At 41.4% G+C, this 51,359-nt stretch overlaps 2 protein-coding genes across 3 annotated transcripts; one reads left to right on the plus strand and one right to left on the minus strand.

The window, feature by feature from the left end:
- Nucleotides 1-2,947: 2,947 nt before the first annotated feature.
- LOC103277778 (interleukin-23 subunit alpha) lies at nucleotides 2,948-11,960 on the plus strand. The gene is made up of 4 exons (XM_062969382.1): nucleotides 2,948-3,121; nucleotides 9,183-9,269; nucleotides 10,283-10,411; nucleotides 11,293-11,960. The coding sequence occupies exons 1-4, from the start codon at nucleotides 2,948-2,950 to the stop codon at nucleotides 11,491-11,493; spliced, it is 591 nt and encodes a 196-aa protein (XP_062825452.1). The 3' UTR covers nucleotides 11,494-11,960.
- Nucleotides 11,961-13,659: 1,699 nt separating this feature from the next.
- stat2 (signal transducer and activator of transcription 2) lies at nucleotides 13,660-50,466 on the minus strand. Of its 2 annotated transcripts, XM_008103992.3 has the most exons (24): nucleotides 50,320-50,466; nucleotides 45,777-45,949; nucleotides 41,833-41,992; nucleotides 39,293-39,391; nucleotides 36,414-36,506; nucleotides 35,180-35,258; nucleotides 33,325-33,413; nucleotides 33,010-33,158; nucleotides 29,089-29,247; nucleotides 28,908-29,000; nucleotides 28,370-28,429; nucleotides 28,198-28,218; nucleotides 27,626-27,719; nucleotides 26,222-26,284; nucleotides 25,875-25,958; nucleotides 24,325-24,423; nucleotides 21,395-21,530; nucleotides 20,494-20,543; nucleotides 20,271-20,359; nucleotides 18,542-18,681; nucleotides 17,998-18,186; nucleotides 17,740-17,797; nucleotides 15,046-15,269; nucleotides 13,660-14,851 (listed from the first exon to the last, which is right to left on the minus strand). In XM_008103992.3, exons 2-24 carry the CDS (start codon nucleotides 45,905-45,907, stop codon nucleotides 14,733-14,735), a joined length of 2,478 nt encoding a protein of 825 aa, XP_008102199.1. In that variant the 5' UTR covers nucleotides 45,908-45,949; nucleotides 50,320-50,466; the 3' UTR covers nucleotides 13,660-14,732. The 2 variants fall into 2 exon arrangements, with proteins under 2 accessions (XP_008102199.1, XP_062827007.1); XM_062970937.1 differs by lacking the exon at nucleotides 39,293-39,391.
- Between the last annotated feature and the right edge of the window lie 893 nt (nucleotides 50,467-51,359).

Genomic DNA, 51,359 nt, shown 5'->3' on the forward strand with positions numbered 1-51,359 from the left:
AAAGTTGTGGTAAAAAGCAAAGCCCAGCGGTTTTCCAAGCACAGGATAGCCTTAGCTTCTCTTTTACTTCCTCTTAGGCCAGCACCATAAGAGAATGTAAAACTTAAAAGATCGAATTTAGCACAGCTCCTTTCTCATAGCAGTTTGTTTCTTAATCAATTCATCTAATGCCCTTTCCATGTCAGCAAACCACTGCCCTATCCTTTCATAGTGACTTTCTGTTCAGTGTATTGTGTAGTGCATGAAAGTTTGTTTTTGTCACCACCCGCTGAGTAATTTTTCATAGAATTTAAGATTTCTCAGCGGGTGGTAACAAAAACAAAGAAAGAAAAATGGCAATTTAGGCACTTTCAAAATCATATATACAGTTCTATCAACATGATCCTTTATCTATAGCAGTGGTTCTCAACCTGTGGGTCCTCAGGTTTTTTCACTTACAACTCCCAGAAATCCCAGCCAGTTTACCAGCTCTTAGGCTTTCTGGGAGTTGAAGGCCAAAATATCTGGGGACCCACAGGTTGAGAACCACTGATCTATAGACATATTTATTTATTATTTATTTATTTATTTACAGTATTTATATTCCGCCCTTCTCACCCCGAAGGGGACTCAGGGCGGATTACAATGAACACATATATGGCAAACATTCAATGCCAATAGACAAACAACATTCAGTTTTAGACAGACACAGAGGCATTTTTTTTAACATCTTTCCAGCTTCACGATTTCCGGCCACAGGGGGAGCTGTTGCTTCACCGTCCATTGGTGGCTGTTCTTCCTCTTCTTTTCCTCGTGAGCAGTTTTATGGTGTTGTAGATTAGTTAAATTAGCCTCCCGCATAAAGCGTCCCTAATTTTCCCTACTTGACAGATGCAAATGTCTTTCGGGGCTGCTAGGTCAACAGCAAGCCGGGGCTATTTTTTTTTTTTTATGGTCGGAGGCTTAACCCGACCCGGGCTTCGAACTCATGACCTCTCGGTCAGTAGTGATTTATAGCAGCTGGTTACTAGCCAGCTGCGCCACAGCCCGGCCCCATATATTTCCAGGTTGTCAACATGTGCTTCTAACAGCCTGTGTTCAGAATTCCTGAAGAAGCATTTGTTTCTGCCAATGAATGACTTTCTATTCCAGTGCTATCTCCTTTTCAAGAAGTTTTCATTAATATTTGGTAAAAATTAGAAGTTGCGTTCCTTGACAGTGAAATTCCATCTGGAACAGATAGCCAAGTGTGTTGACCCACTGTTAAAATGCAATGTGATAATTGTGCCTTGTGGCTACTGGGCTAATGTTTGGTGTCCCATCTCTTGCCACAATGCCTTTGGTATCTGCTAGAGCTTGGTTCCAGGACACCCTTCCCTGTGGATGCTCAAGTCCCATTATATACCATAGTTAAAGGTAAAGGCTTTCCCCTGACATTTAGTCGTGTCTGGGGGCTGGTGCTCTTCTCCACTTCTAAGCTGACGAGCCATCTGTAGAAGCCTCCAAGGTCAAGTGGCTGGCATGACTGCAGTACCTATTAATCTACTCACATTTGCATGTTTTCGAACTGCTAGGTTGGCAGAAGCTGGGGCTAACAGCAGGAGCTCACCCCGCTCTTCAAATTCAAACCGCCAACTTTTTGGTCAGCAAGTTCAGTAGCTCAGTGGTTTAACCTGCTCTGCCACCGGAGGCCCTGAATTATATATCATAGTGTAGTAAAATGGTGTTTCTTATATAAAATGGCAAAATAAAGGTTTGCTTTTCAGATTTTGAAAAAATATTTTAAACTGTGGCTGGTTGGAGCTACGGATACAGAATTATTGGATATGAAGACTGACTGTAGTTTAATAATGCAAACCTGTACATGACTGCTGAGAATGAAGCCTCAATTAGTTCACTAGGTCTTACTCATGGGTAGGTAAGTGCACATAGGATCCTAGCTAAAGCTATTGAAATGCAAGAGGCAATTAAGATATGAATTGAGAATAAAGGGTTGGTAAAGGTTTTCCCCTGACGTTAAGTCCAGTCATGTCTGACTCTGGGGGTTGGTGCTCATCTTCATGAGCCGGCGTTGTCCGTAGACACCTCCAAGGTCATGTGGCCGGCATGACTGCATGGAGCGCCCTTACCTTCCCGCCGGAGCAGTACCTATTGATCTACTCACATTGGCATATTTTCGAACTGCTAGGTTGGCAGAAGCTGGAGCTTAACAGCAGGCGCTCACTCCGCTCCCTGGAATTGAACCTGGGACCTTTCGGTCTGCAAGTTCAGCAGCTCAGTGCTTTAACACACTTCGCCACCAGGGTTCCGAATTGAGAATAGGAGAGGATAATTGTTGAGGGATCTCAATAGGTTGGAATAGGTTGGAATCGGAACAGTCAATTGGAGTTTGGGAAAGTTACTTTTTGTACCACCACTCCCGAAATGGAAATGGTATTCCAACCAATCATGTTTCTGAATTTTGGATTCAGAAAAGGGGGCAGGGGAGGTCAACTTCCGGGCTACCAATTGCTTGATTGTCTTCTGACCTGAGTTTGACATGAAGCATGAAACATCACTTTGGGATTTTACAGGTAGGGAAAGGAAAGGGAGATTTGTGACTTATCCAACACCCTTTTGGGAGCTGCCGGTTTTCTCTTGGGAAACCATTAGGCAAATGAGCTTGACTCTGAGGTTACCCTCAACAATTACCTTGGAGAGCCCAAGAATGTGTGTCATTTCTGCTTTTCCAAAGGAAAAGTGGAGAGACTGGGGACCTGCTGGCTGCACTTAGAGCTAACCCCCTGACATCACTGCCACCCAGTACCACCCCCACCTGTCAGCCCAGGGGGGAAATCCCCACTCTTCCCCTTAGTCACCTGTAGCAGCAGCAATAGCACAATAAATAGGGCTCTGGTTCCTCAATCTCCCAGTCTCAAACTAAGTTCTCTTCCAACACCATTGGCTCAGTCCGAATCCCTTAGACATAATGAACAACCTGAGGAGCACCATCATAGGCTGCCTCCTGTGCCTCCTGCTGCTCTCTGAAGCTTCAACAGGGATGAGGTTGCCCAGAGAAACCAAAGCTGTTTGGCAGCGTGGCAAAGATGCTTCATACGAGATCCTCAGGCAGTTAGAGAAGCTGGATATCAAGAAGCCAGCGGTGAGTAGAAACAGAATCTGGCAACTTCTTCACTGAATGAAAGTGGCCCAAAGTGGCCAGCAGCATGGGTCATCTCGGAGTAGGGAGAACAAGGGGAAGCCTGGGGTTCTCTGTCTCCAGAAATGAATCTCCACTAGCAATTCAATGCTGCTTGAGTTGCTCCATCCTATGGAGTGCTGGAATTTGTAGTTTGTTGTTGAGGTACTTAAAATTCTCTGCTGGAGATAGGCTTTGGATTGTATGTGTGTGTGTGTCAGGAGCAACTTGAGAAATTGCAAGTCGCTTCTGGTGTGAGAGAATTGGCTGTCTGTAAGGACGTTGCCCAAGAGACGGCCTGATGTTTGATGTTTTACCATCCTGTGAGAGGCTTCTCTCATGCCCCCACATGGGGAGCTAGAGCTGACAGATGGGAGCTCACCGCGATCCCCAGATTTGAACCACTGACCTTTTGGTCAACAGTCCTGCCGGCACAAGGGTTTAACCCATTGTGCCACCGGGGGCGCCTATAGGCTTTGGATCAACCTTGATCTTAAATGACTGCATTTGCTGGTATTGTACCTAATGGCCGAGCATCCCTCACAGCAAGATGAGTTGGAAGGAAAGGGCTACAGTAGTTCAAGGTTAGAGTGCATTGATTTCAATGTAGCCAAACTCAGACTTGATGTTTGTCATCTTCCAATCCCTGGAGAGCCACTGCTATTCAGGCAGCATAGACAATACAGAGGTCTACATTAGGACAGACAGTAGTCAACGCAATTAATAAATACAGAAATGCCTATTTTAAAAGTAATGCATGTTCATCAGACGTGTCCATATTTGCATCACCAAATTGGGATTGCAAGTCAGAAGGAATAATGGGTTAAGAGACCACTGCTGCACACTTCAAGGTCCCCACTCAGATCAGGAGGGGGTCACAATGCAATTTTTAAAGTGCTACTGTGTTCCTATTTTGTTAGGTTTGCTTTGTGCTAATGATTTGTTTTGAAGACCAAATGGTAATTTGGCTAATGAAATCTGCCGTATGGCAAGTAAGTTGGTAAATGAAACAAGAAAGACAGGGTAAGTATTGAATCAAGTTCTTTTTTTAAAAAAACAATGATTTTATTAATTATTTGACACAAACAAACTAATATGCAATAAGTAAATGTATATTCAAATCTGGGGAGCAGGGTAAGCTCCCGCTGTTAGCCCCAGCTTCTGCCAACCTAGCAGTTCAAAAACATGCTAATATTAATAGATCAATTGGTACCGCTCCAGCAGGAAGGTAATGGCACTCCATGCAGTCACGCTGGCCACATGACCTTGGAGGTGTCTGCAGACAATGCCGGCTCCTCAAAATGGGGAAAACCTATACCTATAAATGTGTATTCAAAATAATGAAACGTGTCTCTGGAGTTCAATTTCATTGCTTATAGATCTATTATTAATAATAACAATAACAACAATAACAATAACAACAACAACAACAACACTTTATTTATATTCTGTCCTATCTCCCCGTAGGGACTCAGGGCAGATTCCAAACATAATAGGCAAACATTCAAAGCCCGAACACAACAACAATGCACCCATAATAATGAAAATTGGCAACCCAACATATAAAAACAAATTATGACTTAACAACTAAAATTAAATTAAAAATGCAACCTGTTACATCAAACATTAAAAAAAATCAACATCGAACAGAAGCATTTCCTATTCCTTGGGGGCAAATAGATTGATCATTGCTCAAGATGTCTATTGAGCTAGTGGAGCGAACAGGGAATGGGAATGGATACGGATGATAGCTACTAATCAGAAGAATAATGGTAGTATTATCATTAATATTCAAATGGCAACTTGTGCAAAATAAGCATAACATATTTTACCATTCACCCAATTCAAGACATTCTCAGAGCAGAATCTGTGTGAATTATTCTTAACTAGAATTATTGGTTGCTATGTTTTAGGAAAAACTGTTTCAATCCGAATAATAGCAATGGTACCACCAGTGGCTCCCCATTATTATTTATTTATTTATCCATTTATTCATTTCCATTCCACTTTTCTTTCGTTGGTGGGATTCAAAGCAGTGTACAACATATACAATTCATACAAATACACCCAGCCACAATGCATACGGTAATCAGTTAAAACATCATATCTCGATATATAACATCATAAAACATCATATCCCAAAATCCATATCATATGCAAAAATCCTAATGTACATTTTTAAAGAGACTCCTTGCAAGCTAGGAAAGGTATCTTCCAAGAGAAATTCAAAATATGTCTACACACAGCATAATTTCACATTAATAAAAATAACCCCATAAGAATGGGAACAAGCATGACATTAAAGCATTTTCTTGTAATTTGAGCTTTTTGACTGTTTTACATACACATGTATGGATAACTAAAAAAAATCAATTTGCATAAATCGAAATATGCTTAAAGTCATAACCAAAAGTTTCATTAATTTAAAGAATCAACCATTTAACGTATCAAGTTCTTTATACCACCCAGTTAGTCCTTAACCATATGGATTAATGGTTTAACCACAGCTAAAACATTACTTTTTAAAAGGAATGCTTTTCTATTATAACGCATTGATAGTGTAATAAAATAGTTAATTTTTTGACATTAGTTATTATAATGGGAATAAGCACAGTGCAGTGGTTTGAGCATTAAGTTATGACACTGGGAAACCGGGATTCAAATCCTTGCTTCTGCATGGAAACCCACTGAATTATCAATCATGGGCAAGTCTCTGAAGAACGCAAAGGCAAACTGAACAAATGGGTTAGCCTTGGGGTTGACAGAAGTCAGAGTATGTAATTTCCTTTTTTTTCATATTGGAAAGGAATGCTCCTTCTTAGAGTGACTCTCCTTAGTGTCTCACCAACGAGGTCAAAACACCATGAAAGGACACAGGAAAGAGCAATTGCTCCCCTTTTCCGCCATGTCATCGCTTTGGAGGCCCAGAGAGCACTCACTTTGAATGGACTATTATTCCCTGAAGGCTTCTGTAGCCCAATGATCTTAACTTTCCTTAGCCTGCATTGAACTCCCCAATTTGTTTGATATAGTTTGTCTATTTAATTTGTTTTCATCTATTTATTTTATTTCAAATATTTCTATCCCGCCCTTCTCACCCTTCTCACTACTTGTGTTGGAGCCCCCGGTGGTGCAATGGGTTAAACCCTTGTGCCGGCAGGACTGCTGGCCGAAAGGTTGGCAGTTCGAATCCGGGGAGCGGGTGAGCTACCGTCTGTCAGCTCCAGCTTCCCATGTGGGGACATGAGAGAAGCCTCCCACAGAATGTTAAAACATCAAACATCAGGGCGTTCCCTGGGCAACATCCTTGCAGATGGCCCATTCTCTCACACCAGAAGTGACTTGCAATTTCTCAAGTCGCTCCTGACATGGAAAAAAAAAATCTATTTGTGTTCATATTACTTGTGGAATGCCCTGAAATTTCATGATACAGAGCAGGAATAATAATAATAATAATAATAATAATAATAATAATAATAATAATAATAATAATAATAATATTGAACTTCAAAGACTCTGGCAGAAACCAGTGCAGGTGGTCCCGGTGGTCATCAGCACACTGGGTGCCGTGCCAAAAGATCTCAGTCGGCATTTGGAAACAATAGATATTGACAAAATTACGATCTGCCAACTGCAAAAGGCCACCCTACTGGGATCTGCGCACATCACCCGAAAATACATCACACAGTCCTAGACACTTGGGAAGTGTTCGACTTGTGATTTTGTGATACGAAATCCAGCATGTCTATCTTGTTTGCTGTGTCATACAATAATAATAATAATAATAATAATAATAATAATAATAATAATAATAATAATAATAATAATAATTCCAGCAGGTGCTGGTTGATGATAGAAGGGACTTGAGAAAAGCTAGGCCTATGAAAAGATGAAGGGAGTGACAGATAATGGGTCGTAATACCGCATATGCAAAATCCCATTCTTAAATTTTATGGGTTCATCCAGACAAAGGTAGTTGCCCATAAATCTCCTTGAAATCTCTGGGACACACTAGTTTTGGTGACTGAAGTCCTACCCAGCCTTCCTTCCGCAGCTCCAGGAAGAGCCCTGCAGAACTCAATACAACTTTCTTCTGAGTAAACATGTTCCACATCACAATCCTATTCTGGATCCATTCCCACATTACTTGCTCTGGATTTATAGCCATCCCCTGTATAAGAAGTCACAGTTTTCTGTTTAGATCCGAATTCTCAGTCCACACGTGATGAGGAAGAAGAAAAATACAAGCACGTGAAATTTTAATAACAACCCTTCCAATATTTTTCTAAGATTTCTTTTCCAGATTTTTTTTCCTCATACAATTCCCATCTTCAAATGTTACTAAATTTTTCAGATTATACTCATCACTGGTATGGATCAAAATCCACCCATTTTTGCCTTAAAGGCAGTTCTACTCCCCTCCCCCCACACATGTTACGTTCTTTAAAGCGTAATAGTAAATCTTGTTTCTCTTTGACGTATAAACATGTGACTTGATCTGATGCAATTTCTGATTTTTCCCCACTGTTTAATATTCTAATGTTGCAGCATCATTGGCCCTTATCCTCACATGATGGAGAAGGGAAGAAAAATCCCATCCTTTTACCACACTGACATAACATAGTCCGAGAGTGCCAAGAAGTAATGCATTCAAATTAAGCTCCTTTCTTAACTGTGTGATATCACAATTGCTAAGGTGAAGGTGCCACCTCAGAAATGGTGAACACATGGCATGTTCACAGCGAGTTAAACCGCCTGCTATAGAAGATCCTGCCGACCAGAAGGTTGGCAGTTCAAGCCCGGATCAAGGTGAGCTTCTGCCATCAGCCCAGCTTCTGTTCAGCTAGCAGTTCGAAAACAACAATGTAAGTAGATAAATAGGTACCACTTTGGCAGTGAGGTAAAAGACACCCTGAAAACCATGCCAGCGAAAATCCGACCAGGAATGACAAGCTCCTTGGTGTGGAAAATGAAACAACAACACCTCCCCATGGCCAAGTTGAGCACAGCCGGATATGAAAAGAGGGAAGCCTTGCCTCTGTTTATGTTCTGTCTGTCTCTGCCAATTGTATATTGGCACTGAATGTTTGCCATATATGCACCTGCCCTGTAATCCGCTCTGAGTTCCCTCAGGGAGATAGAGCGGAATATAAATGAAGTATATATTTTATTTATTTTTACATCTCCCATCATCCCTCATTTATGTCTTGCCTTTGTCCCAGTCGGGGACACTTGGGAGATCAGGGTTCGAATTACTGCTCAGCCACAGATCTTGCAATTTACTGAAGTATAGGACCTCTCTGAATCTCAATAAAATAGTCAAGAGTAGAAACATCCCACTGGCAACGAAGATCCACATAGTTAAAGCAATGGTATTTCCCGTAGTAACCAATGGATGTGAGAACTGGACAGTAAGGAAGGCTGAACAAAGGAAGATAGACGCTTTTGAATTGTGGTGTTGGAGGAAAATCCTGAGAGTGCCTTGGACCGCAAGAAGATCCAACCAATACATCCTCCAGGAAATAATGCCCGGTTGCTCACTGGAGGGAAGGATATTAGAGGCAAAGCTGAAGTACTTTGGCCACATAATGAAAAGGCAGGAAAGCTTGGAAAAGATCATGATGCTGGGGGAAAAGGAAGAAGGGCCGACCAAGGGCAAGATGGATGGATGGTATCCTTGAAGTGACTGGCTTGACGTTGAAGGAGCTGGGGGTGGTCACAGCTGACAGGAAGCTCTGACTTGGGCTGGTTCATGAGGTCACGAAGAGTCGGAAGTGGCTGAACAAATAAGCAACAATAAAGGACCTTTTTGTCTGAGATCCTCTGAGGATGCCAGCCACAGATACAGATGAAATGTCAGGAGAAAATGTTGCTAGAACACAGCCATACAGCCTAGAAACCCCAGTGATTATGACCATGAAAGCCTTCAACAATACATTGAAATTGTTATCTATTATATTGTCATATTGCTTTCCAAGCAGGCCAGAAGTACGCCTTTCCATTCATTGTATCTGTTCTTCCCTAGGCATTTGAAACAACTGTTCAGTTTCCTCAACCAATTGAATGCAGCGACTCCTGTGATCCAGATTCCTTGGCCACCACAAATAAACTGGTAACTATTTTTGAAAGTCAACATCAAGCAACCATATTGGTTCATGATAGCACCACCTCGTAAAACTCAGTAACATGACGCTGAATAGCTCTGCTGATTGGTCACAGTGAAAACAATGACCAAGACTTCTATGGCATAATGAAGTGAACACATTTACTATGGCATATATTTTAATCTTAAAAATGCCACAGAATGTTCTGCTGGATGTGTATCTAATGTGTACCTGTGGAATATCCCTTATCTGAAATTCTTGGGACCAAAATGTATTGGATTTCTTTGGATTTTGGAATGCTTGTATTTGCATATGTGTACATCACTGGTGTCCTACCTTTGGTCCTCCAGGTGTTTTGGACCTCAGCTCCCAGAATTCATGAACATTGGACAAGCTGGCCATGACTTCTGGGAGTAGGAGCCCCAAATACCTGGGTGACCAAACATTGGACACCATTCATGTACATAATGAGATGCCTATAGATGATAGATAATGAGATATTGTTGGGATGGGACCCATATCTGAACAAAACACTCATTTATTTTTTCTTATACAGCTTACACACATGTTGCCTGAAAGTAATTTTAGACAAAATATTTTATTAATGTTATGCATGGAACAAAGTTTGTGTATGTTCAATCACCAGAAAGCAAAACTGTCATTATCTCTGCCATCCATGTGGATAGTATTTCATCTACACTGCCATATAACACAGCTACATAATGCAGTATACCGTAAATGCGTTGAACTGTATTATATGGCAGTGTAGACCCATATAATGTAGTTTAATGCAATTAAACTGCATTATGAAACTACATTATATTGCAATGTAGATGTGGTTTTGCAAATGTTAGTAGTTCTTCTTTTTTTGTTTATCTCCTGTTCACCCATGAAACTACATAGTCAAAATTTCACTTTCAGCACTTCACTTTCCCCTTATGATGTTTTCATTTTCTAGCTTCTGTGCCTGGCATTTAAAATAAAATGAAATGACTCTTTTGTTTTCTTCTCTGTTTCTTAGCCGTGCCTGACAAAAATCAGCAATGGACTCCGCCATTATCATGACCTGCTGGCCATGTTTTCTGATCCAACGGTACCAACTGAGCTCCAGAACGCCCTGGATATCTTGCTAGAGCTGCCACTTCTAAATGTGAGTCTGTGGAACTGAAGGGGTTTGGCTGGTGGGAAGGCAAGGCAGTGTACATAACTGAAACAAACAAGACATAGGGTGGATTTAAGCCATCAGAAAAAAGCCACCATGCTTTAGCCATAAATGCTGCAAATCAGTCAATCAATGCCAAACAGTAAAGGTAAAGGTAAAGGTTTCCCCTGATGTTAAGTCCAGTTATGTCTGACTCTGGAGGTTGGTGCTCATCCCCATTTCTAAGCCGGAGAGTCGGCGTTGTCTGTAGACACCTCCAAGGTCATGTGGCCGGCATGACTGCATGGAGCGCCCTCACCTTCCCGCCGGAGCAGTACCTATTGATCTACTCACATTGGCATGTTTTCGTACTGCTAGGTTGGCAGAAGCTGGAGCTAACAACAGCCGCCCACGCCACTCCCAGGGTTTGAACCTGGGACCTTTCGGTCTGCAAGTTCAGCAGCTCAGCGCTTTAACACACTTTGCCACTGGGGTTCCTTCATGCCAAATAGTACCTTAAAGCAAATTTAGTTGGGCTGGCCCTGAAAGAAATTCCAAAGTCCATATTAGTAAAATAGTCTCTTATTGGGCTACAATAAGGACTAACACAAAATGTGTAATACCCTGAAATTGATCATTAAGCAAGTAGTTTCAAAACCCAATTTTGAAGATTGTGAGGGACATGAACCCAAAATTAATTTTACATAGTATTATTGATACAACATTTTCTTATGTAATGAACTTTTAGTTACTAATTCCTCTGCCCCAATGAACCCCCTCTCTCAAAACACCTGAGCTGCACAGGTTTGTGCCACCCACTAAGCACTAAAGCTGTGATAACTATTTGTGAGAGAGGAGGCACTGTTTCAGAATCTGTAACAAAGGGCTAGGAATCAGAGCCGGGAGCATATTTAACCCAAATCATTCATCTCCTGCAGAATGAAAGCGGCAATGAAGGACGCAGCCCGGTCAGCAGGTCCGCCGTGCCAGGGTGGCAGATGGCCCCGCTGCAGAATTTGACCCTGTGGCGCCTGCAGTCCTTTGGGGTGGTGGCGGCAAGAGTCTTCTCCCACTGCACTGCTTTAGCTTAGAGAGATCAAGACGCATCAACTAGAGTCAATGCGGATTGATGAGAAACATCAAGACAAGAAGTTCTAAGGAGAGAAGCCAATCATCATCATCATCATCATCATACTTTATTTATATTCTGCCTCATCTCCCTGAGAGGGCTTCAATTGATGAAGTCTTTTCCCCCCCAGTTGTATACTTCCATGAATTTTAACTTATTTAATCTATATTATTTAACTTATATATTTATATATTTATGTATTTATTATTTATTTGGCTGGAATTCAGCTGGGCCATCGAGGCATCATAGTTGGCCCATAATGTATGGAGAATGTTAGTGCCAGCGATTAAATATTATTAAGAAAGGGGTACGATTTGTTCCAAAACCTGGCTCCTTTTGTTTCCATATTGTGTCCCTGTTTTTAAGGGATTACATGTGATTTATAAAATTATGTGGATGTATTTCATGAAATAAAGTATTTTATTACACTGTAAGTAGAAATGGGTTCTAGTCTCATTTGTGAACTGAAGAGGAAGGGGATTTTGGGAGAACCAGAGGGAATGGTCTTCCCTGAAGCTCAGGCATTGTATGCTGCCACTTACAAGAATCACAGAATCACAGAACTGGGAGAGATCCCAAGGGCCATCTAGTCCAACTTCATTCTGCCACACAGGGACACAGAATCAGAGTACTCCTGACAGATGGTCATCCAGCCTCTGCTGAAAAACCTCCAGAGGAGACACCAAGACAGCTGCATATTCCATTGGCAAACAGCTCTTACCGCCGGAAAATCCTTCCAAATGCCCAAGGCCTGTTTTCTTGATTTCGCTGGAAGGACTTTCTCCCCTTCCAAATTTTATTGTTTTTCTTTGAGTATGTGTGTCAGGAGCGACTTAAGAAACCGCAAGTTGCTTCTGATGTGAGAGAATTGGCTGTCTGCAAGGATGTTGCCCAGGGGATGCCAGATGTTTTGATGTTTTTACCATCCTTGTGGGAGGCTTCTCTCATGTCCCTGCATAGGGAGTTGGAGCTGACAGAGGGAGCTCATCCATGCTTTCCCTGGGTTGGATTCAAACTAGCAACCTTCAGGTCAGCGACCTAACCTTCATGTCAGCAGTCCTGCCGGCACAAGGGTTTAACCCACTGTCCCACGGGGGAAGGGAAAAGTATGCCATTGCTTCCCAGCATTTCTGGAACAACTGTAAGCGGCATTGAATTATTGTTATGTTGTTAAGCCGCCCTGAGTCCCCTCTGTGGTGAGAAGGGCAGGGTAAAAGTATAGTAAGTAAATAAATAAATAAATAATGGGGGTGGAGTTTAATTACTCGTTCTCGCCTTATTTTTAATTACACTTTGCCCTCTTCATTTGTAAGTTCCATTTTTGTAGATTTGATAATTCCCAGATTTGATTTATATGCTCCCTTGAGGAATCTGCAGGTCCTTCCAGTGTTGACTCCATGGTCAACTCCTGCCCGAACAAAGGCTGGATCTACATGGTTATGTAACCCAGTTTTAGAATCCATATTAACTTCTTTGAACTGTATTACATGAATTTACACTGCCATATAATCCAGTTCAAAGTATTAATTTGAACTCAGAGACTGGACTATATGGCAGTGTAGATAGGGACAGAGTTGCACTGGAGGACCCAGAGAATAGAGGGAATACTTCAGAGGTGTGCTGGGGGACCTACAGTTTCCTAAAGATAGGTTTATTCAGGTAAAGCATTGTGGGGGGCGTTTCACTGGGACCCCAGCCCCTAATCCCAGTGAATGAGGAAGGCATACTTTTGTCTTCTTATTCTTCCCTTCTTCCCAAAGAGTGAAATAGAGGAATCTTTCCATTGAAAAGGAAAATAGAAACAAAAACAAGATAACCAAACTTCCAGATTGCACAAGGTGGTGCTGCAACCGTATTTTATCCCCCCCCCCCCCCCCAAACACACACCACTGGAAATACTGGATTCCAACAATTTGACTGTGACATCACTGAGATGTGATGAGAGTAAACTAAAGGAAAGAAATCCCACAAAATAATTCTCAAAAAAAGAAAATCTAGACACAAAACTAATGGAGTAGTAATCTTCTGTCTATGATAAAGGTTAGTTTGGTTTGTTTCTCTCTGTGAGGGGAAATTCCAGAATGGTTCAAGAATGCAGCTTTCCCATTAACAATTCTGGAGATATACATGGTGTTTTGTATTCTGTTTATTTACATCTGTACAAATGCAAACCACAATCCCACAAAAAGTCAATAGTCACCAACACAGCCATTTCTTAAATTCTGACACGTAGCCCAAGCAAGAAGCAATGACAACAGGTTTTGTTTTTTAAGAAAATCAGAGATAAATCTATATATACACTCCACTTGCTTCACTGCTGACATAACTTTGAAGATGCCAGCCACAGATGAAGGCGAAACATCAGGAAAGAATGCTACTGGAACATGGCCATACAGCCGAAAAAACTTACAGCAACCCAGAGATAAATCTGATTCTCTTTTCAATTTAGTTGGTAAAACCAGTTGCCAGATTGAGTCATTTACTCATCTTTCCTCCAACTAATCTTTTCCATTCAATTTTAAAAACAAAGAAATAAAAGAAAGTCATTAAACAGGAGGAAAATATTCTCTGTTCAAGGAAAACTTGTTAGGGCTAGCTCACAAAACATGGCTGGCCAAGACAAAGGGAGCAGGATTTCTTTTCTAAATAGTGAAGGACTGAGAATACAGATGGCTGAAAAAAAGGCAACGGCCCTGTAACTACCTCTCTTTTCAACACTTTTACTTGCTAAGAGAAGTTACTGTTGTCCAGTTACCAAGACACTGTGTGTAAATCCCCTTCTTTTCTCTTTTCTATAATTGCCCTTACCTTATATACCAGGTATGGGGAAACTTCGGCCGGGAAGCTATTAGGAATTGAGGGAGCTGAAGTCCAAAACACCTGGAAGGCCAAAGTTTGCCCATGTCCATAATATACTGTATATTCACCCAACTCTCCTGATCAACATTCACTTCAGTGGTTTCACCACTCTTCCAGTTTCGAATAACTATAGACAATCTCTTTCCCTAACATTGTTTTTGAGTTGGTTAATGAGAATACTCAGCTTTGCATTGGGGCACAATGGCAGCCACCACTAAGTGAAATGGCTGTAAACTTACGATGTTCAGCTTGGCAGAAATTCCCATGGATGTTCTCTGCATTGTTCTTTATTTCTAAGATTATGACCACTTTTGAAGCCAAGGGGGAAAAAGAAGAAGTTGTCTAAAAGTTGAGGTCTTCATCATCCAGTTTCAGCTCTTGTAATTCCTCAGATGGCATGAACAGCTCAGATGTCACCTGCCCCAGGTACTGCTCGTCCTCTAGCTGCAGGAGATAAGGATCTGAGAAAGAAAGAGGGAGTTAGAGAGCATCAGTAGGAGAGTGAAGGAGAAAACTAAAGAAACCCCGCATGTTGGGAGCCCAAGAGAAAACCAGAAACTTTGCAACAATAGTCCCAGGGAGCAATTCAGTGTTTCATGATGGGTAGGATTTAATGGAGATTTCACCCTTAAGGGGCTACAGATCCAATACTCACCTTGGCTGTTACACAGAAGGCCTCCTTGTTCTGGTTCCTCCAACTCACTGGGCAACGCAATGCCATTTTCAAAGACCACACCATTCACCATTGGGACACTGGCCTCTGGAATGTGATGGTCTGGGGCTTTCAGCTCAAGATCTTGGAAATCTGAGGCATTGGAGTCTGCAACCAGGAAGTCTAGGGCTTGGACCTCTTCTGGTTGCCTAGATGGATTTGTTATGCTAGTGTGAGGAAGAAAGATAGAGGTTGGCCCATTACTGTTCAGAAATCTAAAAGGGTCACCTATGATGCTGAGTTCTGCATTACAAACTGTTCTGGGAAATATTACTATTTTTTTGGAGAAATGTTGGCAATAGTGGCCTGCGTCACCTGTGGGCTACGGCTCTATGGTGAAGGTCAAGTCCTGGTTCCTGAGCACGAACGGATTCAGCTATGTGTTGTCAAAGGTTTTAATGGCCAGAATCACTGGGTTGCTGTGAGTTTTCCAGGCTGTATGGCCATGTTCAGAAGCATTCTTTTCTGACGTTTCGCCTGCATCTATGGCACGCATCTTCAGAGGTTGTGAGGTTTGTTGGAAACTAGTCAAGTGGGGTTTATATGTGTGGAAAGCCCAGGGTGGGAGGAAGAACTCTTGTCTGTTTGAGGCAGGTGTGAATGTTGCAATTGGTCACCTTGATTAGCACTGAATGGCCTTGCAGCTTCAAAGCTTGACAGTTTCCTGCGAACCTCACCTCCTCCAAGGGGAACTGAACCACTTAAATTGGGCTCTACAGACCAATGGATACTCCACCACAGACATCAGAAGAGCTGCAAGACCATGAACAAGCCATGAGAGAAAAGAAAAAGATCCACCCAGAGGAAAAGTATTCCTACCATATATCAAGGGAACCATTGACCACATAGGGAAGGTGATGAAGAAACACACCCCACAAACTATCTACAGACCCACTAAGAAAATCCAACAAATGCTACGTTCAACGAAGGACAAGAGGGATCCTCTCACCTCTGCAGGAATCTACCGTATCCCATGCAGCTGCGAACAAGTCTACACAGGGACCACCCAAATGCAGCAGCATTGCCCGAACACAAATCAAGGCACATGAAAGGCACTGCAGACTCACTCAACCAGAGAAGTCAGCCATAGCAGAGCACTTGAACCTGGACACTGCATGTTATTTGAGAACACAGAAATGCTGGACCACTCTAACAACCACCATGTCAGACTACACAGAGAAGCCACTGAAATCCACAAGCATGTGGACAATTTCAACAGAAAAGAGGAAACCATGCAAATGAACTAAATCTGGCTACCAGTATTAAAAAAAACCTCTAAAATCAGGACAGTACATAAAGAACAACACTCTGAAAACAGGAGAATTCCAGACAAGAAATTATCAGGGCCAGCTAATTACCTCCCAACAAAGGATTCCCCCAGGCAGGAAGCAGCCAGGCTTTGAAACTGCAATGCTATTAAATACTAATCAAAGTGGCCAGTTGCAGCATTCACACTTGTTTCAATCAGACAAGAGTTCTTTCTCCCACTCTGGACCTTCCACAGATATATAAACCCCACTTGCCTAGTTTCCAACACCTCACAAACTCTAAAGATGCCTGCCATAGATATGGGCAAAATGTCAGGAGAGAAGGCTTCTGGAACATGGCCATACAGCCTGGAACACTCACAGCAACTCTGGTTCAGCTGTATTTGTGAAAAAAGGAGGCACTCTCTTCCCTCAGTGGTACCTGTCTAACATAGCGGTAGAGCTTTATCCTGGCACCTTTGGCTATGGCTGGCTAATTGAATCTACAGGAAGCTTGGGGTATAAAAAGATAGCCCCCAGTTTTCCTTTGTCTCTCTTTGTATTGCCATTGGTTGATTCTGATGGTGAGTTTTAGAACAGACACTTTCTTGGTTTTGTCTGGTGCACCTTTTCAAACTGTTTGTTCTTTTTTTAGCATTATAAATCTCTCTCCTTTAAAATGCTGCATGTGCTGGCTATTCTGTAAAACCTTAATCTAAACCTGACACACTGTTGGTCTTTGGGTTCATTAATAGGAATTTCAAAGTAGCTTAATACCTATCTTGCAATCAGAAGAGGGAAACTTTATGCGAGTGTGTGCCCATAATATCAATATTTAGTAAAATACAGACAGTTATGAACAAGATAGGTTCTGTAGGTTTTTTCTTAAGCTGAATCTATTTGTAAGTCAGAACGGAAGATTTCACCTCATTTTCTGTCCCTGTGATAATTGGACTTTGAGCAACGTGGCTTGTTGGGGAAACAAGGATTGTTGAGAAAGCTTCAGTAGAGACACCTTTCCCCCATGATAACTCTTTCGGGAATCATTTCCCTCCCAAGGGGTAGATGTATATCACTTCCCGTCGTCTCACTCCTGTTCTTAACTATGAGTCATTTGTAAGTCAGATGTTTATAACTTGGGGACTGCCTGTACATTAATTTGATTAAGGTCCACAGACACAATACAGATTTGATTAAGGATCCACAGATTCAACTTTCCTACCCTAATACCTTTGGGTCTCCAGGATGGGGGATTGGCGTGCAGGAAGGTAACTGTCTAAACTGAAATGAATGAAGGATGAAGCAGGGGGCCCAATTTCTAGTACAGCCTAAAATCATGGAAATGAAGCTCTCAGAAGTGGCCAAAAAAGGACAAGGTAGTGCTGCTTACCTAGAGGAGACGCTGATCAGGCGGCGTGTTAGGTACTTCCTTTGTTCTGGCAGGTCTGCTACAAAAAAAAAAAAGGCAAAACAGGATGAAGGGCAGCAGAGAATCAAGAGGTGGCACCAGCCTCTCACAAACATTTCCACCTCTCTGGATGCTGGAAAATCCTGACACTAATTGTGGAGATACAAAATACATATTGATAAAGCCTGCCCATGGACACAAGATTCAGGGAGCCCCAGAAAGCTTGACATGCAGAAATACCTTCTCGGCGTTCGCTGTAGTAAGGACCAAAAGCTTCATCCCGGGGAGTGTCTGGATAGAGGTACTGGAGTGGATTTTCCGGGATGACCTCATCTGCCAGAACATGGTAGTCGCGGATGATGTCAGGCAGTGGCAGGACTTTGAGTTGTTCTCTGGTGTAGGGCTCTACCGCAGAAAACATGGGGGAACCTGTGGAATTGACAGTCACACTGGTAAGACAAAGAGTAAAGATTAACATAGCATTTTGAAGACCTAAACCAACCTTTCCTCCCTCAGATCCATGGAATGAGTTCAGAGAAAAACAAAGTCATTGATTAAATGGAGGAAGGGGAGCTGGATTAAACACCCTGTTTTGGAAAATCCACACTTGAACAGCTCATCATTATCAGATTTCTAACTTCTCCTTCAATAGACTTCATTTGGTGGAGTTTACACCAAGTTTAAAATGCAACAAAAATTAGCATTTTTAAAGGACTGCAAGATGAAGGTAACAATAAATCATATAAACAAACATAAAGCAGAGAGAATGTCAAGGGCTCGTCACCTTTGTCATCATATTCCACCCAGGTGCAGGTGATGCCACCGCTCTTGGTGCTTTCGCTGAAGCGGAGGAGGAAGGTGCCCCCCCTCTTCTTCTTCAACAGATGCCTCTCACGCTTTCGGCTCACAAATCCCATAATGAGACTGCAATAAGAAAAAAAAAACACACACACATCAATATAACTCTGCCTTCAGTTTTCTAAACAATTCCCACCGTTGCTTTGTTCTCTCATTTCATCTTGGATGAACTGATGACTCAGGCCTAACCTTCCTGAACATCTCATGGCCTTTGCATTTCTAGCTATGGCCTGGATCCTCATGGGCAGCTGCATTCTGCTATCCCTGCTGCTAGATCTGTCAGGGAAGCTCTATAGCTCAGTGGCACAACACACACCTTGCACACAGAAGATCTCAGGTTTAATCCCTGTCAAGCCTAGGAAAGCCACCTGTCTAGGATCTTGGAAGGATATTATCCTAACAGCATGGAACAGAAGTTGAGGCACTCCAGATGTGACTGAACTACAACCCTCATCACTATGGGACACAGTTCATCTTGGCTGTGGCTGATGGGAACTAGAATTGACCATCACCTGAAGGCATAGAGGATTCAGTTGATGGACCAATAGTCTCAGTCACAACAAGGCATCTCCTGGTGTGGCCTACCATCTGGATCTCCCTCCCTCCTTGTCTCTCTCATGGTTCTGCCAACAGTATTAGTCCTTCCATTACTTCCCAATGAGCATATATGCAGGGAATAGTCTTAGGAAGGGGAAATACCTTCTGCCTGGACAAAATTAGTGCTTTGTTCTATGAAGGAGGGCATTAAGTCTTACCACCAAGCAGGCCAATCACCACATGATCTTGAAATGACACTTCCAACACACTTAAAAGAGTCACTTTCTCCTGAAATTGTGTAGTACAGTGGTTCTCAACCTGGGGTCCCCAGATGTTTTTGGCCTACAACTCCCAGAAATCCCAGCCAGTTTACCAGCTGTTAGGATTTCTGGGAGTTGAAGGCCAAAAACATCTGGGGACCCCAGGTTGAGAACCACTGCTGTAGTGTTTTCCATACCTCAAAATATCATATTGATTCAGGCTGCTGGTCTATTTTTTCACCTCAGTGCTGCTTTCTACTCTTTTTTAGATGATGTTTTCAGAGTTTCAGACAAGATAATTTACCCAGCTCTGCCTGGAGATACCAGCGATTAAATCCAAGACTTTCTCCATGCAGATCATGCGTTCTGCCATTTTTATATGCTTCCTCTCCTTCAAATTCCTGATTGTTTGAGCTAATGAACTGGGACTTTCAGTCTTTGTATGACATTGCAAACATAAGTTGCTCTCTCAGGATGTTTTGAAGTTGGGAGAGGACAGAAAGCAAAGAAAGCACCTTATACATATTTGTAAGATGGTGTGACAAAGGAAAGTGAGGAACAGCTTCACTCCACTAGCCAAAAATCTCAGAGTTTTGAAGGGAGAAACCACAGCTCAGTTCCATAATACATGATCTATTGTTTAGGTTTTACAGTTTTTTGTGAGCACTCATAATCTTCAAAATACATTTCAAAACTGAGGAGGCTTTTGAGAACAAGCAGAAATGGGTCAATACTTCTCCTAGTAAGCACTGCCCTTGTAGCATAAAATATGGAAACTGTTGACTGGAAAATTCAGGACTCCTCAAGGACTTCTCAAGCTCTTCCTTCTCTTTCCCCACTCCTGGAACCATTACTTACTCATTCTTCCAGAGATGCAACAGATTCTCCTGAATCAGGAGCAAAATCCCATCAATCCAGGTCCAGAAGGAGAAACTGGGAGGAGAATCCTGTAGGGAGGAGAGTGGGAACAAGAACATCCCTCTGAAACATCTTTTTTTACCGTGGAAAAAAGGCTTTTTAAAGAGTGGAAACATGAAAGAACTGGGCAGGCAGGTGGAAATCATTAAGGCATTTTACTTACTTTAGCAAACTGGCTCCAGGTAATGATGCTCTGTGCTGTGACAGGTGAACCTTCAATAGGAAAAAATGGAAAGGCATGAACTATATTGATTGATTTGAGACAAAGATGTCTCTATAATATGTATAATGGGCATGTATGTTGAGAATCCTTTGTATTCAGGGCCCTCCCTTTGCTTCTTCTATATTGGAGTGAGAGATGGTAAATCATTAGCCATTAGGGATTAGGAAGTACTTCCCTACTGTGAGAGCTGTTCAACAGTGGAACTCACTGCCTCAGAATGTGGTGGAGGCTCCTTCTTTGGAGGCTTTCAAACACAGGCTGGATGGCCATCTGTCAGGAATATTTTGATTGTGCTTTTCATGCATAGCAGGGGGGTGGACTAGTTGGCCCATTTGGTCTCTTTCAACTCTATGGTTCTATTATTAGCTGTGGAAGGCCAGTTAATGAATCCACATCTCGTCCCCTGCATCCAGATCTCCAGGGGGCTATGCCTGCTTCCTCATATTACTATCGTTGTTGGTTTTTGCCTTCTTTAACAGGCTGAAATGCCTCTATTAAATACTTATTTACTCCTGTAAGTTGAAATATGGCAGCATTTTTGATCACATCCTTTTGCCTTTCGCCCTTCCCATGTTTAAGCTGTGAACATCTCTAAAACTGAATTCAGCCCTCAGAATAAAAGCGGCTTCACACACGTAAAGGGTGGTACTGGACTCATGGCACCAGAGGCACTTTTGGGGTCCCCAACCCCTCAGATCACCCTTTTTTAAGGGAAGAGAGAGCCCAAAAAGTAAACTTCCCTATCTGGAATCTACTTGTGTGGGAAGTCACCATTTAAATAGGTAGCAAAAACTCTCTTGTCCTGTTTATCATTGCCCCAGCGTTGCATTACCAGACATACCACAGAGCTTCTCCCCCAGCATCTTGAGCTGGTCTGCATTCAAGCCTTTCTCAGTTGCGGAGGAAAACTGCCAGCTCAGGACAGTAGACAACTGGGGCCAAGTGGCAGCTGGCGGGTTGATGAAGAACCGCTGGTTCTAGCAGGGGAGAGAAGGAGAAGAGCGAGAAACAGGCATGACACCGAAGCTGGAGGGAGAGGAGGAACATCTCACATGAATTAAAGAGATCTGGAATTGTAGGAATCATGTCAAAAACCCATCCACTTGGAGGATCATGGCTCCCACTGTTAGGCCCAACTTCTATCAACCTATTAGTTTGAAAACATGTAAAGGTGAATTGATCAATAGGTACCGCTCCAGCCGGAAGGCAACGGCGCTCTATGCAATCATGCTGGCCACATGACCTTGGAGATGTTTACGTACAACGCCGGCTCTTCGGTTTAGAAATTGAGATGAGCACCAACCCCCAGAGTCGAACACAACTAGACTTAATATCAGGGGAAACCTTTCCCTTTACCTCTTTAATTCCACTTTAACTGCCTCATCTGCATCTTATGGAAACCGGAGGGAGGGAGTTGTACTTTGGTTAGAGACACCAGAGGAGCTCCCTGGTTGAGGATTCTAAAAACCCATCCCTCAACCATCAATCCCAGGGTTTCAAGTGTGGTGTGATGACAACTGAGGTGGAATTAGGACATTATGGTGCAATGTGGAAGAGCTCAGGGTCTGCTGAAGAGCAGAAACTACCAATAATGGCTGATTCCTCTGCAGTCCACCTTCACTCCGTTACATTCGCTGTCTTGCTGCACTATCAAGGGACTCTAGGATGACAATCTTTCTCTTTACTTGGGTAACAGACAGCCAATACTCAAATGCACTCAGTGTTGTGGCCAGAAAGAACTAGCAAAATGGTAACATTTTTTACCTAAAAAGTAGTGTCAGAAGTAGAGGCTGATATCTATTACAGTGGTTCTCAATCTTTTTTTGACCAGGGACTGCTTGGACCACTCTCCAACATTAGAATCAAAATGGTTACAAATCAGTTTTTGGACAACTTTATATTTGGTTTGATTATTTGGGGTGCTGATTCAGAAAATTGCACTGGGCAGACCACATCAGCTCTAGTTTCTGATACAGAATATATTTCATCCAGTAGTCACCATCTGCTTGCCCACAGAAAACCATATTTAATAATTTAGAGCTGATTTTCCCCGCATGTACCAGAAGTGCTTTGGATCTTTTTGGATTTTGGAGTACTCATATTTGTATGTAGGTACATCTAGGGGATGGGACCCAAGTCCAAATTCATTTATGCTTAATTAACACAGAGCCTGGTATTTTTAATCATTTTGTACATGAAACACTGAACCATCAAAAAGGACAGGTGTCACTATCTCAGTCACCCATGTGGACAATTTTGGAAAGTATCAAATTTCGGGATAACAGCTGCTCAACCTGCAATGCTGTTACTTGGAATGTGTTACTTCTATGCTCTGAAATAAAATGAATCTCAGTCGGAGCAGGAATGAGTGTATCACAAAGCCAAGAACTGATTCATACAAGAAAAGGATTCTAGCCTAAAAGGAAATTTTACATCAAGGCTTGCACATTCACTGGATATTGAGATACTCATGATGTGAAGTGATACTGCACTTTCAGCAGAAGGCCAACTAAGGCCTTCTGCTCCCAAGGATTTCCAGAAGCAAACCCATACAAAACAATTGGCAAGCACATTGAGTATAGTCTCACTGCTTCTTAAAAAGAAGATATCAACTGGTAATGACATTCATGTCTGTGCGTGTAGTGTTTATTTGCTACTACTAAAACATTTGAAGACTTTTTTCACCTTGGGCTTAATTTTTAAAGGTGTTCTGAGCAATCTGAAACTAATAAGTAAAGTAACAAGTCACTCTTGTATAATCAAGCAGCCATGTAATTTTTTCAAACAGCAATGTAATTAATTAAGTAATTAATTTCTAGAATCATAGAATAATAGAATTGTAGAGTTGGAAGAGACCTCACGGACCATTCAGTCTAACCCCCTGCGAAGAGCTGGAAAGTCACATTCAAAGCACCCCCGACAGATGGCCATCCAGCCTCTGCTTAAAAGTCTCCAAAGAAGGAGCCTCCACTACACTCTGGGGCAGAGAGTTCCACTGCTTAACAGCTCTCACAGTGAGGAAGTTCTTCCTAATGTTCAGGTGGAATCTCCTTTCCTGTAGTTTGAAATTAAAGTTTCCTGTAGACTTTATTTTATTTATTTATTTATTTTTAGGATTAAAATAAATTGTAGGAAAATATACCCCAACCCAACTAACAGACTCCAGTATATAATGTGCCTACATTTGGTTGGTAATAATCAACAGGTCCAATTTTTAGCTCAAATGTCTGGTTCTAGCTGAAAGTCAGTAAAGCTGAGACAAAGAAGTTTCCTAAAAAGAATACTCATTTATCCTTTAAAAAGGAGTAAGAACTAATGGGCCTCCAAATATTTTGGCCTATCAACCCCCAAAATCCCTTGCCACTGGGCTTTTTAGGTGATGGTAAAACATATGTAGGCAACAACATCTGGAGGACCAAAAGTTCTCCATCTTTAATCTAAATGATGCCTGGAAACAAAGCAGGTAAGTTTCTATGGACAAAGAATTCTAGACCGTATATATCATCAGAGAAATGGCTAAAAAATAGTCACTTCTCAAACCTCTCATGCTGGACGCACTCCACATAAGCGTTTTTAATATAATATTAGGGCTGGGTCTAGTGTTGTGTAAACCATCATGAAGCATGTATCATTTCAGATAACCAAAATGTGGTTGCTTAAGTGAAAAGAAATAGGAAGATCAAGTAAAAGACGAACAAGGGAGAAAAGCCAAGTGGAACATTCACATTATGGAAGTGCTGTAAACTGAAAATAGATTATTTCTGTTCTTACCAATGGGTCTCTATTGAGCATAATGAACCACAAGATGGAGGCCCAGGCACTGGACATCTGGCTGACATTAGAGATGATTATCATCGGCAAAGTGGAAGTCTAATGGGAAGAGAAGATCACAAAAAGACCAGCATCTTTGGTCAACCAGACTATATAGAACTGGACAAGAAAGACAAAGGTCCTCTAGATCAGGACTACTCGATGTGGTGGTCTATGGACAAGTGCCAATCCACAAGCTACTGCCTGCTAGTCTACAGCAGATTTCAAGGCAATAAAAAGAATTATAGCCTACGGCCACAAACACAGCACCAGTCCCTGACACAATGATAAAAAACCTACTGGTCTGCCATGGTAAAGCAGCTTAAGAAAGGCTTTATTAAACTATGCTCTCTTTTGTTGGTATCCATGTGCCAAGGCAGAAACAAAAATATCCCAATTGCCAGCATGGATATGTTAGAAATAAGGGAAGGGTTTTTTAAGAGGACCCTGCAAGGACAAGAAAAATGACACTGTTATCAACAAAAGCAAAACCCTGACTGGATGGAGGGCAAAACTGCAGTGCTCCCAAAATGGCATCTTTCTATGAAGAAGAGGGAGCCCCCGGTGGCACAGCAGGTTAAACCGCTGAGCTGCTGAAATACTGACCAAAAGATTTGAATTCGGGGAACGGTGTAATCTCCCGCCATTAGCCCCAGCTTCTGCCAACCTAGCATTTCGAAAACATTCAAGTGTGAGTAGATCAATAGGTAACGCTCCAGTGGGAAGGTAACGGCACTCCATGCAGTCATGCCGGCCACATGACCTTGGAGGTGTCTATGGACAACGCTGGCTCTTCAGCTTAGAAATAGAGATGAGCCCCAACCCCCAGTCAGACATGACTAGACTTAATGTCAGGGGGAAACCTTTATCTTTATCCTATGAGGAGGATGCTTGTCCTGCCACAGACAATTCAGAACAGTCACATTTCTTAGGAAGGTCTAGTAAGGATCTTATCATATTAGGAAGTACTCCATTTCTGAGACTGTTTGAGAATGATTTCGAATGAGTGAAATTTGCCCCATTACTATTGTGTCAGAATCTGTCTGCAAAGTGTCACAGAAATGAATGGTTTGCAGACAGAATTCTAATTGTGGTTTTTTAAAATATTATGTGATGGGAAAATCTGTATGCATCCCAACAGCAATGATACTTTTTAAAAGGTCATAGTGTGATGTAGGGGGTGTTTTGAATGGATTGGGAGGATCCAGCCTTCCGTGGTGTGATGAGCCAAAGCGCAGCATTTTCAAATCATAAAAATCGTAATAACCGGGTGTGATGAGGAGAGTATGCATCCCATCTCGATACAGTATACATCCATTCCTACAGATATATGGGATGCATATTGAGATAAGCAGATTATATCTCAATGTTATAAGGTTCTAAATTAGCAGGATCCCCCAGCTAGAGCTCCAGATATTCCATTTGCTAGATGCCCATTCAAACAACTTGCCCAAATCCCAGGACTTTTTTGCCTTCAACTACCCTGACACCCTCAAGTCTGATCCTCATACCTGCAGCTGGCATTGGAGACCTTGGTACCAATAGTCCAGGGTGAAAGTAATGACATGCAGCTCCTCCAGGACAGACAACCCTCCCTTCAAGGAAAAGAAAGAAAAAGGGAGAGGGAGAGAGAAGCAAATTACTATTACCACCCTTCACTTCTTTTCCAGGGTGGCAGAGGTTAGCAGTGGTTCTCAACCTGTTTTGGTGTTTTGGCCTACAACGACAATTCTGGGAGCTACAGGTTGAGAACCACTGGGTTATAGGAATTGGAGGCCATCAACATCAGAGTTCAGCAGCCCTGCATTGTCAGCAAGGAAGGTGATCCCCGAGATGTCTTCCTCTCCAGAAAACTCACCTCACTGATCCCTTTGCCTCCCTTTCCTTTGCCAGAACCAGAGATCTTCTGTTCTCTCAGTGACTGCCAAAAGAAGGGAAAGGAAATCATGGACTTGTAGACCAGGAAAGCACTAAAAGCCACTGCCACATACCCCTCTGAGGCTATTCTCACATTTCTGAAAAACTGATCTATGCTGACCAGGCCACAAAGGAGAGTAGAATGCATGTAACTCAGTTGTGGATAATTATCCACCAAGAAATCTATCAATACAATTGTTATATGCCTTCAGGTCAGAGTCTGACATATGGCAACTCTCGCACAGGTTTTTCTTGGCAAGATTTCTGCAGAGGTTTGTTGCTGCCTTCCTCAAAGGCTGAGAGAATACGACTTGCCCAAGTTCACCCAGTGGGATTCCCTAGTCAAGCAAAGCTCGGGACGCTGGTGAAACACTTAAACCATGCTGACTCTTGCAAAAGTAATTTATGGATTTGTCAATAAATACTTGGAAAGGTAATTATTGACTCAAGCCAGCCTCCTATTCAAATATATATTTTAAAAAGACAGAGGAGTGTGAATTGTAGTACTAGTAGTCTATTTTAGGAGTATATGAAGAGGATTATCCCATACTGGTGGTGTAAGGCCTCCCTCGATTGCTGGTGAGCAAAGAGTCAGGGTAAGCTCCCTCCTTCTTTCCAAGAAATTCCTTCCTGCTCCTCATGTGCTACTCAATCATAACCTACCTAAGAGCACAGTTCATATATCAAATCCCTCTTCACCAGCAGGATATAATTTTATTTGTAAAAATCTTGGCTTCTAATTAGGTTCTAGACAAGGGTGCAGAAAGAGAAAATAAAATGTTGTTTTTAGACATCATGAGCAACATGAGGCCTACAAAGCAACAGCCACTATCAGCATTCTTGGGATCAGTTCTGTTCTTTATTCTACTGTTAGTTCTGGCATGTATTTGGTCACAGAAACTGCCTTAGTTATAGTAGTATACAGTTTCTTCACCATGTACACAAATATATCTATATGCAGATATTGCTACTTTGGTACTTGAAATGGACAGCTATCCATCTAAGTCTAACAATTTGGACTGCCCTCCTTCACTACCTTTGAATCAGTGAGCTACAATATGCTCAATTCCTTCCTTCTACCACTACCATTCCTCCAAGCCGCCATGCATGCTGGGGCGGTCTGTCCAAGAAGGGGTGGTGAAGGAAGAACAAAAAAAAAAAAAAAACCAACACCCTCCTTCCCCCAAAGATTTAGACTCCTATAGCACTATCCTATATGTTCCATGAAGCATTTCATGCCCAGGTAAGGGTACAGAATTGCAACTTAATGTGTTCAGTAGCCCATTTCCCTTCCCAGGGATTCAGATTATGGGTCTCCAACAATGCACACTCAGCTGAGACGTACAATGTGCTTGAAGTCACAAATGAGTCCCTCTGTTTGGGGCCTGTCCATCATCAAGGTCTTGGTAGTTGATGTCAAAATGTTGAACTTTCGAAACCTTCAAATAAAGTGGGGAAAAACGAGACTGAGAAATGAGAACACATATACATCACAGAGGCACATCACCATCTTCTAGAGGCCACAGACAGACACACTGACTGGCTTGAGCTATTAGTCCTGGCAGTTGGCCTGCTTCCTCACAAACCTGAGCGGTTCTGCTCATGTGTACCCTCCAGGTTCAAATGGGCACTTTTTGGAGGTCACACGACATGCTAGGGGATTCCACAGAACTTCATCGAGTGAACCTGGTAGTAAGTGTCCTTAATCCAGTTCACTGTTATGCTTTGAACTGGGGCCATGACCAGTCCTAGCCTCATATTGAACAGCACAATTTGAAGTCATTTCTGTAGGTCTTCTCCCCCCCCCCACCCAATTTACCACATGATAGAAGTTATCTAGCGAATGCTGTCACCCTTTATCCTCAAACATATAAAATACGTATTGCTTTCCATTGCTTTTCCTAGGCTGGTGCTTACCCTGCCAAATTGGTAGAATCCCTGAAAGAGAAAAGAGAGAAAATGAAAAGAAATATACATGAGAAACCAGTTTCAGTTTCCTCCCAACTGTGTTCCAGCAAACTCCAATCCACCCACCTGACTTAAAACATTTGAAGTCCCATTTTCTTTGACCCAAACCCACCCGCCCTACCTGTCAATCTCAATCTTGGCCTCCATCGGATGGTTCCGATCCATCAGTTTCACAAGGAGCCTGAAAAAAGGCAACAGCACTGTAACTCATGTGACAAAAATGGCAGAATTTGTGCACATTTTAAACAGTGTCTCATCAATGGTTTGCATCACTGTATTTCACAATAGCAATTCAAGTATGGGTGGATGGAAGGAAGGAAGGGAAAAAGAGAAGAAAAGTCTACTGTAGAGTTTCTCCCCTAAGGTTCCTTGGATCACTAGTTGCAGGAGATCATGATTTAATAATATCCTTTTTGAGCTGTCAATATAATTATTTCCTGAGAAGAAAAAAGTAAATATTTCAAGATTTCCTCAAAGATAAAAAGATTGAGATAGGCTACACCAGTGTGTCAACCAGGATTGTACCAGAGCAGAATCTTCTGTGTGCAGGCATTCTTCCATTCTCCATTATGAATTTCATTTCTTCTTGCCCCTCACCTTATCTCACCTCTTCACACAAAGAAAGGAGGTATTTCTAGATTATTAAAGTCATTTCTCACCTGGCACGGACAGAGAACTTCTGGTTTGTTCTCAGCACCAGTGGCCGGCGACAGGGGTAAGGCATGGTGGGCTGAATCTCCACCACGAAGGCACTGGAGATCAGAAGAGGAAGATATTTAATGTCCACAACTTACACTCTTCCGTTTTCTTTGACAGAGTCTTCCCACACAACCACAGTACCTTTTCAAAAGGAAGATGATTTGTTCCTTCAATCGATTTTCCAGCTGGGGCAAGCACATTTTCAGCTGGTCTTGGTCATAAGTCAACTTTTGTTGCAGGTCCTTCAGTGTCTGCAACAGCTGCAGTAAATGGAAGAGGTCCTCGGCGTTTGCAGTGAACCTGCAGGGGATCACACAAAGGGGATCAACAAGAGTAGGGGGAACACATGGAATTTGTTACTGGGGGGTGGGTAAGAAAAGGAGGAGTCCTGCAAGGGTCACCAAGGTTAGTCAATAAAATAGGCTGCACAGACTGCCTGGGGAGCCAGAAACACAAATACTGCATACGCAGGTCCAAGAGAGGGTTTTCAAAACTCTAGTGGGCAGAGAAATAAAGGCAGCCTTCCTCAAGATGATGCCAACTCTGCCCCACTCCCCACTCCAGACTGGATTTGATGGCAATTCCCATCTATGCTAACTAACATTGCCAAGAATGATGGATCTTGAGTCAGTCGGTCCAAGGATTTCATTAAAACTACCTGGTGGCACAGTGTATTAAAGCGCTGAGCTGCTGAACTTGCGGACCAAAAGGTCCCAGGTTCAAATCCCAGGAGCGGAATGAGCGCCCCCTGTTAGCCCCAGCTCCTGCCAACCTAGCAGTTCGAAAACATGCCAATGTGAGTAGATCAATAGGTACCACTCCGGCGGGAAGGTAACGGCACTCCATGCAGTCATGCCGGCCACATGACTTTGGAGGTGTCTATGGACAACGCCGGCTCTTCGGCTTAGAAATGGAGATGAGCACCAACCTCCAGAGTTGGTCACGACTGGACTTAACGTCAGGGGAAACCTTTACCTTACCATGTAGAGTCATTATTGACAAAGTGACAATACTTTTTCTGGAGTACCTAGTTCAGCAGGTAATGTCCTGTTAGAATTTGGTAAACTACCTGGCAGATTCATGGTTAATTGTAAAATTAGGACTGACTAAGAGTAAATCACACAGTAATGTATGGGACTTGTAAGCAATTAAGAATAGCCTGCAGTGGGGATGATGTAATGCAGCAGGCAATTGGTTAAGGGAAATATCAATTAAGCAAGCAGCCATAGCATCTGGGCGTCCCAAGGATTGTAGGTTGTTTGGGGTTTCCCAATGATGAAGGTTGTGGATTTCCCTATAGAAAAGTTTGGTGTGTTTGATTTGATTCTGTGAATTTGTGGATCAAATGTTGCTTTAAGACTGAAGACACAGTGAATAATATACTGTAAGTAGTAGAAGGAGAGCCCGTGTATACCGTATATACTCGAGTATAAGCCGACCTGAATATAAGCCGAAGTATCTAATTTTAACACACACACAAAAACCTGGGAAAACGTATTGACTTGAGTATAATCCAAGGGTGGAAAATGCAGCAGCTACTGGTAAGTTTCAAAAATAAAAATAGATACCAATAAAATTATATTGATTGAGGCATCAGTAGGTTAAATGTTTTTGAATGTTTACCTTATTTCAAAGAAAAACAGTAAACTAGCTCTGTAAGTGGAAAAGTAGGGTCAAGAAAAACAATATGGTATTAAAATAATAATAATAATAATAATAATAATAATAATAATAATAATAACTTCATTTGTATCCTGTCCTATCTCCCCATGGGGACTCAGGCCAGCTTCCAACATAGTAACAGGGAAACATTCAATGCCTATATAAACAATGAAGCTAGATATAGATTTGCAATTATATATACTAATTTCACTCATGTATTTTCCCCTGAAATGTTAGCAAATCCTTTCTCTATATATGTGTCAGACCCCTGGCAGCAGGGCACCAAGAACCATACACGGAGGCCAATCTCTATCTAATATCTTTATTAAGGAAATATATAAAAACAATAAAAACAAGTGAAGAATATAATTCAGAAGCAGACCTTTCAAATGAGGTCAAATATAGTCCAAGAATGTATTGTCCATTAAATGATATTAGAGTTCAAAGTTCTTTATCCAATACCGAAACACACACTATTGTCAAGCAATAGTGTGGGGAAATGTCTGAGTTTCAGGAGTCCTAGGTAGCTTGACAACAAGGCTGGATACAAGGCAGGATACAAGGCAAACAGTGATTCTTGGAACAAGGTCCGTGGTTAAAAGCAAGCGAGGCAAGTCTTAATTACTTAATCCGGGAAACAAGGAACTGGGGTTACGAAGTCCACACATGATCTTACTCCTGAAGCTGCTCTATTGACTCCGCAAAGATTCTCCCGCGTCAGGCACCTATATTGGGGTCTCGTTTTCCCGCCAACAATCTCTTTCCCTAGAGAACGGGAAGCGAAACCCAACTTTGTCCAGATGCAAGACTCCTTAGAATTTCCCAAGGGAAGCAGGTCTAATCAGCCTGTTGTTTGGCAGCAATCCGTAAACTCCTGCGATTCTGTTCCCTGACTCCCCTGTCAGCACAGTAGGATTCTTTTCTAGGGAACGGAGGCGAGGAATGTCCAAGGTCTGTTTTACTGAATTCTTGGGGACAAACATCAACATCCGGCAGGTGAAAGGACTCCGGCTCTTGTTGAACCGGCGAAAACCCCATGTTTTCGTCTTCATCTGCCACGATGGCACTTGGAGCAGGACTACAAGGCCCATGAGGCATCACAATATGTGCATTTCCCTCCTGCAATATTTGCAAGCCCTATATATTTATGTTTATATCTATCTAGATATCTCTATATGTGTGTGTGCATTTCCTCTGCAATATATGCAAACCCTATATATCTATATTCATATCTATCTATCTAGACACCTCTCCATATATTGATAATTATATCTGTATAGGATTTGCAAAGACTTGCAAACATGTGAAGCGAAAATTCATATATAAAAATAATGTATACAGGGTTCCCTCACTTAGGGTTAGGTTCCAGGATCACCCACAATAAGTGAAAATCTGTGAAGTAGGGACACTATATTTATTTTAATATTTATACATTATTTTAGTAGTTATACACTATTATAAGTCTTTATCAACCAATCATGTGTTGATAAATCGCCTCCTCCTTCTCTCGTTGCCGCTTGGGCTCCTTTTCTCTCCCTTTGGCTTCTCCTTCCTCCCTTCCTTAGGCTGTAAATTGTAATTTTTTATGATTTATAATAGTCTTTTAGAGTTTATTGAAAAACCGCGAAACAGCAAATCGGCAAAAAGTGAACCGCGATGCAGTGAGGGAACACTGTAGATACAGATATACAGGTACATGGAAATCTCTAGATATTTATAGGATTTGCAAACACTTGCAAACATATGAGGGAAAATTCATATATAAAATTAATGTATATAGATAAATACATACAAATATTTAGGTACATAGGGATTGCAAAAGTTTGCAGGGGGAAATGCCTATATCTCTGCAGCAGAGATTAACAAATATTTCTGGGGAAAATGCTTTTATCAGATTAATGGGTATATATATTTTCTTCCTGACTTGCAAGGGCTTCTGTCTCTTTTCAGAACAATCTCTTGGTTAAGAGCAAGGGAGGCTTGCGAAAATAAAACACACTGCTAAGGGAGGAGAGAAATATCATATATTGCAAGCAATGGCCTCCAGGTTCCACTGCTCGGCTTGACCTTGACTCCATTATAAGCCGAGGGAGGCTTTTTCAGCTTATAAAAAGGGCTGAAAAACTCAGCTTATCTTATATACAGTATATTGTAGAAACTGTCTATTTTGGTTTATGGAACTGTAAAGATAAAAAGCTTTCCTGGGTCAAATGAAGACAATCTCTGCTATACTCCAGAGTTACTAATGTACTCCAGAGTTACTAAGAATCTTGGTACTCACTTCCACTGCATAGTCTGAAGTTCGATAAAATATATTTAAAGGCTAGAAAATTATCCAACATGTCCCTCTCAAGAGCAATGAAAAGCTGCACCATTGGCAAGGGCCTCTTTGGGACCTACCATTTCTCCAGCTGTCCTAAGCGGGTATCGCAATTGTTTCCAATGCATGCCTGCCGCTGGCGGTCTTTCCAGGCCTCTCGCTCTTCCAGTAGCAAGTCCCTCAGAGTCTCAAAGAAGCCCAGCAGTCCCTGGATCTGGGCCAGCACCTCCTGAAAGGAAAATTGTTGACAAATGTTCAGACCTAAGCAAAAGGGGTGCAAACCTTGAGCTGGCTTCTACTATGGGCTTTATTTTAGTCATAGGAGGACAAAGGCATTACTTGGGTATATTTCCACCCAGCAACAGTGCTACACCATGGCTAGTACCCAAACTTACCTTGCGGGAACGGTCCACCTTATTTAACATGATTTGTAACTCCTGCATTCTTCGGATCAAACCAGGGTCAGTATTAGGCACCGTACTTTCTGCAACAGAAGAGGGCATGTAAGAGAGGAGTGGGTTACTTGAGGCAACAAAGTCACACGTGCCCCTTCCAGTTCTGTGCCTCCCTACTCCCAGTAGACTACCAAGGTAATTCTGCTGCGAAAGAAATACCATGATTAGCAATCTTATTTTTGTTGCATTTATCAGAAATATGCTGGAATTCTTCTTCCATCCCAGTTTCATACCATGTTGTGAGATTCGTATTTCTTCTCACATATGGATTCCTGGTATATTTGTTTTAAAAAAACATACTTTTCAAAGCAATGAGTCATACATGGTTTTCAATAATAAATGTGGTTTTGTGCACATGTTTTTGTTTGCCAAAAAGTATTGCAAGCTTCAGAAATGTACACATTTTAAAGGCAATATGCACTGCATTTTATACCCATTTTCAGAATCAGAAATAAATGCAGCCACTCCCCCAATCCTGGGAAGGTGTTCACACCTATTGAGAAGGAATGCCACTAGTGAAGTCAAAAATGAACTCATGGGGGACCAGGTGAAATGGCCAGTCATTTACTAGTAACAAAGAACAGTCAGGAAGCAGGATGTATCTCAAAATGCTTTCTGCTGCAAGAGAAACACTGTCTTTTGGCCAGTTAGCTGGAGCACAAGTTCTTGTGCTGGTACTTCAGGTTTACAAATCAGTATCAATTTCTGCTAAGCATCACTACCTGGCAAAAGGGAAACAGTGGCTGATCCCGGTCTTGATTTAAAAGCAGTCATCTGAATCCTTTTACTTCACCCCAGCAATGTACTATTAATTTAAAAAATCCATCAGACCCATTTCTAAATTCATCCTAGGTCATGAATCAAAAGACTTAGGAATGGATGTGGCACCTGATTCCCATTCCTATGCCCTATCTATTCACTTGCATTTTTTATACTTGAAATATCACCCTCCTGCCCTCTTGAATCACTAGAGTCAATTTCGCTGTGCTTGTGAGTGCATATATCTGCATATCTAAGGCCAAATGGGAACTTTTTCCAGAACCTCTAGTCATTTTTTGTTTGGGACAAAAGTGTTGCCTTAACCTGAACAACCCAGCCTCCAAAGGGCCAAATTAGCCTTACAATCTCACAGTGTATTTTGGGGCTCGTAGTTTAATGCTTTTTAAAATTGCTTGCAGACATTGGGAAACTGCCCCTATGGCAAGGATATCAGGGCCAAAATACAAAAGTCACATGCTCTACAAAAGAATTTCAGAAGATATTGTTTTAAAACAGAGTTGGGGAAATGTCATAGCCTTGTGGGATCTATTATACTGTTTACCAGAATCTAGAGATCTGCTAAACCAGTAGTCCTCAACCTGGGCCTTCAACTCCCGAAAATCCTAATAGCTGGTAAACGGGCTGTGATTTCTGGGAGTTGGCGGTCAAAAACACCTGAGGCACCCCAGGTTGAGAACCACTGTGCTAAACAGAGCCAGGAGCAAAATACTTAAAAATGAAAAAGAATTAACGAATTCAAAGCCCAGGCAACAGTCAACTGAACATATAGACTTTCTATGCAAAATCAACTACTAGCTATCTCAAACTTTCTACCTTTCCAGTAGCACAATACAGGATGGAATGAGAAGTGGAGAATCTACTGATACTGGTTTTAAAAATTAGGAGACAGACACCTCTGTCACTCAGAGATCTACACAAAGATACTGATCTCTTGCCTGATTAATAGATAGAATAATTCCTTTTCTCCGGGCTCAACAGCATGGACAACCAAGAGTATCTCCCCAGTGATTCTCACCTAAAATCCTTTGTGTCTTGAAACGGAAATCAAAGGTGTCCTGCAGTAATTCAAGTTGATCAATTGAGTTTTTTAGAGCCTGTGGAATAGAACCAGGTACCATGGTCAGACAAAGCAAGCAGTTAGATGACAAAGAATAAACCTAAAGAGGACCTTGCCTCTGACAAACAGTTGTCCACTGACCAGTGGCAAATGGTAGCTTCCATGACACTGAATGGAGAAATCAAGATATCAGTTTGTATGTTATTCAGGATGCATGCTTTCCCAAAAACAGACTCAGCACCAAGGATCATTCCATCAAAGTTCAGATTACAACCTGGAGTTGATTCAGGGTCCCAGTGACCAGCAACCACTGTCACATATCCACTTATATCATACTCAAGCCACTGAGATCCTGCTAATGATTCATTGCCCATGCTCTGCTCCCCAATAGCAATGAAGCAATTTTACCCTTAAAAGAATGTATAATGGAATATGGGGGAAAGGACTGCCTCACAACCGATGCTTATTAAGTTTTAGTATTTAAGGCCACCTATAGTACAAAAAACCTTGCCGGGTGGCTACAAAGTTCATAAATTATCAATAATATTCAAATAAATTCCACTTAACAACTGAATAAGTAAAAAAGTAAGTAGGACCAAATGAGCTACTAACGCCAATCAAATAAAATGCTAAAAACATTTTCCATCAGCAACCAATAAAACCTCAGTACACATTTGAGGAAGTTTTGGCCTACCTCTCTGATTAACCTGACCCCATCATAATATAGGATAAAGGGCTTGCAGCAGTTCTCCTAAAAAAATCTCAGAACCAAAAATCCCTGCCCCCTGTTCTATAAGAACTTCCTTCTGCCTTTGGACCTTCAAATACAATCAGCTCCAAAGTTATGGGACTGAAGGACTTGTGGCCCCAAACATAGTGAAATCCAAAGGTTCTCCAGTTGTGTCTCAGGAAAGGTCCATTCCGAATAACTATTTCTTTAAAATTCTTTACACAAACAGCAAAAGTAGAACCTAGGACAAGATGAATCAAGTGGAGCTACATGTGCCTAGAGCAGACCTGAGGCAGTGGGAAGAAATTCAGTGTGCTGTGTACAAAATCTGTAGCTTGTGAAATGACTGTAAATTAACATACTGGAAATCTGTGCCTTAATAAAATGTCTCTACAAGGAGAAGAATAGTTGAAGCAGGTAGCTCTATCTACTCCAATGCCTTGGCATCTGCTGCAGGCTTACCTGAATAGCCTTTCGCATCTCTGACAGCCTGGCCCCAATCTTCTCCTGTTGACTGGAGGTCATGGAAGCAGTAACTGGGGCTTCAACCACTGGCTGCAGGGAAAGGAAAGGAAAATACATGGGAAGCAGTATCATATAAGAGAGCCAAAAGCTAGATTTCTCGGGTGAACAAAACACTGCCTGAGGCAATGTTTGCATGAACTTCACATTTTCTTTCTTTGGGAAAACAGTAACTGGTAATGCAGTTTACATAAGGTATATTCTAGCGCAGGGCTTCTTAAAACTTTCCAGGCTGATTTTTTTAAAATGAAGTACAACTGAAACTATTTCTGCAGAGTCCACTGTAAACACTGCATAACAGATTCACGTAAACGTCTAGCTGATACACAGAAAAATATTACTGTTGCCAGATTTTTGGAACTCCAATGTTGAGTTAAGGGGATGCCATTTGGGCTTGGGACCCACAGTTTAAGTGCACCACTGAGGTAGGATTTAATCATAAGCCTCTAATCCTCTTTGCCACTGCATATGAATCAAAAATATATTTTGCAAGAATCTGCTGCAGATGCACATAGTAAAAGAAATCAGCAGCAAAGAACTAGCTGTCTTTCAGCCAGGGCTTGAAAAGCAAACTAGTTATTAATACTAGATTGGGAAGAAGATATAATACCCATAAATCCCATATCAAAGGGCAGAAAGAACCCTGCCCTTACATCAGCCTTCTCTTGCTCTGGGCCCCACGCTTCAAGAAGGATCTTGACAAGCAGAAGGTGTCCAGAGAAGAGCGACCAAAAGGATCAACGGTTTGGAAACCAAGAAGTGACTGAGCGGGCTGGGTATGTTTTACTTGGAGAAAAGAAGGCTGAGAGGCGACATGATAGCCATGTCTAAATATCTGAAAGGATGTCACCTTAAGGTTCTTTTTCTGCTGCTCTGGAGACTAGAACACAGAGCAATGGATTCAAATTGAAGGGAAAGAGATTCCACCTGAACATTAGGAAGAACTTGCTGATGGTAAGAGCTGTTCAACAGTGGGAAGTGCAGCCTTGCAAGGAAGTGGAGCCTCCTTCTCTGGAAGTTTTTAATCAAAGGCTAGATGGCCATCTGTCAAGAATGCTTCAGTTGTACTTTTCTTGGAAGGGGGTTGCATGATCTTTGTGGTTCCTTCTATGTACTTCTATGTATCAATTATTCTAAGTGTATGAGGTTTGATTCACATTAGAGAAATTGCAGTTTCAATTGAATCTCCATTTTGAGAAAATTTAAACTAAGAAGCAAGAAAAAGGCATAGAACACACACAGGGTCTCAGCAGAGTGAGTCAGGAGCCACCCAGTGCCAAAGACACACAATTAGAAGCTTATTTCGAGCCAGAACTTCAATTGAAACCAGACACTTAGGCCAAGCCAAAACCACCCAAACAAACACAAAAACAAAACAGGAAGGATGAGCTTGGCAGTCTAATCATGTGAAACATATAAATGAAGGGCCCCTAAAAAGATGGCAATTTGATGGACAAAGAAGAGGAACAATTAAAAGCAAACATGGCAAGAATGACAAGTTATTGTTCGGTTTATATGTAAATCAAAAGCATATGGAATTTTAGAAAACTACATTAACCAATTTGTTGCTAGATATTTTTTCTTGATTTTCCCAGTTCAAAGGAAGACATTGATCCAGCTTTTAGAGCAGTGGTCCCCAAACTTTGGTCCTCCAGCTGTTTTGGCCTTGAATCAGGAGCCCCAGCCAGCTTAACCAACATGCAGAAATTGTGGAAATCCAAAACATCTGGCTCATGCGCTGCACAAACCTCACATTTGGTCCTCAAACATGAAGGAGAATTAATCCATATATTTTCACGAAAATATATTGTCATGAAGTTGGAAGAAAAGCATATTAAATTTGATAACTAAAATTCACGCAAAGTTATTTTTTTTTAAATGCTATCCCTTCATTAATAAATCTAATAACAACAGCCTTACTTACTCACTGCCTAATACCCGTTTGCCTCTAAATAAATTCTTGGCTTAGGACAAATGTGTTTATCTCCTCCTGTCCCACAGTTCTGTAACCAATTTAGATTTTCCTGTAAATTGAGAGGAGGATACATTTTCACTAAATGGAAGTGTGTTGTTACAGAGTAGGATGAAAAGTATCAGCTAGGGATAAAAACGCAGCAAAGCAGAAGCAACCAATAAAAACTGTAATGTTAGGAGGAGTGAATGCTATATTTATTTATCCACCTATTTCTTAAGTTGCATTTAGTAAAGGTAAAGGTTTACCCCGACATTAAGTGCTCATCTCCATTTTTAAGCCGAAGAGCCGGCATTGTCCGTAGACACCTCCAAGGTCATGTGGCCAGCATGACTACATGGAGCGCCTTTACCTTTCCGCAGAAGCGGTATCTATTGATCTACTTACATTTGCATATTTTCAAACTACTAGGTTAACAGAAGCTGGGCTTCTTTTGGTCAGCAAGTTCAGCAGCTCAGTGGTTTAATCCGCTGCGCCACCGGGGCTCCAACATTTACATCCCAGCTTAGTGCCTTGGCTTAGTGGGGACTGGAAATGGGGTCTCCCAAGTCCCATTCCACATTGCAACCACTCTCACAAGTCGGCTGAGACAAATGCTGGGTCGGCTGAGACAAATGGGACAGCTTAACGGAAAGTGCATCTATACTGTAGATGAATGCAGTTTGACACCACTTTAACTCCCATGGTTCACTGCTATGGAATCTTGGGATATGTTGTTTGGTGAAGCACCAGCACTCTTTGGCAGAGAAGACTGAAACAACAAATTCCATAGCATTGAGTTGTGGCAGTTAAACTGATTTTGAACTGCATGAATTCTACAGTGTAGATACACCTAGAGTTCACTTACTTGAGAGGCAGCCAAGGCAGCTGCCAGTATCTCTCGCTCCTGCTTCAGCAGGTCATCGATCACCTGGGCCAATTGCTCTGGATGATCTTGATACAGTGCCTGGAAGGAAAGAAGGCAGCCGGGAATGGTTGGAAAATTACAACTCCATCCACACCTCCAGCTTTTCAGAAGATCTACTAAAAATGATGAGGGAGATGAGGACATTGCCCATATCTTGTGGATTTCCCATGTAGAATGCATACATGCCTCATACATTTTGGTCTGTTGCCATCAGATTTAACAACCATTTTTTCTATACTCATATACCGTATAGTCTCGACCACAAGATGAGTTTTCAGCCCTTTTTAGGGCTGAAAAAGCCCCACTCAGCTTATACCTGGACTTATACCTGGACTTATACTTATACCTGGACTTATACTTATACTTGGTCAGCTTATATTCAGGTCAGTTTATACTCGAGTATAATCAGTTGGACAGTCGTATCTTATTAAAGTCTTATTATTATCTTAAATCAGTTTTATGTAAATATTCAAAAACTTTTAACCTATTAATGCCTCAATTAATGTAATTTTATTGGCATCTATTTTTATTTTTTAAATTTACTAGTAGCTGCTGCATTTCTCGCCCCCAGCTTATACTCGAGTCCATAAGTTTTCCCAGTTTTTTGTGGTAAAATGAGGTGCCTTGGCTTATAATCGGATTGGCTAATACTCGAGTATATATGGTATGTTTGAATTTCCCTCTGCCCATCACCACTGCACAATTGAGAAAAAAAGTTTATGTATCACATACATTCAAGTGGGATTTCATCCATGAAAGCTCATGCCACAACTACAACAGCTTCAGCAACAGCAGCAATGATAATACTTGCACAGTTCTCATCCGTGTCCTCATCACCATATCAAAAAATCAGCCTCAAGGGAAATTTGGATTATAAAAAATCTCGAATTGGCAGAAATTCAGAAGTAATCTTGTCTAATAGACAAGATAAATTGATAGACACTCGTTAAAAGAATGGGAACCACTTGCACTATTTATAAAAAGAAAAGAAAATGTAAAAATGCTTGCAGGTTTTGAATATTAAATCTATATATAACAGTGTTTCCCAACCTTTGGGCATCCAGATATTTTGGACTTCAGCTTCCACAGTTCCTAACAGCTGGTAAGTTGGGATTTCTGGAAGTTGAAGTCCAAAACGCGTGGATGCCCAAAGTTTGGTAACCACTCATATATAAGAATGACACTGTAAGGTGGAAATATAGAAGTCTTTAAAATAAGCCATTAATAAGAAGATAATTTCATCATGTGTTCGTGAGATGTGAAAAGTCAATTTCAGGGTTTCTTATTATAATTGGGGCTTTTATGTGTTAGGGGTTAAGTTTTAAGTATTTGATGTAGTATACTGGTAATATAAGTCATATTTAACAAAATCATTGATTTTACAAATTGTATATGATGCCTTATACTGCTGGGGGAATTAAAAAATTTACACAGCACCATCCTAGACCTGCTGATTTGGTAGTTACTACTAATGAATTCCATGGGGCTTATTTTCATGTCCATCTACAAAACACTGCAGTCAGCATCAGTCAGTTCTTCTTTGATAGATATCAGAAAACTTTATTCTTGCTCTTCTCCTGAGGCACAAAGGCCAACAAGAAGTAGAAACTTTTAAAAATGGCATCACTAACACAGCCTAACAACAACAACAAAATATTTTCTTGGTATCTTGGTTTTTAGACTTGTTCCTGGGGTTACTTGGGGTTATGATTCAGAAAATTGCATTGGATAGACTGCATCAGCTCTAGTTTCTTAGATATGGTTATCATGAATTCATAAGGGTGAGCAGATAAAAACTGGTATATGGCATATGTTCTATATTCCAAAAACTAGAGTTAAAGGGCGGGGGGGGGGGGGGGGGGAGAGAAAACTGGTGCCATTTTTGGAACCAGCAGGTCAGATATACTCAGAAAGAGGGCTAACTTTTGAAACACCAAAGTATGTATTGTCCAGTGATTGCGGTATTACTCTTGCCTGATTTGAAGCAATAGGAGGAAAAATATTATTTTAACATTGTATCTTTTGTATTAAATTTAGTAGCCAATGGGGAAGGGGAGAGCAAACAGTCCTAAGATTAAAGGAGGTATTCAAAAGTTCTGAGAGGCAAAATGACAAAATTCATCTTTATTTTAGGAAGGAATAAATATGCCCCAGTGGTCAAATTATGGCTGAGTCTGATATAAGTGTATGTGATATTATCATTATTGCTCTTTCAAAGTGTATCAAGTCAGTTTCATCATTTTGACGGATCCTTTATGTCAAAATCCTGTATGTACTGAAATGAGGATGGGAGACATGCATCCTAAGTAATAATACTATGTAACATAATTTTTGTTCCTTGGTTAAATATGTCATTTCCTAATTGGTTCTATCATAAAATCATGGAAAAGGTTTATTAAACTGCAAAAACTTTGTGTTACTGGTGCTCAGCTGCCTTCTATCCAGGCCTCACACCACCACCATACACACAGTGTATGTACCTGGAGATGGACTTTGGAGCGGTGCAAGTTGTGTTTGAGCACGATGTTCGAGTTATTCTCTTCGCTCAAAACTAGGCGCCCCAGCTGATCATCCAGGAGCGACTGCATATTGTGGAAAAGACAGCAGGCTAGTGAGCTCCCAAACTGTGCTGCCTGGTTCCTGAAATAGACACAAAGGCCATGTGGGAGAAAGAATGGTATTTCAGCTTATATGTACAAAAGCCAAGATACTGGAAGACAGGCAGAAGGAATACTAGGAGAGAGGTCAAAAAGAAAGAACAACGTTCTCCCAAGTCCCACTCAGGGCTCAGCTTCCTGGATTACCATCTGGGTGCATAGGAGGCCACGTAGTTGTTGCTGCAGATTAACTGGTTTCATGAAGAGGGAATGTTTTTCGCATTAAAAGTGTCTAAGTGTCTCCAGCTATATCTGATGAAATATATTCATGTCATTAAGACATTAATGCTTTCAAGAGCTCTCTGTAGTTGCTTCTATTGGAGATCAACCACATCCAGGACAAGTTTAGAGTCCTTATCAAGGAAATCAAGGCATGAATAAGGCTTATTATAAGGTAGCCCTTCCTCATTATCCTCTCTGTATGCTTGTTGCCTGCCTCTCTTCTGTATTTCCTCTTCCCATCCCATTATGACATAGACTAATATTCTCAGATTGCATCCCTTTGTTTAATCTAAGATGTGGATTTTTTAAATCATGTCAGAAATGACTTGAGAACATGCTGCAAGTTGCTTCTGGTGTGAGAGAATTGGCCGTATATAGAGACGTTGCCCAGCGGATGCCCAGATGTTTTACCATCCTGCGGGAGGCTTCTCTCATGTCCCCACAAGCTAGAGCACACAGACGGGAGCTCAACTTCAGGCCAGCAACCCAAACTACAGGAAATAGGTTTGAGTCTTTCCTTTGTGTGCTCTTAGATGGAAAGCAGAGATCATAGCGATTCTCTACATAGGATTAGTTAGATAGTTTAGACCCCAACTTTCCTATCTAGAAATGTAGTTCTTTGTTTTTAATAAACCTTTTGAAACTTTTAAGGTCAACTCTGCTGCTCTCATGGCTTAAGCTCAATGTTCCTTCTGCCACATGGATGCCTCCAGATGTGTGTGAGTAATCTGCTAAGCTTTGTTATTTAAGAAATGCTTTTAATTTTTGGGAAAATTTCCTAACAGCTTCAAGAATTACAATCCAGTGATGCTTGGAGACATCATGCTGGTACTGTCATATATCCTCCTCAAAAAATCCAGACTTTGACACAAAAAGATGAGCAATCACAGCCCAAAAATGGCAGGATTCCTACTGGAGAAGGGAAGAGTATTTTTTTCATATTCTTCAGATATCCCAGTCCTGCCCTGCCCTCTTTCTGCTGTAAGAGGAGAGAGTGCCACATTCCTCAGCTCAGAGTGTTAGAAACCAAGGTCAACCAATTAAGCTGAATGATAGGAGATTCAGGGGAAACAAAATAAGCATTTTTTCAGTCTGCACATAGTTCAGCTGCAGAAGTCTCTGCCACTAAAATATGGCAATGGCCAATAACTTGGGATGCCTTTGAAAAACACTATAGATATAGGTTTAGAAATTTTAATCAAAAATAGATCCAATTAGCCTGGGTCAACTTATTCACAGTTCAATGTAAGTACTGTAACTTAACTCTTATAAAAAACCAAACCATTCCTTTCTCTGAGTAGAGTGGAGAAAGATCTTTTTCAACATCTGGGCAGAAAATGGCAATAACAACAGCCAGGCTAGCATTCGTGTAATGATTCTTAGCTTATCTACATGTCACATAAAGCCCATAATTTTGGCCCCTAAATCTGCCTTCGATTTATATAAGAGGTCAACTTATGCACAAAAATATACAGTACTTATTATTACGGTTCTGTCTTACTTTTCTTCCAGTAGGCTAAAGAAAGTTCTGCATGGCTCTCCTCTTCCTGAGTTTATTCCCCCAACAAATTCTGTGAGGGAGGAAGGGCTGTTCCTGCATGTCTAGTTTACAACCACACAATGAAATTCACAGCTCAGTGGGGACTTGAACCTGAATCTCCCAAATCAACATTTTAACTACTACATTGAGGCAGGCAAATTGTAGTTCACCAGCCACATAAAGCTCCCCAAAACCTCGCCATGGATTGCCCCCACGAGTGATACCATGGCAATTTAGTGGGATTTAGAGTCCTGCAAACCCCAGAATAATACTCCTAAAAGAATAAAATCAGAAATTGAATTCTGGTCAGCTACAATCGTAGTTGTTGCATATTAGCCTTTTGTGCTGCACGTGCTTGATGCTCAGGGCTCAAATTTAAAGTTGTCCACCTCCCTTATTACATCAACTCCTGCTCTAGCCAATTTAATGAAAAGCAAAACTATTCATGGCTTTTAGTCATAATAGCTATGTATCACATCCAGCAAGCCTTTGGATGTCAAGTTGTTTGGGAGCCCTAGAAGGGCTACAGTTGGTCTCATGTCCTGCAGATGGGCTTCCCCCTGGGGCTTCTAGCTAGCCCTTCTAGGAAGAGAAAGCTAGATGATGGTAGGAAATTATCCCAAAAATAGCAGAGCATCCAAAAATATAAAAAAAAATTTATGCACTTTCAGGTTTCTATTTCCCCTTAAAATGGCCCATTTCCTATGGTGCTTGACTACTGATTGGGATTACTGTCTATGTTTTAAGTCATTTTAATGTTTATAAGATGTGTTATTATACTGTGATTTTATTATGTTACTGTTTTTATTGATGTAATACTATTTTGAGCTTGTCCCAGTGAAAGCCGCCCCGAGTCCTTTGGAAGATGGAGCAGGGTATAAATAAAGTTTTATTATTTATTATTATTGAGTAGGCAGCTCACAGCAAGCGGCAAGGTGAAGTGTTGTGTGGCTGCAAAAAGATTTTTGAGTTTAGCAAGGAAAGATGCAGAGTTCAATCTTTACAGTTACCAAAATGGTTTATTTACAAAATAAGAACTACATTTCTTGATAGGAAAGAATTGGGTCTAATCTTCTCTCTAACTCCATAACTTCTAAGTTCCAAAACAAGAGAAAAAACCTTCAAACTCTACATCTTTTCAAACACACAGAGTAGAGTCTGCATTCAAAGATGGAAAAGCAGAAGTCTTAAAGGCATGCAACCTGAAGACATCCATTCTACACCACCAATCAGGATGGTGGGGGAGGGAGAGAAAGAGCGGGGGAGAGAGATAACAAATAGATACATTCCAACTGATATTCAGGAGTTGGTGGGAGGGATTCCCCCAGCCTATTCTATAGCTAACTGTTCCTCATTGAGGACTGCAGACTTGGGCAGTGTGGGGTTGAATTCCAACAGATGAAAGAAGCTTTGTCTCTGATCATAGTACATTCTTATTAATCTTATTTATATATACCAACCTTCTCCCCCACCAATGACCAATATCATTTGCTATAATCTTTGGGAGGGAATACTTTTGTCTGTTTCAGTGTACATTATTGAACGTTTGCATTGACTTCACCTTTCAATATCATAGAACCACTTTATCTATGGATTTGATAGTCATGCTGTCACTTCTCCACACTCCAAAAAATATTTCCCTTTGGAAGTGTTTGTGAGTCTCTTTAGATCCTCCAATGCAACTCTTTGGTAAGCTTCCAGTCCAAGTATAGTAAAATTAAAGAGTTCACTATTATCCATGGTTTCAGATTTCTATGGGCATCGATGTTTTGGAATTTATATGGGGAAAGTACTGTAAATATATTTCATTTAATGTAATGATTCCATAATATCACATTACTGTTTTCCTGTTTTTGCAGACCAGGAAAGAAGAGGCTGACACTGACTTTGCTTGAGCTGAGAATTGCCAGATGACAACAACTCCTATGGAATCCTGACTATTGCTTATAGCAAGAAATGAGTAACCAACTCATGTGGTGGGGAGGCAGTAGTCCCATGACATTACCAGTCTTGCTCCTCAATCCAGTAGGCGATGTACTCTCGCACTTCCATGGGCAGGCGTTCATCCATATAGAGGTTATGCACCTGCTCCAGGTACACTGTGTCCAACATCTGGATCTTCTGCCACAGGGCCATGTTGCGATGTGGTCAGCTTGGGTTCCCAACTGCTGGCAATCCCTGAGAAAAAAAGTCAAAAGTTGAATAAGATCCCTTTCGCAGGGAACCAAGCAATTAAAAGGCTACCAAATACAATATCACTTTATTGGAGATATTTTTTGAATCAAGCGATTTTCAACAAGCTAAGAAGACAGTACAAAACCATTCATATACAAGATGTGTGTATAAGAATATATAATACTAGAACTACAGGATGAGCATTATTTATCCAGATTTCATAAATATAGAAGTGTCCAAATGGGTGGCTAAAGCTTTCTGAAGGTTCCCTGTACACCAGTGGTTCTCAACCTGCGAGTCTCCAGGTGTTTTGGCCTACAACTCCCAGAAATCCCAGCCAGTTTACCAGCTGTTAGGATTTCTGGGAGTTGAAGGCCATCTGGGGACCCACAGGTTGAGAACCACTGCTGGACACAAACTTTGCTTCATGCACAAAAATATTTAAAATACTGTGCATAAAATCACCATCAAGTTATATGTATCAAGTGTCTGTGAAACATAAATTAATGTTGTGTTTAGAATGTTGTGGATCCCATCTCCAAGATATTTCATCATGTATATATACACAAATAAAGTGTTAAAATCTAAAATACAAAACTCTTGTTGTCCCTAGCATTTTAGATAAGGCAGGCGTAGGCAAACTTCAGGTGTTTTGGACTTGAACTCCCAATTCCTAGCAGCTGGCTGGAATTTATGGGAGTTGAAGTCCAAAACCAGGAGGCTGAAGTCTGCCCACGCCTGAGATAAAGGACCCTGAATCTGTATCAACTGCTTCTGCTTCATTTCACCCAACTTCTAAATATATCTATATCCTCAAATATATGTTTACATAATTACAATACTTTCATATGGAATGGGCCATGAGCTAATCCAATGCAGATTTATGCCCTTTAGGATAAATTCAACACGAGTTCTGCCTAGAAAAGACAGATTGTTTGCTATCATCAGGAGTTAATTTGGTTGCATATTTTATAATGAGGCTTCACAGAGTCATTTGGGTGGTTTCAGAGTTGTCCACAACAGAAATAAAGGATACACAGCAAACTGAGTGGCAATCTCACAAATCTGGAGGAACGTTTCCACCTTGCATGGTAACATCATATTACTGATGGTAACATGCAAGGTATGTAATTCTTACCAGTTTCACATTTGAAAGGAAACAAAAGGAGATCTGAAACGATGAAAAGAGAACAACAAGTAAAGGGAAAGTAGGATGCATTAAGCCAAATGCGTCAAAGGAGTTTCAGAAAACAGAAAGTGCTGTCTTCAAACCACTGCATGTAAATAAGTTGAAAAGCAAGTTCAATCAAGGGGAGAGGAAATTATATATGATGCTGAATAGCCGAACCCCTTCTCAGTTACAAGTAAAGCATCCCATATGCAAGATGCTTGGGACCAGAAGTGTTTTGGATTTGAGATCTTTTTTAAAAAATTGAATACCTGCATTTGCATAGACAGAACATAATGAAATATCTTAGCAATGGGACCCAAGTCAAAACAAAAAAAATGCATTTATGTTTATATCTTAGACATATAGCCTGATAGTGATTTTATATACAATATTTTAAATTAATTTCTGCATGAAACAAAATTAGTGTACATTAAACCATGACAAAGCAAAGATACACTGGACTCTCATCATCCTTAGCTAACATGGGAGTTGCAGCCAAACAGATCCGGTGAATACCAGGTGGACAAAGACTGTTATAACACTTATATAGAGTTGTATACATCAGCAGAACCCTAATAATAAATCTATAATAATACAAATTAAATTGCATTAAACAAAACAATCCTCTGAATATTCACTGAAATATGTCCTATTTAACTCAGTGGGAATTATTCCCTAGCAAATGTATTCATGATGCCAAAATCTCTTTGAAACTGAATTTTCCTTTTCTCAGGCTTTCCCCTTTTCTCTATGCCAGAATGCTCTTTGCTTCATTAGTACAGAGGGAAATAATGCATTAATGGTTAGCTGAGTATAAACTCAAAGAGTGTGTTGAAAATGGAGTGGGGCTGGAGGCAGAAGGGAGAGTACAGCTAAAAGGAGAGAGGAGTCAAGTCAGGGGAGTACAGAAAGAAGGAAGTGAAGAGAATTAGACTCCTAGGATTTATCTTGTATGAGGGTTGAATGAAAAGTAAGCCTCCACCTTTGATACTTGGGTTTGGATGGGAATATTTAATAAATCAAACGCTGAAATAATCCTTAGAATGTGCTCTTTAACTACCATTATTCGCTTTCCCACATAATCACCAGACAACTGGATACATTTCTGCCAATAATGAACAAGTTTTCTGAAGCAGCCACAGAAGAAGTCGACACTCTGTTTCCGCAACTAGCGTCTCACAGTTCCCTCAATGTCTTCATCAGAAGCATGATTTCCCCGCAGATCTTCTTTCATTGTCGGGAACAGATGGAAGTCAGACGGTGCTAAATCTGGACTATATGAAGGATGCCGTACAGTGGTGAGATCCAGTCTCTGAAGTTCTGCTGTGGTGGCATGTGAAGTGTGTGGTCTGGCATTGTCATGCTGCAGGAAAACATTTCTCTTTTTCTTTCAGACCCTTGTTAGCCATTGTTTCAAAGTTCACAGCGTTATGATGTAATGCTCTGAATTTATTGTTGTTCCACAAAAAATTTTCTTGTTGTTCAAGAAAATCAACATGGATAACACCATCTGTATCCCAGAACACTGTTGCCATGATTTTTCCAGCTGAGAGCTGTGTCTTGAATTTCTTTTTCTGGGGCGAATCTTTCTGTCACTATTCCATAGACTGATGCTTCGTCTCCTGGTCGTAATGGTGTACCCATGTTTTGTCTCCTGTCATAATTGAATTGAGAAAGCGTGACCTTCATTCTCGTAATGCGAGAGGAGTTACTGGCAAATTTTAAGTCTGTGCGCTTTCATTTCAGGCGTCAGCATCCTGGGTACCCATCGTGCACAGAATCATAGAATCATAGAATAGTAGAGTTGGAAGAGACCTCATGGGCCATCTAGTCCAACCCCCTGCCAAGAAGCAGGAAATCGCATTCAAAGCACCCCCGACAGATGGCCATCCAGCCTCCAAAGAAGGAGCCTCCACCACAGTCCGGGGCAGAGAGTTCCACTGCCGAACAGCTCTCACAGTGAGGAAGTTCTTCCTGATGTTCAGGTGGAATCTCCTTTCCTGTAGTTTGAAGCCATTGTTCCGTGATCTTCCGTTAGCCAAGCAAAGATCTTCCGATAGCCAAGCAAAGCAATAATGTGACCCACACGTTCTTGTGAAATGCCGATTATGCTTGACATTTCTCTCTGAGTGATACGATGATCATCCTGAATCAATCTGTCAACCTTTTGCTTGTGAAATTCGGTGGTTGCTGTCACAGGATGTCCAACTCTGTCACGCAAGTCAGATGTTCCCACCTCAACATCTTTAAACTTACTCGCCCAACAACGCATATTTATTTATTTATTTATTTACAGCATTTATATTCCGCCCTTCTCACCCCGAAGGGGACTCAGGGCGGATCACACTACACATATAGGCAGACATTCAATGCCTTTTAACATAGAACAAAGACAAGATAAACATAGGTTCCGAGCGGGCCTCGAACTCATGACCTCCTGGTCAGAGTGATTCATTGCAGCTGGTTGCAGCTGGCTTGCTCTCCAGCCTGCGCCACAGCCCGGAGCATAGTACTCACATCAATACAATCACCATAAACAGCTTGCATTCTCTGATGAATCTCCTGTGGGGTGACACCTTCTGCTGTCAAGAATTCAATGACTGCACATTGCTTTAGTCGCATTGACCGACCGTCTGTTCAGGGTTCCATACTTCGCACTTTAACAACACAACCGTTCAATGCTAAGGCTTCCTGCCAAATAGAACTGTGGAGGAGAGTCTACTGAACAAGCCAGTACATACCGCATACCAGTACTGCCATCTGCTGAGGAGTTATGAAGGTGGAGGCATTACTTTTCATTCAACCCTTGTAGAAAGATAAACAGGATCCTCCATGAATACTCAACTTTTCCCAACAAGTAATAAAGAAGCAGAGGGAGTGATTACACACTAGTGCAGGCATGGGCAAACTTGGGCCCTCCAGGTGTTTTGGACTTCAACTCCCACAATTCCTAACAGCCTACGTAGGCTGTTAGGAATTGTGGGAGTTGAAGTCCAAAACACCTGGAGGGCCCAAGTTTGCCCATGTCTGGTTTAAGAGGTTGCTTTATCTTTCCTTGAGCTCCCTGAAGTTATGTAAGCATTGCTCCAAAGCAAGCATCCCCCAGACCCCGATGTCTCCCTCCCAGTACGAAGTGTTTATCGCCCAGTAGGGGCCAGCAGACCTTCCCGCCCACCCCGCGCGCGCGCACACACCCACCCACCTGGGACACGATCTGCCAGAGCCGGCGCGCGCTCCCTTCTTTCGAAGGTCTTTGGAGCAAAAACAGGACCAGGAAGGCGAACGCCCGGCCCACCCTCCTTCTGATTGGACCAGACTCCGGAGCCCCGCCCGCACGCGGAGGGAGTAGCGCCCAGGATGGGAAGAGCCGGCTCTGGCGGCCGTAGATTTCGATTTCCCGGGAATGACGTCAGCGCCGGGGGCGGAGCCTGGCTTGACCCATGATAATTAAAATCCTGGGCAGGTTTTGAAAGGGTTGGCAGTTTTTATGTGGCTAGACATTGCAATGCAGTTTGAAACTGCATTATGTGGTTAGTGTAGATTCCTACACAACATTTTATCTCCTTTTGTTGGAGTTTCCCTCCAGAGTTTTCAAGACCCAAACTCTACTCCTCTCAAACATCTCAACCCCCCAAAACTTTTAAAAATAATAATAAAAAGGAATTTAATTTTAGTCAAAATGTTCAAATCGATTATATTAATATTCCTTGTTGGTAGGTATTAATTTTAAGTATATTTGTATTTAGCAGAAGTTGAAGCAATTAGTAGAATAGAATCTATACTCTTTCAATATATGGCTTGAGTGTGGGCAGAGAAGTCAACTGGATTTTCAAAATAGCTTTTCTGTCTTTTTTAGATTTTTATTTTATGTACAGTAGAGTCGCTTATCCAACGTTCTGGATTATCCAACGCATTTTTGTAGTCAATGTTTTCAATATATCGTGATATTTTGGTGCTAAATTCATAAATACAGTAATTACTACATAGCATTTCTGCGTATTGAACTACTTTTTCTGCCAAATTTGTTGTGTAACATGATGTTTTGGTGCTTCATTTGTAAAATCATAACCTAATTTGATGTTTAATAGGCTTTTCCTTAATGCCTCCTTATTATCCAACATATTCGCTTATCCAACATTCTGCCGGCCCGTTTATGTTGGATAAGTGAGACTCTACTGTATTTTGTTTAAAGGAGAGGACATGGGTGTGGAAAAGCTATGTGGAGGGAGAACTAGGGAAATA

This window comes from Anolis carolinensis, chromosome 2 (assembly GCF_035594765.1).
Source record: "Anolis carolinensis isolate JA03-04 chromosome 2, rAnoCar3.1.pri, whole genome shotgun sequence".
Classification (NCBI taxonomy): Eukaryota; Metazoa; Chordata; class Lepidosauria; order Squamata; family Dactyloidae; genus Anolis; species Anolis carolinensis.

Coding starts and splice junctions, on each gene's coding strand:
- LOC103277778 (XM_062969382.1), top strand. CDS start 2,948: ATGAACAACCTGAGGAGCACCATCATAGGCTGCCTCCTGTGCCTCCTG. Junction 9,270..10,282: donor TGGCCACCACAAATAAACTG/GTAACTATTTTT, acceptor TCTGTTTCTTAG/CCGTGCCTGACAAAAATCAG. Junction 10,412..11,292: donor TAGAGCTGCCACTTCTAAAT/GTGAGTCTGTGG, acceptor ACAAAGGGCTAG/GAATCAGAGCCGGGAGCATA.
- stat2 (XM_008103992.3), bottom strand. CDS start 45,907: ATGGCCCTGTGGCAGAAGATCCAGATGTTGGACACAGTGTACCTGGAG. Junction 35,259..36,413: donor AGATGCGAAAGGCTATTCAG/GTAAGCCTGCAG, acceptor TCTATTCCACAG/GCTCTAAAAAACTCAATTGA. Junction 21,531..24,324: donor TGCTCAATAGAGACCCATTG/GTAAGAACAGAA, acceptor CTCCCCTGCTAG/AACCAGCGGTTCTTCATCAA.